Genomic DNA, 63,009 nt, shown 5'->3' on the forward strand with positions numbered 1-63,009 from the left:
TCTCTTTATATGAAAACCAAGCCAACCGCTCCCCAGTTTAGATGCACATAGGTATAATGAACTCTGAGCTCATTCTTCTTAATAACAGCGGAGGAATGGTACGTTTTCTGTAATTACTAGCAGAGGTGATGGAAAGATTTCACATTTTTATTTATTTTTAGTTATTTTCAGTCGCTTTCCACATGAATAACTAACGTTATGGAATTGATTGAATGGCATTAATCATGAAATCGCAAAGTGTCAAGTTTTTCTCTGAAGCTACTGTCTGTACAGGGTAAACGCAGTTAACCTGCACCTTTTAACTATAGAAAGAGATTGTCTTTAATTTTCATTCAAAATACCATCCTGCAAAAGGCGAACAGGTTGTCTGAACATATGTGAGTACCTGAACAATGGGGAGGGGGAAATTAGAAGGAAGTTTTTCTCTGTTAAAAAATAATTTAGCAATCTGTCACTGAATTCTCAGAGTTTCAGAGGAAACATACCACAGCTGGTGATGTGCAAGGGCAGAAAATGCTTTTTAGCTATGAAATGCCTTTGAAGTGTGAACTACGGAGAGTCTGCGGTTCAGTAGTTTCTAAGAACAATGAGGATGATGCGGCGAGGGCTTGCCTTTTGCTAGTAAATGTGCTTTTCTTCTGGCAGGTCACAGAGATGGTTTGGGTGTCACTTCCTCTGCCAGGTTCCAGAATGATGTCCCACATGTGCGCGTCACTGGGTCTGGCTGTGCTGAATGACATGCCTTTTCTTGATGTGGCTCTATGAGAAGAAACACACAAACACATCGATGACATCAGTGGAAAGGTCTCAGCTTCAGACAGAGACACACAGTCTGCTGACTGACTGCCTGTAGCATATTGAATACAAAAATGTGAAAGTGACATACAGCCAAGTATGGTGACCAATACTCAGGATTCATGCTCTGCATTTAACCCGTCCAAAGTGCGCACAAACACAACAGTGCACACACACACAGCAGTGGGCAGCCATTTATTCTGCAGCGCCCAGGGAGAAGTTTGGGGTTCAGTGTCTTGCTTAAGGGCACCTCAGTTATGGTATTGCTGCCCCGAGACTCAAACCCACAACCTTAGGGTTAGGAGTCAAACTCTCTAATCACTAGGCCAGCTGTCTTAAATGGCCAGTTGCAATCTTATTGGCTGCTGCTATTATAGGATTTACACAAGTACAGTTAATATTACACTACCATTCAAGTATAAAGTCAGTAAGAAGTCTTATGCTCAACAAGGTTCCATTTTAATTGAAAATACCATAAAAACAGTAATATCATTAAATATTTTCACAATTTAAAAAAAAGTTTTTTATGTGAATATATTTTACAATTAACATTTATTTCTGTGACAGAAAAGGAGAATTTTTAGTAGCCATTCCTACAGTCTTCAGTCACATGATCCTTTAGAAATCATTCTAATATGCTGATTTGGTGCCCGACAAATATTCTTTCATTCTCATTATTATCAATGTTCAAAACAGTTGTCCTTTTTAATATTTCTGAGGAAATCGTGATACACAATATAAGAAAAAATTTTAAGAAAAAAAAGTTCAAATAGCATTTAAATAGCAACAGCATTTATTTGAAAGACAAATATTTTTTAACATTTTAAATGTCTTTACTAAATGTCACTTGATGAATTTAATGCATAATTGCTGAACAAATTTCACTTATCAAAATGTTTGAACTTAAGGATAAAAGAACTCAATTTGCCAAAATATTCCAGTTTAGCATTGCTTCACACAGTAAACATCCATGTATTATACAATGAACATGTCCAGTGCTAACTGAATGTTTGCTAGAGGGCATGTGTGTTAAAAACGCTGACTTGCACATCGAAAAGTTGAGGTGGAGAACATTCACCCGTGCTCTCATGGACAGAAAATTAACAAACACATCTCAAGTCCATCTGTGCTGACATCCCTTTCCATTCAACCTGATTTATGGGCCACATTTATAAAAAAAAAATAAATAAACAAACAAATAACATGTACAAACTGGTTAATGGCAGCAGAATAGAGGGAGATATAACGGACAGCTTTAAATCCTGTTCATAGGACCTGCTAAACATGGGTTGAGGTCAGTTAGCATGGCTCTCAATTCCCTGTTTCACTTGCCAGTTTTAAATCTTGGCTTAATCTCTTTTTCAGAAAGAGCGAATGGACATTTATCAATGTTGTATTTATCAAAGGTGTAAAGCGAGCATGCCGCTATAGAGAATTAAATCTCTCTGTCTCCTTTCGCTTGGGCCAACACAACCACATGTCCACCATTCAGTTTAAAAACAGAGCCAAATGCTTATTTTCTTCTCTTATTTTTATTCTTCTCCTGTATCTCTTGGCTTTGTCCACCAGCCAGTCAGTTAGTCGGTCCCTCCTCTCCACTGATGGGACTTAGAGACTGTGGAGTCTTGCCACGTGAGAATCTCACAGACATGTGCTGGAGTCAGGCGTCTTGGGAACCTCAGCCAGAGAGGAAACACGGCTGACAGCATTGTGACACACTGCATTATCTTTCCTCGACCCCTCATCCATCTTTTTTTTTTTCTCAGTTTCACACCACATACTGCAATTCTGCCTCAAAAACAACAGATTTCCAGGCAGCAGATCTCATTAGCATATGTGCACAATGAGACCACAAAAAAAGACACATGCAGATGTGCATTTTAATGATTCCTTCCCAGAATGTATAATACAATAAACACACGTGATGGGCTTTTATCTGGTATTGAGAAGAAATACATGATATTACGGCTGATATCAGTTCACATCGCATGTAGATCTCTGGGACAGCATCTGTCAATCAACCCCTGGGACTCAGGGGAGAGGGATCAGGGTCTGTCTTGACCCATTTTGTATCGTCATCATCTTCAGTGCAGACCGGCAATTTTTAGAGGCAGATGATGCCCTCAGTTGGATAATCCAAACATTTTACAATTCAGGGAAATCAAGAGAAACAATGAAAGCATGAGAGGAAAATAAGGAAAATAATAATAAATTATTGCAATACAGAGAGAGAGCGAGAAAGAGACAGAGGGTCTGTGAGTGTGTTCTGTTGTGGTCTGCCAGGGGAAGAAACACTGTATGGATGAGTGGCAAAAGAGTTCCGTCAAATCTATAATGAGGATCTTGATGGAATGAATCCCTGACACAAAATCAAAGACAAACGAATATTGATAGAATAGAATAAAATAGAATAGAATTCATAACATTAATAAGTAGAATTATATATATATATTTATATTTATATATTATATATTTTTAGTTTACTTGCCAGACTGATATACTATTTTACACACACACACGCACACACACACACACACAGACACACACACACACACACACACACACACACACACACACACACACACACACACACACACACACACACACACATATATGATTCCAATCAGCTTATATTTGTAAAATGGCACAGCTTCTTAAATCTTAATCAGTCAGTCAAGCATTATATTATGGTATTAAGCACTGTTTAATGATAGAACTTTAGTGATTAGAAATAAAACTTGATAACCATATATGAATATGGGTGGTGTTGGCGCAGTGGATAAGACACATGCCTTTGGTGTGAGGGACCCGGGTTTGAATCCACTGTGAAACACCAATGTGTCCTTGAGCAAGAAACTTAACCCCTAGTTGCTCCAGAGGCGTGCAACCTCTGCAATATATAGCGGCTTTTAGTCGCACAGAGTAAAATTTTTGTCACAACTGCCACGAGTGGTTTACTCGCAATGTAGAATGTTGTAAATGTAAACAAGTTATTTTCTAAATTAACTGTTTTTTTTTTAGTAACAGAAAACATGTTGGTGGTGTTGCACTGCACATGGCACTTCATAATTTGTGATGTCTAATGGTTGTCTGAGCTTGTCTATAGTCCAGGCAGCCTGAGCTGAAATAACTTTCTGGGTAAAAGAGAGCAGATCTCTGAAGGGTTAAAGACTTCACTAATTTTCAATCAGTGTGAGGATTATCTATCATAACCTCAGGGGTCTGGACTCTATCTTGGAGAGAGAAGTGGGGCAGAGATTTTTCCCTGGATAAAATCAATCTCTTTGGGATACCAGCCTCCACCTCACTTTACTGCTAACACTGAAAGCAAATGTCCATTTGAGCCAGGGCCGGGGGCAAAGTAAACCCTATCAGAGCCGCATGGATATTGGGGGCTCAGGTGGTATATAGAGCTCAGTTGCCGATCAAATGTATATCTCAGATCACAGACAGGGTTCCTCAAATTTCCAGAATAACCAGAACAAATCAAAATCTCATATTAGATATCAGTCCAACCATAATGTCCAAAGAGAGTTAAAACACTTTAGGGAATATATATATATATATATCCCCACAGTACCATCTAAATTAAACTACTTTGGAATTTTGACTATTGGCTTATAATATGGGTCAGAATACAATTTACATCATCAGTCAGCCCCCAGATTCACTTGCCTTCCAAACTAACGCAAACAAACTTTGTCAGAAAAATAACAGGTTTGCCAATACAGGAAAGAACAATACCTTTGGTCCAAAACATGCCTGTAAATCCAATTTACTAATTTATATGTTTTTACTCCATTGCTGTGGGTTGAGACTTGAATGCACTGTGTGTTTTTGTATGATAGAGCTCTCGCTGTAATATGTTCACTTCTGCCCAAAGGACTCAAGTAGTTATTAGATATTTGTTTTCTTGCTCTATTAAGTTGATGCATTATTTATGGAGAGAGAAGCCGCACAAACAGTGCAATGTTAAGGAATGAATGCTGCCAAATAATTTCTCCATTAGTTTGCCATATATGGAAGAGTGCCTTTGAAACTACTCAAGTTGGAAAAGTGAACTGAGCCGGCACAGGGTTATTACATTTTGGTAATCTGTACACTGAGTGGGACCATTAAATTTTCTCGGCTATGAAGTGGCATGACTGTATTGTTGCATACTTGTTAAATGCACTAAGCTTCTGGGGCGTTTGACACATCTGTTGGCTCCATGCCACACTTCTGTTCCAAATAGGACGCTGTTATCTCAATCCCCATCGCACCTCCTCATCTTATTTTGGCCTGACCCAAAGTCTCTTCCAGGAAGACAGTTGACATTCATTGTGCCATCTGAGAAAACCATATAATCCTGAACAGAGTAAATCCAATTTCTCAGCACTACATTATGTGCACAGATTTTTTGCTGACTTCGAGGTAGAAGCATGTGAAATGATTATAGTCTGAAAGCCAGGTTAGATCTACCAAACACTTGTTTATGCCATATTTTGCAGCGATCGTATTTACTTTAAATTCCAGAGATATTTTGGAGAAGAAACAAACTCATGCAGGTCTGGAACAACATGAAGGCGAGTAAATCATTTTTGGGTAGCTATCCCTTTAAGCAAAATTGGCAGGTAAGAAAGCGTGATCTCAATTTACCTGAGTATGAAACCTTCAACCGGTGATGTACTTGTTAGGAACACGTAGAATGTGGCTGTGGCTGTGGTCTTCAGTGGTTTCGAGGATGTCTGGATGATTACAGCTCCTCCAAGACGTAATCTCATAAATGTGGGGTTTCCAGGAGGTGATCGCAGAAGGTTTACAGTCCCAATCCTCTTCATTGAGGTACCATAGATCTGCCCTCCCAGTTCACCACGCTGTGGACCCCTTCTTATCTTGCTCTCCTGTGGGACACACTGACCACTGGGACGGGGTCCGATCTGGTAGTAAAGTTCAGCAACATTTCCTCTTTGATCACCTCTCTGCTCCCAGCTCGACCTACTACCTCCAGGGTTGAACCACCCTGGCTCAGGCTTCAGGTGCACCAAGCAGAAACCACCATCTGCTGAGATGTCACAGCTTTCCCTGACCTCCCTGGATTCCCAGAAGGCATATGCTGTAACGCAGAGATGCCCTCCTTCGTTCTGCCCTGGGATGTTTTGCATCGGCCCCTCGCTCATATCATCTCTATTACCAGTTGCATAAAACAACAGATATATGGCAGGTGTAGAAGATCTTACTTGACGGGCCAGTATAAATGGTCGGATCCTGGGGCCAGTGTGGATCATATGCAGTGGTATAGACTGCTCCAAAGACATGGGACCATAGCTGACATTGATAGCCGGCTGGCCATTGAGTCCAGTGAGGATGAAAGGTTGCCTTTGTGCCCGCAGGCTGGAGTTGTCCATTACGTCCTGACTGGTGTCTCTGAGGAGGAGGTAGTCTGCATTGATGATTTGATAGTTCACACTTGGAAGAACAGCGAGAGGGGACAGGGATCTTGGGTCATCTGACAACTCCACAAACTTAATTCCTTGAAGACACAATGGATCAAATTAGAAAAGCATAATACATATGAGAGATTATAAAGTATTAATGGTATTTTCCAGAAAATGTTGTACACATCACATATCCCTACTGACCCCCATAATGCAATTTTTCAGCTGGTTTTGTTTCATGAACCCGATTTGACTTCAAGTTTATTTTTGTGTTCAACCTGCCTATGTTGGCACGCCTATTTTAGATGAACTTGAATATATATATTTTTTTAAATAAACACTTTAATTGCATACATCTTTTAGGCAAAATATATCTAGTAATCTAAATATATAAATATATCTAAATATATCTAAAAGCATATCTATTTTGCTATCCTAAGTAAGCATGATTAAATGGTTAGTTAAATTTTAATATTTGCATTTTATTCCGGTCTTCAATTCCAACGCGTTTTTGAATCACTGCCCACTAGTTGTAAATGATTGCTTTACAGGATAATGTACTAATAAAACCTTTCATTCAAAAACACTGCAAAGGCAAGGTTACTTTCACAGAACATTATGCTTGGTAAATATGATATATATATATATATATATATATATATATATATATATATTGCTACATTCCAGGGTTGTATTTTGGAGAAGTCATTTGCTAGATGGCGTTCCTTCCTCATTCAAAGTCAGAGTAAAAAATAAAAAAATAATAATAATGATTGGTCTAAACCTGTCGGTTGCCGTTGAGCCTCTCCCTAATGTGCTAGTCTATAATCTTTTTAGAGAACATTTCCATAGATGTCAAGCCCACAAAATATTTTTGCAACTTCAATAGCACAAAACAACATTTCCCCTCTTGGTGCTGGATGATTTGGAATAAAGCTACGCAAGGGGAGGCAAAAATAGTCAACATCACTCTGATCAGGTCTACTGTGTGTCCAGACAAGCAGCTTGTCAAATCACTCATCTGGGAGAGGTGCTTTAACCTTTACCTTCTGACAGGCTGCAAGGGCTACACTGCCTTCTGTTCTGATTGCTAAAGTGCAGCATTGAAAAGCTGAAGGTTGATCTTGACATGCTGTGTGTTTTTGAAGGAGTTTGTCAAATGCTGGTCCATGTGTCATACTGATACGTTTGATATGTGATTGCTATTCCTAAAAGAAGATCCTTCAAGTGAGGGAACAACAGCTTGAGAAAAACCTTGATGATATCGGTTTATGTTTAAATATAGATTTTACTGAAATAACCCACATATTATGGTTGCAAGGGTATCCAACTATACTAGAGGTCAGCTTCAAAGAACAAATGGGTTTGAGTTTTTAATTGATCAGATTTTTCACACTCCATTTTCTTTGATATAAGCAGAGTTGAGTCAAACCCATCTGTCACAGGACAGATCATAGTCAAAGAGATCAGATTTTGTACAAAAGCCATAGCCTATATGCTATATAAATAAAATATATGTAATTAATAAACTATATAACTATATAAATTATACCATTTTTTTATTATATCTCAATTTATGTTTTAGGTATGCTATAGCAAACCTAACTGACATAAGAGTCAAGTCAAATAAGAAATACTCTTAAACTAATACTTTTTATTTTTCAGCTTTAATCTCCAGTCTGTTACACAGATTATCTCTGTCTTTCAAGCTATAGGGTGCTAATCAATGTGATGATTTGTCCTACTGGCATCCTATTGAATCCTATTGAAAAACAGTAGATGTCAAATAAACTATATATTTGCATCTCAGACTAGGAATCTCATGTGTGAAAGTGATTTCTCAAAGTAGGTTAATGGCTGAGCCTGAGGGGAAAAATGGACTAGTGTCCGTGCAGTGTCTAGGAACGTTAGGTCAAACATGAATGAGTTTGCACAGCTCAAACTAGCACTCAGTCTCTGCACTGATGACAGGCCTAGCTATTTTTTAAACTTTCTAATTTCTAAATTGCTGCTTTTGGCATTTCTAAAAACTCCACAGCACATCATTTTCAAATTAGGAGCTTACCAAGTAAGGTTTTATTCAGTGTGAATCAAGACAATTTGAAAAAAAAATAAAAAATTATTTCCTCTCAGTTTCATTATTAAAAACCATAGCATTGACTTCAAATTGTATGTGATAAAGTTTTAATTCCACTATCAAATAATCCACTTAAAGTAATACCTAAGCAGCTATTTGCATTCTGCAGGTAATTATATAAGCACATTCTAATTAAATCTATAATTACTTTTTATGCAAAACAATATTAATAGCCAAATGAATCCAAATAAACATTTATATTAATGATATGCTCGACTAAATGCACTTACAAAAAGTTACTTCCAATAAAGTTCACAACTCAGGTTACAATTTAAATATGCACATAACTGATATTAATGCAAACATTTTCACAAGTCTTTCAGCTCATACACTCATACTGTCGATTCTGAAATATTTCATGATAAATGAGAAGACATGGCTAATTGTTTCCAAACAATAGCAGTGAAGTCCATCTCTACCCGAATAGTCTGAAGCAAGATATTATATTAAATTATACAGAATTTATTTGAAATTATATAGCAATGTCCAACAGCAGGAAATGACGGATACGAGAGGAATGGCTTACCTTCTGCACAGGACAGGCACAACGCTATAACCATCAGCAACATTGTGCTCGTTTGTACAAACAAGTCCAAAACGGAGCGTAAATAACTTTATTTCTCTAATGCATTCCTAGAAAAATAAAAGCAAGAAGCAGAAAAAAATAACAGTAACGCAAGCTTTAAAATAAAATGTAACATGGTGCGCTCACGTGACATTAAAAGTAAAAACAGTTGTTGTTATGGTATTCAGCAAGCACAAACTAGATCACTTATGAGTCTGAAATATATATATAAAAAAATTAAATATATATTTTTTTTTAATCATGTAAAATGTAAAAGTAAGCGCTGTCCCGATTCAGTTGCGATTCAGTTGCTGCTGTTTCTCGACCTCACACTGATCTGAGTCTGAACGATTAGATGTCACACGCATAATCCTCAGCAAATGAAATAGTGCGCTTACTGTAGTGCGCTTACTGTTGTCATGAAGCATCTCAATCTCGCCTGTCACTGCTCTTCTGTCATTTGGACTGCAACCAGCAAATATCAGTGATATTAACTTAAAAGTTTTTTTATTTCAAACAAATAACAGTATTTGAATTAACCCAGGAAACACGTTCAGATAATATATAAGAACTGCTATTGCTGCATCGTAATAATATGAGTGCTTAAAATCTGGGGTATAGCCTAAGACAAAAAAAATCGTATTTTATTACTTGACCTTTGTGTGCAGTTCTACTTCTGCTATTATAGTTGAGGTTGTAAGCTATGTAGGCTAGAGTTTTCAAACACTTCATTGGTTTCAGAGGAGTGCTGCGGTGTAGCGTCCCCTGTTGACGGACAAACTTTAGTAAACAAAAACACACGTCTGGGAAGTAGCCTACACTTCAGCTGCACACAGAAATCTGGACATTATAAAAATAAATAAATAAATATTTTTTAACAAATCACAGGCCAGCGTCACCGTGACATAAAAATTTAATGTTTGCGTTGAGTTGTTCATCAAAATAAACGGTGTGATTTGCAAATTAATTGCGAGGCAAGTTCATATTTTATACTTTTTACTTAACATTTCCATTGTTTTTCCCTGAGGAAAATTTACAGTAAACACTCGTTTGCTGGGACGGGGCATTTTACACATTATGAGGGTAAGTTACAACAATGAAACCTGGCTGGCATTAAGCACTCCTGGCTTTCTCATTATAACTTTGTGACTTAAGGTTTTACAATGAGATATTTGGGTTATTTTAGATATACTTGTCAATTTTTGCCGTCATATAGGCCTACCGCGATGTTACGTTCACATCACTCAGACCATACGCCCTAAAAAGGAACTTTAGGCCACATGAATATTTCAATGTCATTAATAACGTGACAGAAAATACATGAGCAGCATTTTATGACCCAAACGATTGAACATTTTAAAATAGGCAAAGGCCTGTCAATTTTTGTCATCAGTTTTTTTTTTTTTTTAACTTATTACTTTTTTTTTTTTTTTTTATAAAACAGCTATTGCAACAACTATAAACATAATTTATGAGAGTTTTGAACTATAGGTTTTTGAATCCAGCATACATAACCACTGCTGTGAGTAGTCACTCATACCTAGCCCTTGAGACAACTTATCAGTGGCAACTAGCTATTTCTCATATAGCTTTAGTCACATCGTGAAATATTTTTGGTAAAAGTCCATGCATCATTATGACATGTTAGGTTATATATTCCCCAAGAGATATACTTTAGCTTTTCACTTTATATTCAGAGTCATTGTGAATTACGAAACTCTCTGTGATTTCTGACTAAAGCAGATCTCTCTAAAGGGAGCGTCATCAATCTCCTGTCAGTCAGCACACACAGTATGACCTGTACCTTTGCTGCTCTGTGGTGCTTGATGGCATCTTTTGCCAGTTCGAATCAGGATTTTATGTCCTGCTGCTCTTTGATAAGTGCCACAAATTCCTCTACAAGGACACACAAAGTACCAACCGTTAATGCAAAGAATAAATCAAAAGGCCACTCATTCCAAACGTTGTGTAAGAGCAATCTGGTTGAAAAAGTTAGTGCCCTAATGCTAATGTAAAAACTTTTCGCTTGTGAATCTCAAGTTGCAGCTATACATTTCATCTTAATCAAATCAGCCGCTAAGGATCCCTCTAGTTGCAATGTCTTTGCTGGAAACAAACACGAGTGCTTCTGAAAATGAATGTTCCCCCATGGCCCAGTTTGCATACCATTATCATTTCAGCCCCATCTGCTAAGATGTCCAGATGTTAGCAGTGTGACAGACTACGGCCGTGAACTGTAATCCTCAAAGGTGAACAACAGCTTAGTAGCAATAATATGAAATGGTGGTCAGTAAACTGTCCCGCCAGTGAATCTGACCCATTTTGACGTCCTATTCCATTAAGAATTTTGTTTCACGTGAGCACAGCACATCAGCTACACCACAGTTTACTTGAGCTCTTTTTCTTGATGAGGATCATTTAATGATAGGTTTCCACAGTAACACAGAATGACAGTAAACCTACTTAGAGAATGAAATATACCACGATGGATGACCACATGTATCTCAATCTCACCAACCCCATGGCTGACTCCATGCCACTAAATGATTAGATCACCCTTCACATAAATCAAAATCTGAGATGTCGCCGCCAATATGCTGTATGATGAAGAAAGCGTGCTCTTTTTATATTAATATTACCACTATAGAGGAATTCTGTAAAACCATTAGCTGTTTAAGAAAAAGCATGTTGCATGTTTGCAGTGTCAATGTTATCTAACAATTGTTAAAAATTCACCAAAGTTGGAGGGCAATGTCACTGCTGAAGTCATAAAATAACAAATGCATCACTTTTAGCAAACAAAGGCATCCGTCAATCTGAGCAGTGAGAACCCTTTGGAAAAGTAGTAAGAGAGAGTTTGGAAGCCTCATTCAAAGCCTTGGAGACATTGATCTATGGATAAAGTTGAGCAGAGGCGCTCTCGCTCAGTGTGAGCTGAATTTCGATGCAGGTGATGAATGAATGCGATCTGCAGTGCGTGTCGTGGATGTATATCACTCTGCTCCCTACATGATGGAGAGATAAGTTACTGCTAACCTGCAAAGTCATTCTACACCTTCCCCCAGGAAGCAGAGGGTTCTTGGACTCGGTTCGCTTCAATTACTATAAATTTGCTGAAAGTTATTCTACTTTTGTAAAAGGTCAGCCTTGCAAATACCTGCTCAGATCTTCAAATGAGAAGTCTTCCTTTAAAGTGGAGCTGAAAGCCTGTGATAGCATCGACTGCTGGACATTAACTGCAGACGAAGCCTCAAGCAATGCTTCAGTGTACCATTCAGTATTACAAGGGAGTCTCAGCATGGACACTGTGGTTCATTTAAGGAGACTCTCCCATTTCAGTCAAAACATGTTTATGAAGACGATGACAAATGTCTGCCATTGTTTCCAACCCTGACCCATCCGATGAGTTACCTGCTATTGAAGACCTCTGTCATTCTGGGGTCAGTAAGACACTGCTCTCTGAAAAGGAGCTGCTTTACAGCCTTTGAAATATTCACGAAAAGCAGCAGGAAGATGAATGGGTGCCCGTGTCCCCGCTCACGGCCCTTGTTAAAAGAAGGCGTTGATCGAGAGGTCAAAGCTGGAGAGAATTTTAAACATCCATTGGCCCAGGGCCCCCCGGGATCATTACAGCTCACTCCTGAATGGAAGGAGAGTCGAGCCAAGAGCAAGAGAAGTCTAGCGCGGTGATATATGAGCATAATCATTTCTCGCTCTCCTCCTTTTTTTTTCTTCTTCTTCTCTAGGCAGGGCTGGCCCACACTTCATCCTCTTGCATTTCGGTACAGCCTTTTTGAAACCTCTGCAGCAGGCTCAAGCACTTTCTTTCCCTCCCAGCGGCCTTTTTAAAGGGAAACTTCACCCACAAATGAGAGTCATTAGTTTTTTCACCCTCATCAATTCACCAAAATGTTTAAAGATTATATTCAAGTATGATTAAAAAAGAAAAGAAAAGAAAATTCGAAAAGACAGAATTTTAGCCATAATTCATGAAAATGTTACCCTTCAGAAAGGTCAGCTCTTGCCTATTCAAAATTAAAAAAAAATGTATTTTGTATTTTTTATTTGGTTACTTCACATGCAAGATTCAATTGATCTTATTTAGATCTAATTTAAGTTTATTATATGATTTCAGAAGACGTCAAATGCTCTATACTGTTACAGTATTTCTTTAAGCGCTTTGAATTTTTAAACATTGCAGTATAATGCCTGATGCAAAAAGGCAGGGTGACACCTCAGAAGATGATGAACTACATAATTATAATCTTAGAATGTACTGCTCTCTTCTTTTCAAAGTAGATCATTAAAAGACACAGCAGTCACAATATCTACAAATAATGACCAATTCTACTGCCCGGTGAGAACCCATCATTAAATGTGATAAATGAGTTGAGAAAAGTCCACAATTCATCCACAACACAGAAATATTATGTCACTCACCTTAGCCATGATGCCTGAAGTGAGACGTACTGAGATACTGAGGTCTCTGCTGCCATCTACTGGGTTGTTGCTACAGGTGCTGGTCATAGAATTAGAATCTGAATTTGGGATTTTCCTTAGATGTCAGTTATAATCATCAAAATTAAAAGAAATAAACATTTGAAATACACCAGTCTGTGTGTAATGAATGAATATAATATAGAAGTTTCACTTTTTGAATGGAATTAGTGAAATAAATCATTTTTGAAATTTGATGATATTCTTATTATATGACCAGCACCTGTATATTTACTGTGGGGATTGTTGGTGGGAGACATGCTATGTGATTTGGCATGAAAATTTCAAGTCTGATCTTGAAAAATATCACATTTATTTTCATAGAAAATGTATATTTTACACAGTTCTACACATGCACAGTCACACAGTAGTCCATTTCAGTAAATATACTGTAGACCAGTAAGTTATCTTTTCTTTTTAATTCGCAGAGCAAGCACAGAATTGCAGACTTGAGCATCTTTTCTTGAAGACACCATGGAAAACAATAACACTGTTAAATATTAAATCTTAAAGCACTAAAAAAGTCTGAAAATCTGTAAATTAGGTATAAACATTTATAAATTATCTATAAATGGAGTACAAAAGAGTAACCAAGAAATTAACACTTATAACGTCCAGTCACAAACGAACACTTGGGATTCATGATAAAAGAGATAGAGATTTATTTTAAATGAAAATATATGTAATCTCTTGTATATATATTTTCCTTTTGGCAAAATGATGTTGCAAGCTATCTAGGCAGCTGAACATTTCATTCATTCCTTTTTGGCTATCCAACCTTTCTCTTTCATTTTTTTTCTTCCACAAGAAATAAACTCCATTCACCCTAAATGAATGTCTTTTTTTTGTTTGTTTGTTTTACTAAAACTCTTAAATATAGAATACTTTTAAGATCATATTTTTTATAGACAAAAAAAAAAAAAAGTAAAACACACAGTATTACCCTGGATCAGACCATTCAAGAGTGCAATCTAAATCCAACTGGGCATATTATTGTAAGATGCCACCAGATGCATTTCCAGTTGAGAGGGCAAGGTGTTTTGTGTTTAATGCAAGAGATTTTGCCCTTTATGTAAACAGCTAGATTATAGCTTGAGACAACTGAGCTATCATAGGTAATTTTGCCTGAGGGTATTACTTAACCTGTATTTTGGTAGTTGAGACTATGTATAATAAGGTTCTCAGCAAACAGACTATCACAAGGAGTTTGATTCTACCATAGCAAGCAAAGACTCCAGGAAAAACAGCCTATGATCACAGCAGCAAGGATATGTCATTTATGCCTATAAACAATGTTCTCATAACCAGCCATGATTTGTTTAAACAAGTGTCAAAAGGTTTGTTCAGCCAAAAATGAAAGTTCCACCCTCATGCTGTTCTAACATGTATAACAGGACTTTCTTCAGCGAAACAAAAGAAGATATGCCTATGCTTCTGTACAGTTTTCCATTGTATTGACCAAAGTGAGAGAGTGAAAGAGTGTGAGATTTCTCGAAATATATTCTTTTACATTCGACAAAAGAAAGAAAGTCATACAGTTTTGGAATGACGTGAGGGTGGGCATCCTAAATAATGAAATAATTTACATTTTTTTCGTGAAAATCTATTTTACACAGAACACATTCTTGCATTTAAAATGGAATGGCAAAGAATTGAATGTTTTTATATGCATGTTGTTACACTATTTTAACCTAATGTAACTTTTTAAAAACAAAATGAGAACAGTGAGAAAATATGTCTAAAAAATGCATTCTGTGTAAATCGGCCCATAGAATGTGAAATTTGAGGAGATGCCAACACACCATTTTTGCTTAAATATTTCTTCTTTTGAAGACCACGCCACCTTTATAGACTTTAGAAAGGAACAGGAAACAACTTGTAATTAGCAGCACGTCACATTATCACAAAAGTTTATAACAACATTTGTCCCTTTTCAGTGTGAAGGGGTTGCACAAACATGGATGCAGAGGGGGGAGACACACACCCACACAGGTCATTCACCAAAACGCACACCGACTGTGCATTGAAAAGCAGACACAGAAACTTTCCATTGTATTTTTATATCTTCAGTCATTCTCGTGATAGACACTGGAAAAGGAGCAAGCAAAAAAGGAGGATACTTGGCAAAGACTGATGTATGGAGATATCAGATGTAGGTAATATACTGTACTTACTGAGTTTAGATGAAGGCCACAGCAATGCTTAAAAGGATTTGCTCATAGACTCTCCTAGTCAGTTATGCCATTTTGCACCATGCCCATCTTTCTATGGAAATATATATATATATATATATTTCTTTTTCGTGGTTTTTCGTGGTCCTTTTTGTGTTTCGGACTAATGCACTTAATATGGTCTGGAGGTTTATATCTGTTTTTACACTTGACTGACAATGTCAGACCATATCTGAAGTGCTTATTGAACTGTTTTTAACACCAAGTGATATATCAAACTCTAAAATCCATGAGATTGAATATGTCATTCAAAATCCAGCACTTTGACTTCAAAAATGGAAATTATAATTAAAAGAAATTCCTTAAATATTAATAATGTCTCTTTGTCCTCTACCTCACAGTATGAATAGATGCTTTCTTTATGACAGCCAATTAGCAAGCTCACTGAAATATGAGTGACATCGCTATATATGTTATTCCTTTTCAACTGGATATTAGATCCGTTTCATGATATGTACGTGGCATGTTAATGTGAAAGCCATTTAGATCATTTTTTTTTGTGTGTGTGTGTGTTTTTGTCTTCTCACTGAAGACTTTTCCGAATTTTTTTTTGACAGAGAAATCATATTCTGTTGTTGTCATATGAATTTGAAATCAAACTCATACTTTTACTTTGAGAACTTTTTGAGCAGTTTCTTCCCCTTAGAGAGCAGTCCTTTTTTCTTTTTAGATGCCAGGTCTCTTGGACCCCTGGCAGGGCTCAGCGGCCTGACTGGGCCAACAGGAAGCAAAGGACGCACAGTGGGAGAGGCGGGTCTTCCAGGGGCCGGAGCTGGCACTGTACTGTCCACAGGCACCTAATGAAACATCCACGGGGAAGGGAAAATTGTGGGATATTATACAGCAAGATTATCTTTTGCCTTATTATCTGCCTTCCTCACACATAACAGTCAAGCTTATGTTCTGAAGTTTAAAACAAATGATCTCAGAATAGAAATGTGTCAAGAAAACTAGAACAACAATATATATATATATATATATATATATATATATATATATATATATATATATATATATATATATAATTATTATTATTATTATTATTATTATTATTACTCATAGATTTGGAACTCTAGAGAAAAGGCAGATAATATGGTTGGTTCCTGAATTAACTCAACTTAAATTTCTTCTGGCCTGCTAATACAGAGAAGAATTATAAAAATATTCCTTGTGTGACTTGGAAACCTCAAAGGGTGAAGGGATTTTATATTGTAAAACAGACAGACCTAACAACACAAGGACTCCACACGGGAACCACCTGCAGATACCAACTGCAGTCTAATGCACTGGTATATTAAGTGTTTTTGAAAATAGAAAGTAAATAAACTTTTGAATGAATAAACATTAATAGCTCACCCCAAAATGAAAAGATGTAGATGAGGTTGTTCCTTCTTCGGAACAGATTTGAAAAAAATAGCATTACATCATTTGCTCACCAGTGGATCCTATGAAGTGAATGGGTGCCATGAAAATGAGAGTCCAAACAGCGGATAAAAGCATCACAATAATCCTGAAGTAATCCACATCCTTTTTTGTAAGAAACAAATCCATCATTAAGGCATTTTAACTTCAAACCATCACTTCTGCATGGCCAAAGAGTCCATAATCCATATTTGTTTAGAAATTGTTCTAAACATGGACTTTAATCTTTGGACTGTTTTTGCCTGCAAATGGTGCTTGATCTCTGCATATTTATATCTTGATTCAGACATGATGAAATTTTCAATAAAGAAAGCAATATAATGGATAGGAATGGTTTGGCGTTAAAAATGTCTTGATGGATTTGTTCATTACAAAAAATTTTGCATCACAAGATGTTAATTCATAGAATAAATTTTTGCATTTTTATCAGCTGTTTGGCCTCTCATTCACTTCAGAGGATCCATTGGTGAGCAAGTGATGTACACTTATGTAAATTTTCTCCAAATCTGTTACGATGAAGAAACTAATTATTCTACATCTTAGATGGCCTGATGGTGAGTAAATACATATACAGCAAATTTTCATTTGGGGGTGAAGTATTCCTTTAAGCAGATAAACCAAAAACAAAATGTACCTTTAGACGATAACAGATCATTCATGTTCAGATAATGCTAGTATAGTAGAAAAATCCCAATTATATAATTTAGCTATAAAAATGCTTTAAAAATCTGCATAAAGGCTGTGCATAAAATCCCATGCATGAGACTGATTACTGGTATCGCCAGTTGCTCAACTTACCTAGCAAGACTTAAACCTGCTAGGATGGGAAATGGACAATATTTCTTTTTTGGCAAAGCCGGTGAAAAAAAAAAGGAAATTAGAATGCAGCAACATCATAAAAAAATAAATACATAAATAAATAAAAACAATTATGAGGAGAAAAAACAACAACAACAGAACATAAACAAAAACAAACACATTTCTTCACTAAATGTCCACTAGCAAAATACATATTTGTTTCAGTTTTTCATTTATTTCGATTCATTGTAATTACATCATGAATGTTATTATTTTAGTCTCTCTGAAAGAGATGGGATGAGTAATATATGTTCTGCTAGTTCATATGATCTGAAAAATAGAGTTTTTTGACAATGTGCAATATACAAAAAGAAACAAAGCCTCCTCAAAGAAACACAACATTTGGGGTAATGTAGTTTACTTTTATATAAAAGCTACAGGTCTGTTCGGGAAGAACCAGGCATGCGTCAACTACGAGTTTCCAAATCAGTCTTTTAACAAGTTCACAAATCACGAGCCACAGACACTATGGACTTCACAAGCCTTAGTGAAGTAAGGTTTTGTGTTTCAGTGCAAAAATGCTTTATGCTTTATTCATAGTCCGGTGCAGGAACGGAATTTGGCCTTTTCCACAGTCCTCTGGCGACCCTCTACGAACATTCGCTTTCTTAATAGAGTCATGTTCGTACCTGTCTCTCTATGCGCTCAAAAAAGGCTCTGTTTGCAGTGGGCTTTGCTTCTCCCTTTCCTAGAGCAAGAAAGGTTGGACTGGAAATCACCACCACGGTCACATAACGAAAAAACAAACAAGCACAAGAAAACACAGAGACGGCGAGTGGACCCAAACTCAAACGGAGGATGAATGGACACAGGGCCTAGCGCTGAGAACGGCGATGGTGTACCCGTTTGGTCTCTGGACGAGGTGCCAGTACTGGATTGGGCTCGTCCTGGCCATGGTGGGAGGGAGTATCCGTCAGATAGACCTCCACATCATCAGGCACTTCTTCAAGAAAATTGGATGGAACCAAGCCCCGATGTCCATTAAGCTCACCCTGAAAGACAAAAAAAACAAACCACAATAGTGCTGCAGGCTCAGAATAAAGCAGTGTGAGCAGTCAGCATAACAATGATATTTACATAATAGAAGCCGTCTTCATCTATATCCCCAAAAACAGCAAGGATATCGCCAGCACAGAATGTCAGTTCAGCCTGCCACAGAAAGCACATGATCAGCAACTATACGAACATGCACATTCAGCAGACGGAGAACCCGAGAGTACATAAATACATATATGAAAGTGTATTTAAAACCTCGACATCCACGTTTGGGGAGCTCTCTCTGGGGTCATAGTCGTACAGGGCAACCATTCTTCTTGTGGCCACTGGGTGACGACCTCTCCTATTTTGTTCTATTGGGAAGAGAGAGTTCGCATGGTGGAGATAGTTGTTGCTGGTAAATAGGTAGCCATGCATTCTATGTATTCTAACAAAGTAAAAAAAAAAAAAAAAACTTTTAAAGCAACATATACATCAGAAATATTTTGTATATACCATCATTATATCTCACAGTTGGTGTCAGTAAGAATTATTTTTTTTTTTTTTAATAAATGAAAAGTTTGTAGGCTCATTCACACCAAGGACGATAAATAACATTTTAATAACCGAACTGTAAAATAATAGAGAACACAGACACAGAAGAACAATATCATTGGAATCACTTTCATAGCAATATTTTTCCAGCTCATAAAGATAAAAACATTGGCAAGTTAGCCAATTGTTTTGTCATTATAGTAGATTTAGACAACTCTGACATGGAAAACACCTACCTATTCTGTCTACAGGAGTGTTGAGAGGGAGGAATCCCTGTTTCATGAGCTGCTCCATGGTTTCATCATCTTCAGCACAGATTTCTGACACCATGTTACAGGGAATAAGTCCAGACCTGCCCCGGATGTCCCCACGATAAAAGCCATCGTTATCTTTATCCCCATACACCTTCAACACACAGACAGAGGGATGCTGAAACAATGGAAGGGCCATGTAACAACATTAACTCCAGCTGAGCGGTACCTTGATTATCTGTCCCTCTTTAAATGGGAGCTCCTCGTCAGCTGCATCAGGGTTAGGGGACATGGAGAGAGGGTCATAGTCGAAGAGCGCTACAAAGATTCGAAACGGATCCTCCTGCTCAGACTCATCATAGTATGGGGGAGAACGGCAGCTTCGGTCCCGGTATCCATCTAAAATAAGAAAGATGGGTTAAAACCAAGATGTCTAATAGACATGTTACACCTTACATGGATTGCAAAGCCCTGCAGTGTAATATTTTTTCATAATTATTGTATATTTACTCTAAATGTTACTTCTATTAAATGAGAGATAACACGTCAAAAATATTTTTATATATAAAAGTTTGAGGTTGGCAGGAGTTTTTTAAAGAAGTCTCTCATGCTCACCAAGGCTGCATTTGTTTGATTAAAAACAGTCTAATTGTTTAACATTATTAGAATTGAAGCTGTTTTCTATTTTATAATATATTAAAATGTAATTTATTCCTGTGATGCAAAACTGAATTTTCAACAGCCATTACGCCAATGTCACATGATCATGCTGATTTCTGATTTGGTGTTCAAGAAACAATTCTTACCAATGTTGAAAATTGTTCTGCTGCTTAATATTTTTTTGTGAAAATTGTAATGACATTTATTTTTCAAGGATTCTTTGAAAATAAATAGGAAGTTCAAAGAACAGCATTTATTTGAAATATTATTATTCAGTTACAAACATCTTTACTGTCACTTTTGATCACTTTAATGCATCCTTGCTAAATAAAAGTATACATTTCTTTCTTTCAATATATAAATATTAATATATACTTTACAAATGTAATGTTATTTCGATGTTGCCAACTACGCAAATATGGCTGTCCAGTTGTCCTGATATACAAAACAATATGCATTATGCATGTCTTTATGGTACAAGCATTCAAAACTTTTTAAAGATGGGCATACAAACAACCAGAGGATTTACTAAAGCAAGTAATCTCTGTATATTCTAACAGACAATATGAATAAGCATGCAATTCAGTCCAATGAAGTGAAATTCCTCTCCATACTTGCACAATCCATTTATTTGCCAAACACATTTTGGGTGGGTTGAAGAAAACAGACATTTCTTACTGTAATATGATGGTTATGATGTGTGTCACTGTTTGTGTTTGCCAGTTTGTGTGGGTGTGTGGTGATTGTGAGTGAAACACCCATATGGCAGCCAATTACAGATGAGCAGCAAGCCAAACATGAAGCTCCTGACAGGCGCACACACAGACACAGAGAGAGAGAGAAAAAAGTAGTCTGAGCTACTGCAACCATGCAGAGATCTGGATCTGAGAAAAACCCATCAGATTAGCCCCGGTAAAAACTACACCTGTTTCCTTTTGTCCCTGCCGCATCTCCGCAACTGTGACTCAAACATGCCATATGTGCATTCCCTACAGTTGCCTTTGCAGTCAATGCCAAAGAACCTTCCTGGTCAACCATTACCTACATACATATTCGGTGGCATTCGTTGGGTGTGAGATGGCGCCCTTTAACTTTAACCATTCAGTCATGCATGGCCAAAGTAAAAGTATGATTGTGGTCAGGTTGAAAGAGAGGAGGGGTCGGTGGGGCAGTGCAAGGGGGAGGAGCATTCTCTGTGCAAACATGTTGCTATTTGCTATCTTACAGCACTGCTTCCAACACAAGCTTCCATCTCGGTGCAGTCCAGTGCAGTTTCATGCGTTTGGCCATTTTACTGTCTCCTCGGACCTCACGCTAAATGCACGTACCATAAGGAGGTCTGCGTCCCCCGTGCCTTCGGGAGGACCATGTCTTGTGTCGCGCTACACTGCCATAGTAAACATCCTCCTTGATGGGAGAGAGGTTCCCTTCTCTGTTATTCTCAGTGGTTATCTCTGAGGGAAACACCAATCAGAGAGTCGTTATACCATGAGAAGGCTGTTCTGCGTCAACCTCCCCAGGCTGGAGACTCCTAACTACTCTGGCATCTCTATTTTCACCCATTTAAAGATTCAGAGAGGGCTATAACGATTGAAATCAACCGGATATGGTTATGGTTGGAACATACAGTGGTGGTCTGACACACATTGACCAGCTTTATGAAAAGTTCAAACAGAGAAAATGTGGAGCAGGAAGACAGACAAGTCTCAGACTCCTGTCTCTTACTGGGAGAGCACTGACCAATGGATGGGACCGTGAGGGGTTGGCGCTGAGGTTGAGGATCTCGGTGAGATGGCTTCCGATATGATTCCCGATCCAGCTGACTCGAAGATGGAGTGCTTGCTCTGGTCTTGAATCGGGGAAGAAACCAAAATAGTTAAAGGCATGCAAATCAAGATGACACTGGGTTATTGTGAGAGGTCTTTGCCTTTTTGATACCCAATACCTTGGGTGCGTTGTGGGAGTTTCGTCGCCTGCGTTCTTCATGCTGCATTTCATAATACAACTCCTCCTCGTCCTCTTCCATGATGTCTGAGAGGTCCGATCCTCGACTGCTGTCTGTATGATACTCTTCGCTGTGACTGTAATGAGACTATAAAATGCAGATTGTGAGAGAAAAAACAAATACACAAGCTAATACAACAAACATAAGCATTCAATGCTGACATTTGCCTCTTATGCCTTTTGTTACATGGTAAGGCAATCACTTCCACTGCCGTACCTGCCTGCCCAGCTCTGAGCCCCTGAGGAAGTCATCCATAGATGCTCCTCTTCTGCGGGCCTGATAGCTTTCCTCATCCTCATCCTCTTCCTCATCTGAATTTTGAGAGTGAAAGCCCTGGCTTCTCCTCTCGATCTAAATATATTAAAGTACTTTCAGAAGTCTTAATAAAGAAATCTGACAGTTATGCTGAGGTTAAGTACTGACAAGATAGCTAATCTTCTGTATGTATGTTTATTAACTCTTTAAAAGAGTTCTCATTTGCACATATTAACCCTAGAATGCATTAGGGTCAAAACTGACCCTTCAGGCTGTTATTATTCGATTTTTTTTTTGAATAAAATATTTACATTTATATTTTATGTATTTATCATAAATGTATGTAAGCCTCAGCAAAAAATTGACATATTTGTTATTAATAGTTTTAAAAATAGATACTACCCCAAGTCTTTGAAAACGGGGTCAAAATGACATTTATGCATTTCCTATGGAATTCTATATAATAATATAATTCTAAATAATAAAATAATAATAATAATAATGCTAAAGTCTTTTCTTCTGTTCACAAGATCATCTAAAAATGAAATATTTATAGATTTATTTATAGATTTGTAAAAATATATATATACGTTAGATTTAATAACTTTGTTTTACTCTATACATACATGGAAAAGAAGAAATGAACATCACTGAAACATTTAAACGTATATAATCAACTTAATAATACGTTAAGTATATAATCTTAAATAATTTCATTATGCATAATGAGATAGTTCCCCCAAAATATGAAAATTGTCATACTTTAATCACCCTCCTGTAGCTCCAAATCCATAAAACTTAAGTTAGTCTTCTTACATTTTTTTTTAAAAAAATGTAAAAAATAAGAGAGTTTTCATGTCCCTCCATTAAAAGTCCAGGTAAACCAAAACGTAAAATGTCCACAGAAGTCAAAAACGGTGCTGTAAAATGAATCGGGTGCTTAAATACAAGTCTTGTGAAAAGATATGATTGCTTTATATTATGAATTTTATTTTTTGTGTGAACTATCCTTTCAAAGATAAAAAATTATGAGATGTTATAAAAAATATATATAAATTAATTAATTAATATATAAAGATGATGAAAACATTTAAAAAAATAAATAAACAAACAAAAAAAGAAGATAATCACATTTTCCAATTTTATGTAAATTTTTGGATCATGCATTCTAGGGTTAAGGTTGGTTTGCAACTACTTTTATGTTTTTTGATGACTTGACTCACCCGTCCACTCTCTGCAGCCACTCTTTGGGCTGCCTCTCGGGCAATAGCCTTGGCTACAGTGTCAGGAATGAGCGTACCCCTGGGCTGGGGGAGGATCCTTTGAGGTGATGGGGAGCGGCGATTTGGGCAGGCCGGGGCATCCAGTGTGTGTCCGTGTGGCAAGCCAGTATGCAGGCCAGATGGAGAGCAGCCAGGCTCCCATGGCTGAGGAGGGCCCCCTCCATGATGAAGCATTCCTTGCCCTTGCTCTTTGGTTTCCAGCTCTCTAGCACTTAGTGGTCTTTGGGATTGGGGAAGGGCTAGTTGGGGAATGTGAGGCTGGGGCATCGGGATAGTAGGCTGGGGATGGAGCATGGGGATGGCTGGCTGGGGTTGGGGCATGGGCTGTTGGGGTTGAGGCATAGGCATGGGTGGCTGGGGTGGGGGTTGTGTCATTGGCATGGACGACTGAGGCTGAGGCATTTGAATTGGGTGCGTTGGTAAAGGCTGGAGGTGGGGTGGAGAGGGCTGTGTGGGATGGGGCATACGGTGCGGATGGAGATGAGATGGGGGCTGGTTGGGGTGAATGGAAAGGGTTTGGAGATGGGTGGGTGGTTGGGGTCCAGGGTGAGGTGGAAGGGTGCGGATTTGGGGATGAGAAGGCATTGGTTGGGACTGCTGGGGCATGTGGTGAGAAGGAGGGAGGATTTTAGGAAGAGGCACCAGGAGGTGGTTTGGAATGATGGCAGCATGGGAGTCTTGAGATTCCCCTTGTGCTGATAAAGTCTTGACAATAACCTCATGGGCCTCCAAGCACTGGAGACGGTTCAGTTCTACTGCCACATAGTCTGCCAGTGGATACATCACCTCAGCGATCTGGAACAGCATTAGTATTAGCATTAAGATACTGTCTATAATGTCTATAATTTATATAATTTAAACTATAATTTACCATTATTCAGTGAATTTTTGCAGGAAAATGTTCTCCTCATGAATCATCCAAATAACAAACGACAAAAAGATCTATAATGTGAAAATCTTCCATCATTTAAACCACCAGAAACACTGAATTCAAGTTTTAAGAATTACCCAACTCCACCAACAGAGGGCATCAGTATCACTTTTTGATAAAAATAGGTCTTGATGACTATTGTTTAGTCTTCATGCAGTCAAGAACTGTTCTGTCACATAAACATCACCAGATATGACTGCTGATGCATGCACATCCTTACCCTCTGACCCTTTGTGCACACTGCGTAGCCAATGACATTTGCACCATTGGAGGTTCCCATGGTTGTCATTGAAGGGGGCTTCCAACGGACTTGGAGGACCCCTGGGGCTTGTCCACACTGGACCTGGACTTCTTGAGGAGGCAGAGGGGGTCCTGGGGAAAGACGGATAACCACCAATTAGTTACAATAACACAACTGATATTCAATACATGATGTTTAGAATGGATTGTGGATTCATTCGCTTGAACTCATGAGGGCATACATTATTTGCAAGAGTCTGAGTATTTCAGCTAATTAATTAATCCAATTAGCCTCACTAAACCCATTTATGTTTGCTTTGACTATTAAGTGGAGTGTTGTGCTAATCAGAATAGCAAAAATAGGGTAAAAAAAAACACTGATTCATTAAGATTTTAACAATCTTGACATTTTGTAATTTACCAAGTACTTTACTAACCCTTTATCAGTGTTACCAGCAATGTTGCTCCCCTGCTGCTGATTTGACCTTAGATGTGAATGTGTTTTCACAGTCTGTACTAAATGTGACGCAATAAAAAGAATGTATACTGCAACTTCTTTTGGGTTAAACTCACAAGCTCTAAAAACAAGCATTCAACACAACTACTGCAGTCCAGTTCATAAAAAAGTTACTCTGTTATTTTATGTGAATCAGAAACATACAAAGCAGCAGTGCAGTTTGATTCACAAACTCAACTATAATAAACTTGTTGTTTTAAGTGAATCCAAAAAATACAGTGAACAAATGTAGTTTGATTCACAAACAAATGACTCTTAGAAAACCCATAAATGAATCAAACACATCAGCACAACGGTGCAGTGTTAGCCGGTTCATTGAATAAATAATTAAACTAACAGCATTATCAGAGAGACACCTTATAAATGAAATAAAGACAAATGAATCAGACCTGAATCAAATCATTTAGTAATGGTGCGATATTTGAACAGTTTTAGAGCTGAACCATACCTGCAGCTTGGGTGCAGAACTCCACCCCAGCCTCTCTCTTCTCTCTCTGTTCCAGGGGCATGTGCCAGGGCACCTGGTGAGGTTTGGCCAACACTTTTACCTTGTACACTGTGGCAGCTTTCAGGTTCACAAAACGCAGTTTGTAAGAGCACGGCTTCACCACAGCATGCTCCACACCATCTAAGTACACGACATGGGCATAGTTACTATTACTGGGAAGCCACGAAAGTTCGGCGGAGTCACGTAAAATATCATCCATGCGCAGGCCGGTTGGTGCTACCACAACATTGCGGCCCACCAGCAAAGTGCAGCGCAACTCATCTGAGAGCCCCCTGTCCGTCACACTCTGCACCGACACACGGTATGTGCAGGAAGCCAGGTCCAGCTTCTCGAGAAGCAGTTTGGTCCTTGCTCCAAATGGCACAGAGGAACGTACTTCCCCATCCACTAAAATATTGTAGCCGTTGATGTTGCCCCAGCCAAGGGGCACTTGAGGTGCTTCCCAGGCCACTATCACACTTCTTGCCAGCTGTTTGATCAGGTTGATCTTCCTGGGGTAAGGCACAATGTCGTCGCCCAGCTCCTCTACATCCAATGTGCCTGTCCCGTTGGTGCAGTGTGCGAGGGCGTTACTGTTAAGGCTGTCCAGATGAGCACCTCCATCTATGGTCATCAGGCTCAGACAGCTCTGCTCCAGCCTGCCCTGCTCCTCTCCACCCTCGATAGATGGCTTTTCCTTGTCCTGGACAAACTCCACAAAATTTGAGGGAACCAGGCCACGCTGGCCATCCAACAGCTCTCCTACAACAAACAGAAGTAGAAAGATCCCATAAGCGGCAGCAGATCTCCTTACATAAAATTTAACTGTGATGCATTTGTTAGCATGTCATTTTACTACATGCTGCTAGGTGATGGTTACTGACTAAATTCACTACTTGTTTATGTCAATTTGCAAATAGTTTGACTGGATCTTTTATAAATTTTGGGGCTATTGGAAGTCTATTCTTTGTTAAATGTATTCTTAATTCTCTCATAATAATTACACCTCTCATATCATAACTCAAATACCTTCATAAAATCCATCATCGTCCATGTCCCCATATACATACAAATACTTCCCTCCCACAAGAGGAAGCTCTGCTTCGGGATGCTCATTAGGTCCATCATAGGGATTATAACTGACCGAAAGACCAGACAACGATGAGGAAAAGAAAAAGAAAAGAGTGAAATACAAACATAATGTACACACACACAAACACGCACATATATATATAGTTTAATAAAAGTGGTGAGAAAAGTACCTGTATCGCGCAGTGCAGAGACGGACCTGGCCTGTGTATCTCGTCTTGGATCTCGGAGCTGGGCTCACCTCATTCTCCATCTAGGGAGAGCGGAAATCAGCTGACACACTTGATCTTGATATTTAAATTCCACACTGAACATTCTAACATGAATGTACTATGGCAGGGTTTGTGTGAGGAGCATTACATAACCTCCATTTATTTCCAGTCCTGCTCTCAATGTGCACAGAGCATGCATGTGTTTATGGATGATTTGATTCATGTATGATTAAGTGCACAGAGTGGAGATGATTATTACTTATTTGCATTGATTGATGCATTGATGCATTGATGTTTTTTTTTTTTTTGACTCTATACTTCAGGCATCTTTAAGGTCTCAGTGGAATAGTGGATTGAGTTACACATAAACAACTGAATTTCCTAAAGCATCAGACAATCTTCAACATCCGATATGAAGTCATTTATGGATCTAATTATAGCAAGTGAGACCAGTTATAAAAGCAGGAAATGAACACCTTTCTTTTTTCCTGAGTAAAATACAGTCAGATAAACAGGTACTGTTATCTGCTCGTGGCACACTGCAGCTGTGACGCATGACAAACCTCTGAGAGGGATGCTTGCATGGGGCTACTGGAGCGACTCTGGGTTTGGACGGTGGGTTTGACTGACAGCTGCTCTGGCTTGTCTCTCTTGTGTTGCTGTACTATGGGCAGTTCTGAGACCAGTGGAGATCCGTCAGATCTCTCATCACCTGCAAGCATGAGTTATAATGGAAATCAATGACTTTGATCACTGAACAATAGGATGGATCTGAACAAATAGATCTAAATAAGGCTGTGGAAAAAATAACATTAGGCAGATGAGAAGGCAATAAAATTAAACAGATTTATTTAAAATCAGAGGAATCAAAGTGATGTGTTAGAACGGATATTGTACTTATTTACACATGCACGAATTATAATTATAAAAATATAAACAGATGTAATAAAAAAAATTACATATTTTTAATAAGAAAAATACAAATAAAACACAGATATCAGCATACACAACACGTTTCACTAGTAGCTAATGGTTGCTGGGGTTGGAAGTATCAATTGTTTTAATTATTCGATAATTTCATAATAAAAAATAAATAAATAAATAGAATGTAGAATGCAAGCTGCAATCAATGTACATAATTTTTGCAGCTCTCTATTTACTGAAAAAATATTATGCATTCTGAATGTTCCCCCTTACCAAAAGCACTATAATTTTAACATTGTACACTTTATGAGATAAACGCAATGTGCTGCATGTAAAAAAAAGTGTGACCTGAAAATAAATTTTATTTAAATTAGATGCATTTAAAGGAAGGTCAGAAATTCCTCAAAAGTGTTATTTAAACTGCTCACAACATTCTTAAATGTCTGTGGTTCATGTAGAGAAAATACACCTCCAACTGTTTGAAAAATGCTTCACTCACTTTTTTCAGCCTCGCGCTGGAGGCTGTTGTAACTGTTGCACAAGTTTTTCTTCTGTGAGTCAGTGTTTAGTGTCTCCTCTGCATCTGAACCCGGGTGATATTTCCCCAGCTCCTTCGACAAAATATTGCACTGCTCACTCCGTGTCCGGCATTTCTGCTCTAAGTCATGAACCTTGACCTTTGAAAGTCAGGGTGAGGAATATACAAGAAAGAAATACATAAATGAGAAAAACTAATCATTTATATCATACATAGGAATAAATACAAAGAAGAAATAGACTGAACTGTAGCAGTAGTACTCAAATTGTTTTGCTTTGAGACCATGACATGGCTGAAAAGAAAAACTATTTATAACAGGCTATTGAGTTTGAATTAAATTTTCCTGTAATGCCTATTGATTTAGTAGAATTTTAACAACTATGTCTATATTGTCTAATGCTGATTAAGTTAAATTTACAAGGATCATAATGCAAGTAAAGCACATTGCATATATAAGTACACTGCAAATATTTTTCAGCAACATTCAGAATGGGATTTTATAGATTAATAGGATTTCAAATGGATTGCATGTACAACATTTTCATAATACAAAATCTCTTTTTAAACAATAATGAAATTAGTTGGGGCACACATCCCTAGTTTTAATTTGAGAACCTTGTTTTTTGAACAGCATTCATGAGGCGCTACAAAAAAAAAAAAAAAAAAAAAAACGAGAGACTTTTTAGAGGCAAAGGCATAAGAGGTTTAAATAACCTCTCTATCTCTCTGTGTGTGTGTGTGTGTGTGTGTGTGTGTTCGTGTGTGTGTGTGTGTGTGTGTGTGTGTAAGAGAGAGAGAGAGAGAGAGAGAGATAGGGACAGAGGGAGTATTAAGTGTATTATGTAACCAGACCTAAATACTGATAAAGTCACACAATTTCACCAGGTCCTAGTTTTAGCCCAACAACAAAAGACCTGATGCAAGAGCCTGTCACCATCTCAGGGAAACTTAATTTTGTTTGTTAAACTATTAACTCAGATGAGTCAGATGAGTGTAGCAGTAGAGATACTCAAAAGACACACAAAATGCAATCATTTAAAAGTGAAGGGTCACCCAAAAATACAAATTCTGTCATTATTTAATAATCCCTGCTGTTCATACTGGAATGTAATCAGTTAATAGAGACTTAAGTTTCAGTCTGTTCTTCACACAAATCCTTGACTATGGTCTCAAAAATCAAAATGCACTACATGAGTCACAATGAGCACTCTTATGATGCTTTTGTAATGTTTTTGTGTCCTGTTTGAAACTGGAAAGCCACACTTTACTCACATGTTAGAAAATTAGTATATTCATAAATATTTCTCCTTTTTTGTTCAATGGAAGAAAATCGAATGGATTTGGAATGAGTAAATGATGACAAAAAAAAATATTTCTGGGTGACTTATTTTTTAAAAAAAGTCATGGTCCGTGTTGTTTTTTATACCTCGCATGACATATATATATGTATGTATAAATCAGAATAACAAGGGTCCGAAAGGAAAAATATCAAAGAACAAACAAAATATTTAATTACGGAAAAAAGGATAAACTTAAGGGCTTGAAACAGAAACACAAGGTGTAACATACAATATTAAAGATGAAAAAAGGCAAACAAATTATGAAGGTCATATAAATGAGGATACTCTGGAAAGAGTTTTCTACTCGAAAGTCAAGCTGATAGTAAGTGACAAGCAGAAGCTTCTCAAGAGTGGACTGAATGTCAGACATGGAGGTCTTTAATCAAACACGTGAGGGATCCAGGCAGGTTGCACTGGTCCCTTATAGGTTTATCAGATAATTTGGGAAGACAGGTCCTTTTTGTGCGAAAGCCAGACTCCGCGGACCAAGCCAGGAGTGTAAACTGGGCTTTTCATAGCAGGATTCCATAGGACAGAAGGGAAGCAATAAGATAATATTTTACCTCTAGCAGATGCACCACTTCTTCACGTTCTTTTTCAGCTTCTGCCTGAACCTGAAAATAAGAGATAGCATATTTAGTCTAGCTGTACAAATGCAATTCCATTCACTCAAAATCCAACAGACCCAAATCTCAGAAAGTAAGTGCAACGTCAGCAGGACATCATAATTTCACATTGATTCTAATTTCTAAAAGATTTGCCAAGATTTGGTTGATCCCAGAGGGGAAATTCTGTATCTGAAGGGCAAAACTGTGAGTCACAGTTCACAGCAGTTGCTCATAAGTAGGGGTGTAACCGTTCTCTGTCAAACCGTACCGTTCTTCACCCACGGTTTGGTACGCTCTTGCACACTTGCACCATGGTTCAACTTAAATCTGACGATGCATCTGTAATTTGGCTTGTTAAAGATAACAACCGTTAAAACAGACAGAGTTTGGTTATGTTTGTTTGGTATAACTTTATTTTAGGGTCTCTTAACTAGTTTCTCATTAGCATGCATATTACTAGAATATTAGCTATTTATTAGTAGTAATTAAGCACATATTAATGCCTTACATTAACTTATTCTACATCCCTACTCCTACTCAATACCTAAACTTAACAACTACCTTGCTAACTATTAATAAGCAGTACATTAGGAATTTATTGAGGGAAAAGTCGTAGTTAATAGTGAATAAGTGTTCCCTATTTTACACTGTTACAGTATGTTTCTGTCGATGGATACACATTCTGGATTCCCAAAACATTACAACAACAGCAATGAACAAATAAATTAAAAAAACAGTCACTCTTTGTAAACTGTTCAATGTGAGTGCCATATGCTTGAATATGATCAGTGTACTGGATCTGTGCACTTAAAAAATTGTATGTAAAATAAACAACAAAAGACAAGGAAATCACTCTATTCTCTCAATTAAATAGCTTTTGTAACTTTATTAAGGATTCATCTTTAATTTTTACAGTCAAATATGCAATTTTATTTTACATTTGAGTACAATTTCTGTACCTAAAAACTGTTAAGCCTACCTACCTGTTAGACCTACCTTTAAAACCTGAAAAGCACCTTTTATTTTATTTGTATCCTTGCTCTATTGTATTCATTTTTATTTGATAGTATAGTCCTTTTTTCCATAGCATACCGTGAAACCGTGACTCTAAAATTGTGTTACAAACCAAATCGTGAGTAATTTGAACGTTACACCCCTACTCATAAGTGTGTAAAAATTACACTTCAAACTCAGGAAATTGTAAGATAAAGACAGACTATGATTGCCATGTGAGTTCAATCAAGTCATTTGTGCATATGCCTGTGTCGTGTATGTTAGTGAGGTAAAAGCTCTGTTAAAGCCCTCCCTAGGGATCTGCACTGATGTGGTGTCTGCTGTCGGCTCTAATTGCTTTGTTTGCCTGTCGCTGCTCCTTCCTGAAAGGCCACAGACAAAGAAAAGCAAACAGTTCTGCAGTCGTGATCCTATTATGTGACTGCACTGATTTTATCCAGCCCTACTATGCCAGAATATCTATTGCTTCCATGTCAGAAGAATATTTTCTTATCCTTACATCAACTTCTGTGGAAGGACTAAAAAAAAGTATGACATATCATGATCATTAGATATGGCATAAAAAAATAACAGATGAATAAGATATTGGCATAATGAACTGAACTGGTTCAAAATAGTGATCAGTGCTGTGAAAAGCATTCATTTCAAACTCATTTGCCTTGCTAAATCTAATTTAATATCTCATTTAATAGTAAAAAGTCAATATACTGTAGACAATAAACAATAGTTGATCTCATATGACGCAATGTAAAGGTCTACAATAATGAGGTTTGACCAGTGTGTCACTGTAACTGCAAGACTGTAACTCAGTGCTCCAGACTGCAGTCCAATAGAAGAAGACATGCTTATGAGTCATGCAAATGAGTTTACAAAACTGCTAATGCTGTCATGTGTAAAGACCCTGATATACCCTGAAGACCATGTTGCACAAGTTTTTCTCCTGTGGGTCGTAGTTGAGTGTACCAACACTTTGTTCTTCATTAAGAGGTATAAACAAGTTTGATATACTGTACACAAGCAGCGGCTTACTGTTAGCGGAAATACTGGCACTGATGAGAGCAGCGTTTACATGAATATATATATATATATATATATATATATATATATATATATATATATATATATATATATATATATATATATATATATATATATATATATATATATATATATGTGTGTGTGTGTGCTGCAAGCTTTTCTCTCAATAACAAAATAAACACACCACTAAGATGCCAGTGGTGAGAAAAGCAGTTAAGAAAGCATCTGATATGATGGATGGCACTTCATATCACATTTATTTCTATAACATTTTATACAATAGATGGCTTTAAAGCAAGCAGCTTTACAATATTAAACAGAAAAATGTGTCAGTGTCACTTTCTGTTAGAATTACTATTTAATTTTCTACTACAAATCAGCTCTATGTATAAATGTAATATAGAATATAGAATATATATATATATATATATATATATATATATATATATATATATATATATATATGTATGTTAACTAATTAAAAAAGCTATATAATTGATCAAAGCCTACTGATTAATCGGTGAAATAATCTACAATTATTAAATTAATCATTCAAGTAATCGTTGGATTTATTGATAATCAAAATGATTGTTTGTTGCAGACCTGCTAACAATTTAATTATATTATAATATAATAAAAATAACAAAATAACAGCTTGGTTGGATATTCAATAAAAAAAATATTCTAAGTATTAAACATCCATATAAAAGGGAACTGAAAAACCGTATAAATGATTATGTCTGTTATGTAAGTTTAAAAGACAGTTTCAATGTGACATTCAAACTTACAATGTGTTAAATAAACAAAGATGAATCCCTGGGACATACAGTGACTGTAGTTAACGAAACACCCATACTGTATGTGTGTGTGCTGGCATGTTTGAGGTTCACTGAGGTTCTTACCTTCTGCAGAAGGGTGATCTCCTGCTGTCTGGAGTTGAGGAAAGCCAAGGCCTGCTCATGCTCTGCCTCCAGCTGCTGCCGCCGATCGGCAGCCTCTCGCATATGCTAAATGTGAGAAAAGTAAAACCAGAAAGAGAAAAAAAAAAGGAAATTAGAGTTAGGACATGTTTGTCACACATTTGTAGAAACTCCTGCTTTCTTAAAGACACATTGTAAAACCAGTAAATTAAACCCTGTTCTAATCTGCTGTATTCAGGCTGCGGACAAAGACCTGGGAAAAGCATTATGGATAACCTCTCGTGCGCTTTAACAGACACGTTAAGTGCAGTAGTGACATTGTGAGTGATGACGCCAACAGCCACTGATAGAGCGGCACTTGGTAAATACAACATGTTCTGTGAAAATCCCGAAAACCAAGAACGGTTGGATCATTTTTTGGGGGGATTTAAAATAGATAGACTTAAATAGACTTACCCAGTGGAAAGTTCAAATGAAACATTTCAGACAAAAAATCTTTTTTTTTGTCCCCTGCTGCAACACTATCTGGAATGATTATGCCTTTCTGAGAAGAAAAAGACATCTTCAAACAACTTCAAAAGGAATCCTGAAATTTTACAGAAAACCTCTTGTTTTCTGATCGACTTATTGCTATACTACCTCTAGTTCTTTGTCTTATTTCATCTCTTCTGTAATCATTTATCACATAGTCAATAATAAGAAAGGTAGGAGAGATAAAAACATATTTCTCATTTCAAAGATGAGCAATCGATTTCTTGTTATAAGAACATTCTTCCTCATCTCGGGACACATGACACAAGCAGTCAATAAAGCTACAAGTACAGGGACACGTTTCATTGAACAATGAGAGAGCAACATGATGCTGGCAGAAACAAATCAGATTAATGCAACATCATTATCTCAGCTGGGATCTCTTTTTCCTTTAAAAGCAAGACTCTAAATACAATCTTTAATAATACTGATTCCTTTATTAGATATAAAAAAGGAGTTTAATGATATAATAAACAGTCAGTTTACAGTATTTTACAAGGCCGTCTCTGTCTTCAAAACTCTTTCTAAATCATTGGTGTTATTAAGATTAAAGTTTGAGATGGCTCTTTCCAAGATCATAATGAATGCTGGCTGGATTTGAATTGGTAATCAAACTACTGTTTCACTAATATCTAACATCTTACCTTCAGGACCTGCTCAAGGTTCTCCAGTTTGTCTTGGAGCTGAGCCTTCTCCTGCCTGGCAGAGTCTTTCTCTTGACTCACACAACCAAAAGCCTTTCTGAGCCGATCATAGTCTGACTTTACCTACAGAGTAAAAGAGTTGGAAACAAAATAAGGATATATAAACTGCCTTAAGTCACAAAAATCCATCTAAACATACACAACTGTCAGGTAAAGGGATAGTTCACCCAAAAATTTAATAATAATGTTTATCTGCTTACCCCCAGGGAATCCAAGATGTAGGTGACTTTGTTTCTTCAGTAGAACTCAAACTTGAGTTGTTTAGTCAAACCGTTGCAGTCTATCAGTCTTATGATGTAAGTGGATGGGAATCATGACTAAAACATACAAAAAACGATTGGTCTGTGCAAGAAACTGAACAGTATTTATATTGTTTTTCTGATTCATGCAATGTCTGAACTGTTCGCATCCTGTTGTGCGCATTCTCAGCAGCAGGTGTGTGAGGCGTCTTCTTCTTCTTGTTGCCGCCTATCTCTGAAGTGGAACATTAACTCTAACTGAGATTGCAAATAGAGTGTCAATGGTCCATTTGAGAGATAGGTGGCTGTAATGCACTTATAAGTCTGTGATCCGACGTAAAGCAAGAAGAAGAAGAAGACGCCTCGTGCGCCTGCTGCTGAGAATGCACACAACAGAACGCACTCAGGAGAGTTCTAACAGGTCAGACATTCCATGAATCAGATGTAAAAAAAAAAAAAAAAATATATATATATATATATATATATATATATATATATATATATATATATATATATATATATATATATATATATATATATATATATATATATATATATATATATATATATATACATAAATACTGTTCTCACACAGTCCAATGGTTTTGGGTCTTTACACATCAGTGTCGTCAAGAGCCACAGGGTCTAATTTGTTTGCGTACATTTTTTGTTTGTTTTATTGTATGATTTAGCCGTGATTCCCATCCACTTACATTATAAGACTGATAGACTGCAAAAAACATTTGTAGTTAATGTTCTATTGAAGAAACAAAGTCACCTACATCTTGGATGCCCTGGGGGTAAGCAGATAAACATCAGATTTTCATTTTTGGGTGAATTATCCCTTTAAACAAAGAAAAGCAGAGCTAATAGAGGAACCTTGGCCAGACTTCAAATGTTGGACATTTAATTATAGCCACAACAAAAGGAAGAAAATTACTGACTCTGCAATAGTGTGTAAATGCATTTTTTTAGGCGACAGCTCTAAAAATAAATATTCAATTTTCAAAAATGTGTTTGCCTTTTACATTGACTCACGATGCTGGCAGAGCTCAGAGAAACGCAACCAATCACCTGATGAGTGCAGAAGAGGGTCATCTCAGGACAGAGTCAAAAAATTTCCGATCAAAATTCACCACTCAATATATCCCACACTAGTGGCTGCATCATTCTGGCACAAGCCCATACTCTCATTTATTAGCACACATTTCATCCGTTCAGGCTCAGGAAAATGGGGAGGTTGATTCACATATTGTATTGATTTAAGATCAGTATATGAGATTGTGCCTGGTGCAGAAGCATGTAACAAACTGACCCGTCCCACTTGGGGTTATTTACCTACTTTCCTCTGCCTTGTTAGCACCACTGAATGCTGGGAAATGAGCCTTTGATCACTGAGGGAAAGGGAATGGGAACATACAGCACTACCTGATTAAACAAAAGACATTTTATCTCAGACACTTGTCTGGGGTTGTGACAGATGGCCCTTTTTGCTGTTAGAGGAGAAGAGCAGCCTGTGGATTATTTTGAAAGAGACTGCCAAATCATGGCATGGTGGCTTGGCAAAAAAGAAAAAGCACTAGTGAAAATTACACTAATAACACATTGAGTGCCATAGACTGCCACTCTCAGCAGTTCCTTTATCAGAATGATATCCACTTCTTAGCAGATTTGCTACTCACATTTCTATCCCTATTTGTGTGTCACTGGATTCCCTTCACAGTATGATCAAGTTTAAGTCTTTCACTTTCTGATTACTTCCAATATGCATTTGGGTGCCGATTTCAAACCATAATAAATGCATAAAGGCAAAACCCTATTCAGTATCAATGAACTAAATCTAGTGAAAACAAACAAGGTGGATATATTGACCAGAAAGGGATGCGATAATATCAATACTGCTGATGAGATGCAGAGCAGAGCCTTTTGGGCACATGTTCCAAGAAGAGCCATGTAATGAGCAGCCATTGATCTGATGAGATCAGCTGGGGTGTAATACTGACCATATCTTACCTTCTCATACTTTGTGGCCCTCAGGATATGACTAAGCAGCTCATGATTGAGCCTTTTTCTTTCGAGCAAAGCATCCTGAAGCTCATTCTTCTGTCAAGAGGAAAAGGAAAAAAGGAGTCAGCTCATTTTCATCAGCTCATCTATCTATCTATCTATCTATCTATCTATCTATCTATCTATCTATCTATCTATCTATCTATCTATCTATCTATCTATCTATCTATCTATCTATCTATCTATCTATCTATCTATCTATCTATCTATCTATCTATCTATCTATCTATTGAGAGTACTGGTGAGAAGTACAACTGCAGAGAAATACAATTTTGCTGTATCATCCAAAGGAAAGAAAGATCAACATATAAATCTCGTTGTGAACAACAGGGTGCATAAATGTGACTGATTAGAGAATAAACCCATGGGTGATGAAATCACAATCTTTTAAACACAAATCACTTTAGTTGAAAAGGAATGAAGATGGGTGCTCATTTTTTCATTCATCACTGGCCTCCCAAATCTCAAAACATCTATAATGTTGTGTGTGAAAAATGAGTTAATATTTCATTGAGATTGGCACTCTGCAGCAATTACCACAGACCAGATTCAATTTGTTGGTAGATTACCTTTTTAATTGGATTGAGGTCATTTATGCTTCTTTTTTGAAGTGTATCATTTTTGTCTCCACTTGCAACACTAAATGAAAATTTCAAACAGGTTTTCCAAACACTTCCTCCTTTTTCCAATGCTCGGACAGTTAATTGATTGATTAGATGAATTGATTAGTCGATTTTGGCTGGGTCAAACAAACCCAAATGTTTTGTTTTCTACAGAGCACCTGAATTTCTAGGTGATTCAACCTACAAATAGCTTACGTACAGATGTCTATACATCTTAAGCTAGGATGTAGCTAGGATAGCATTTTAAAATGTTAAATACTGCATAGCTCATGTTTACACAATGTTTAGAAAAATAAAGAAAAAGGCAACCAAAATCATCTCTCTTCTGAGCAGACGACTTGTATCTCACCACAATAAATCTACTCATAAATACACCCCCTAATTTATCTAATTTGACTGTTTAAAACAGCCGCCCGTCACTTGAAGTTTTCAAAGTGCAACCCCCTGGCTGAACTCTGTGAGCATCTCTGACTCAGCATCCTGTCCCTTCCTGACTGGCTCACATGTCATAGTATTTCAGGTGGCAGGTTTGCTCAACAGCAACTAGAGGAACATTAAAACTTTCTTGTCAGAAGCCCTGTCTGTCAACCACAGCGTCACCCTGGTCATGACAGCTACTGCACACGAATGTGGCGCACACTCAACTGCCTGCAAACAGTGACCACCACAGACCTCCCATGGGATCAAGTGTAGCATATTCTAAAATACATTTGGGAACATTTCAGCCATCATGTTCTATTACCTCGTATGAAAGGACAGTCTTTAACCTCTGCTCAAGGGACCTTTAAGAGGCAGCTGAACTGGCTGCACATTGAAACCAGGAGTAAAAAAATATGCAGTTCGCTGCGCAATCACGGCTGATTAAATGCAGCTTTAATGTGGTAAAGATTAGACTACCATGGGATTATCAACTGTAACTCTCACAGGGATGTGAGTTAAAGCAGCAGCACATATCAAACCCAGGATTCCTGCTTCTGATTTCCATATGGATGGCTCAAGAAGCAGAACAGTGAAAGAAGGAGGCAGTCTTGGAAAGAGAGACAGAGAGCGAAAGCAAGCCACAATATTAATTCGTGCAGACATGGCTGCCTGATCCCAACCCTCCAGTTTGGCCGCTGGTTCTGCAGCTGCTCAGAAAAGCTTTGCTCATCCTTCCACAACATTCACTGAGATGAGGCTCTTTACATGGTCAACCACTGCAGCATTGTAGATGTATATAGGCTGTGTGGGTGTTGTTATACCACCATAGATATATAACAAGACAAACAGAACACTGGGATGCAGATAAAATTATCTCAATTATGTTATGTTATGTTAAAGAAAATGAACTGAGAAAATAATTCTGTTTTAAATCCAGACAATGTTTAGATAAATTAAAAATAAATAAATAAATACATAACATAATAAATTAATAAAATAATTAACTAATCAATAAAAAAAATACCTTTTTTCTTGAGTATTTTCAAATAAATAAATACATTTTACTGTAAATGGCACTTTGGTACCTTTTCCCGTTTTCTAACAATAAACATAAAAAATAAATACAAAATGCATAATAATAATAAATAGGTAACAGCATTGCAAATTTATCTATAAATGAAACAAAAAAAAAAACATATTTGTTTGATAATTTTTCTTGGGTATCAGGTTTTAACGAGACACTGAAATATACCTTATTTGTTGAAAGTGCCGAAAAAATTTACTGAAGTTTTTGATGGACTATAGAATGGCAACTTCCCTAAAGTATTTCAAGTCAACTATCCATATATTCATTGCTGTACCAGGTTACTGGTACTGGCACCCTGGGTACTACACTCATTCTTACTAAATACGTTTTATTTGCCAACAATACATTCAAGTCTTTAACATGCATCCTGTAGTGGCAGATCTGTCAATCTTAGGTGATATCTCCAGTCTGTACCTGTAACAAACAGAAATCTTAGCCTCTGATCCTGCTGTGAAAGCTCAGGGCTCCTCTCCCGTTAAGAGCAGGTGGTTGCTATGACAGCTACAGGAGGTTAGCAGGGAGGCCGCCTCCTCCCTTAGCCTGTCACTACACTAATGTATATACCGCAATAAGCAAAGAAGGCAGTTTAGCTGGTACACAATGACAGAAAAATTCTCATTAAGACAGATTTGATCCAGTTAGACAGCTGTTTGTTATTTAGAGCAATTATCTCTGTGACCTCTTTGACATGTCATCTCTACAAGTTGCAAAACATACACTAATTAACACCCCCCAGCTCATTAAAATTATTAGAGTAAATCAAATGTTAGGCGAGCTGAGCTACAGTACTTTAATTGCAACACTAGGGCTCTATCAAATTAATATATTTGACATAAATGGATAAAGATGTTTCTCAGGGAATCTTGAAAGCACATTTGAGCATTTGCCACCGAGGAGCATGCGCTTTAAGATCAGACATGCTATTCCTGTGCTTTCCCATTAAACACCCACAGGATCTCCACTAATGAGGTGGTGCGGGGTAGCTTCATTCATTCAAACCGTATAGGGAGATCTTACGTGCCCTTTACACATGTAAAAAACTAATATTACAAAATGTAGCTCTCATGTAGTCCAAAGGCTTTAAATTCTGCAGAAGTAATATGCAAGAATTCTGTCTTAGATTAGTATCAAAATCCTTCACTTCAAATCCTTACTTTTTAAAATAAATACACAAACCTTGCTGGAAAAGGACACATCTATGCAAAGGATTAATAATTAAGTACTGTATGTCAATTCCAAAATTTACTGCAGTACAGTGACACTTAGGGTTATGCTTTGAAATGTGGATATTGTAGTTGGGGATAATTCCTCAATGTCAATAACTTTAAAATAAAATAAAATTAAATTAAATTTAGAATATTTAAAGCTTTAGTAAAAGGAAGGACATGCATTTCAGAAAAATACACAGGAGAACAAGGCCAGTGTACTAATTGTGGTTTATGCTTTATGGAGTGCACCAGAAGAGCACAAATGACTTTCTGACATTATCAGCCATGACATTATGCATTGCGCACTGTAGCTTGTACTCACCAAAGTCTCACATTCTAATGTCTTGTTCTTTACTTCTCTCTTAAGGATCTGACTTCTTTTCCTGCAGTCATTGACCTCTGACTCCTAGAATTATGAAGAACAAGAAATAAAGGACATGACCAATAATAACTGATTTAACTGATAAGATTTAAATACATATTTTATGACAGAATACATGCAAGATGATGTGAATGTTATCACATAACTAAAACGACTGCATTGAAGTACATTCCAGATACTATTAACTGAGAAAATGGCATATTTACTTAAATGAAACAACAAATCGACACAAATGAAAAGATAAGGATAGATGCACTGTGTATATATATATATCAAACGGTTGAGAAGTCATGTTTCAGGACTATTACGCAGTTGGTGCAGAAATTACAATATAGTTATAAATATGAAGTCAACCCTTACAGAGTTCTTGAACATTTAGGAATGGACTGAAATATTTCAAGGGAACATGGACATCTCGGACCAATCTCAGTACATCCCAGTCCTTCAGGCCAGTATTACTGTCAGATAGGGCATTTAGCATAAAGAATGTATCTTGGTGTGCCAGAAAGAGAGCTCTGCAAGCATGTGAGGGTGTGCAATGCCTAACGATGGGTGTTTTAAAGCAGCGATGCGTAGCATTAGGACTCTCGAGGCAAGAACAGAGAAGGAACAGCTGGGAGCTCAAACCTAGTGGTGTGGAAGTAACAACCGTTTCATCTCTGTCAACATGTTACACAGCTGAGCTTCGCTAAACCGAGGGTTTTTTCACCCAAACCAACCTAATTATAACAAGACAACACCTCCCATTAAACGAGAAGAATGAGAAAATGCAGTTTTATTTTTATCTGAGCTATTATCACTGTACTGTAAATCCTCGTGTTGTTCAAATGGCAAAATGACAGCATCATCTCTGGCAAGTCAGAGAGAGCAGTCAAAGTGGTATGCTTTGCGTGCTCATGTGCATTTTACAGTGGGGGAGGGGACTCTGGTGTTGCTATAGAAACTCATCCAGGTAGCATGTTAACCATGAGAACGAGCAGCCCATTTGGCGCTCATTCACAATTCATTGTTAAACCAAACTCACAGGATACAGAATACTCCCTCCAAAGGTCCAAGACTGTGAAGATACAAAATGGTTCATGTGTAACTGTACACCCTGAGAGGAATCATCATGACGTGGTACATATCAACAGGGAGGAAGCACATCTCTATGGGAAGGAAATCTCGGGTTTCGCCTGTCCATCTGCCCTATCATTAGATAGCGATAGCGTTATGGCTCCATTTACCGCATCAACTGTGTTGTCAATTTATATGCGTCTGTCTTATGAAAAATGGGGGCAAAGATGCCTCGGAGGGGGTCTGTGTTTGTGAAGAGTTTCTTGGGAAGCAGAGATTATTCAGGGCTCTCTCCTACATGTTTTGAGAGGAAATCTCTGGAGTAAGGGACTACAGGGAGACTGCATAGGAATTCAAAATAGACATGTGGTGTGCCTGCCTCCTCTGTTGCTGGCACATGCCACATCATAACTGGCACTGGTTGTCATTCAGCACAGGGGAGAAGAGAGGGTAAGAAGTATGAAACAAGGGGAGGGACAGAGAGCAGGTTAAAGGTCAAAAAGAAAAGAAATTTCAAGCTCAGCATACAACGCCACAGACAGATTTAATCGCTGTATTCTAATCTCCCTGTCTTTCTCATGATACTCACATTTGTAGTGGTGGAAGCTTCTTCCTGTGGACACTAGAGATATATACATGGGGTGTGATAATGATGCTACTGTGCTCAGGATTTCAACATGGTGATTGATTTATTATTGGTTCAGGATCCTGCCGTCCTGAGAGTCTCGGTGCCTAGAAGCCTCTGAGTTTGTTACTCTGTGATTATCTGTGTATTTCTGTGTTTTTAGCTAGCTAAGGCTCTGAGCAAACCTTTAAAGGGATAGCTCACTCCAAAATTAAATCTGATTTTCATTTACCCTCCCTAATGTTGTTAAAACCCTATATGACTTTATATTTTATATTTGAACTCAAATTAGATGGGTTTGGGGTTGTTCAGGACCCTGTTGACTTTACTTTTATGGACAGTGCTGTCATATTTTGACATATTTTTGTAGAGCAACCCAGATTTTAACATCACCCTGGTTCCCTCAAAAAAAAATGTCAGTCAAATATTTTTAATGGATTTTGGATTATTGCATAAATTAAAATAAAAATAAGATAATATAAGTATATGGTTCATAGCCTTTATTTCATCATGATACTCTTCATAAATGAACAGAGCTTTAGGAATTTGGAAGACCAAATACAACCGGCAGAAGTAAAATGTTAACTTTAGATTAAAAGTGAATTACAGGTACACCACAATCACATGACATAAACATCACAAACATTAAACTTCGGACAACTCTATAATATCTCCAAGTTGACAAATTGTAGCTAACACTATCTCCAAGACTGTGGTTATAAACACCGCGAGGCAGCAAAAGCAGACTAGTAAGTAGATGTATTCTCCTATTCTGTGTGATGAATTTTAATCAAAACCTCTGTAGTCCCATTTAGCCACTTGTTAGAAATCATCTTTTTAAAACACACATAAAAGCTTGGAACCAGGGTTTCCAGGTTTTAGAACTCATTCCTGCAGCAATCTATTTAGTATAACTATTCCTCTTAACATTTATGTGCATTATCGCTAAAAATAGGCCACTTTGAATCACTTTGACGGCATCATGGATTTTGAGGGAGCTCAGGATGGCTTGTTAGCTGGGTATTAGAGTATTGTCATTTAAGCCTGTTTCTAACCGTCCTAAAAAAGAAACAGTGATGAATCTGGCTGAGACTCGAGGCTCGGTTTGGCACAGAGAACATCCTGACTGACTTTGAATATACACTATAGATTTTTGTGTTAGGAAGCTCTTCTTCGGATAACTCTTACAAATGTGCTGAAGCAAAGGGCCACTTAAGACAAAAACAGAGGACTTTACATTAAGATTTACATTTCCAAAGGGTACACACAACGCAATACTAATGATGTATATTTATAAAGACAATTATGGGTCTTGCTCCAACTTTGCACATAATAACACCAACTTTAAAAGGTAGCAAGCATATGAAGACACATTTAATTGAGTGTGCTGACTGACATATTTTAATCTTGCAATCAGCAAATAATGCATGCATTCACATGACTGTCTGAGTGGACTGAAAGGGGACCAGAAGGAGAACACAGGGCGTGGGGTGTTTTTAAATAAGTCAATATCTATTGAACAGCAATTGTCACACAGCTAAGGCGGGGGAATCGCTGTAACCATGACAACCGGTGAGATGCAGTGAGGCAGCCGGCTGCCCAGTTTAAAAAGTCTGACCCAGGACAACCCATAAAACAACAAACGTAAATTCACAGTTTAGAAAATCTCCAACCTGCTGCCTTGAAATTCACGGAAATGCACAAAAATTAACAAAGCATCTAAATGTGTAGATTACAGAGCAGGGGGCACATGTGATGTTATTTTTAATAATACACACTTGTAAAGAGAAACCCCTGATCTGTTATAATGCTTGAGAAAAATAACTTGATATCATCCTTCACCATGCACCTAAAAGCATGAAAATACCTGATGTATGAACTGGGGCAATACCAAGCTAAGAGAATGTATACAGAGAGGGTGGGGGGTTTACTATGCTGCACAGCTCCTCATACAGAAACACACGCTGGAATCCCCACACCCAAGCTGCAGGCAGAGGAAGGAAAGTGAGAGAAACAGACAATTGCAGCAAAAGGATAAATGAGAAGAGGAAATATTTACCGTCTCATTTCCAAGTTCCAAAGGCTCTTAAACCTGATCAGAAAATATTCTTTCCTTTCCCTTCTGCACTCCACCTCCTCCGTCTCGCTTCCTCTGCGTGTGCAAATGTCAGACAGTGACAACAACTCTCTCTCTTTCTCGTTCTCTTTCTCTCTTTACAAAGCCTGCAGCATGCTGCAGAAGCAGAGGCACAATGGTCCCCCACCATACGCTACGGTCTGCCCTCCATCCCCTCCCTGAGTGACTGATGCTGGATGAGGGTGGAGGACAGAGGAAGTGGGAGGGGAAATTATGGAAATAGGCTGTCGAGTGGGCAGCAACTCCTAAAACCATGATCCCTCCCTGCCAGTACCAAAGCTCCATGCAAGCAGACACATGGAGTAAGTGGAGCTTTTTTTGGAAAAAATCGTTTACGTTTTTGGCTTATGTACCGCACGACTCCATCAGCAAGGACGGATGCCCAGTGTTGACTGAAATGTATTTCTCTTCATACTGGAAGCTATTTATTATGAATTATTAAACAATGACAAATGTACAAACAATATTTTACACAAATAATAGTAGTATTTAATTATAAGTGTTGGGAAAGTTACTCTGAAAATGTAATCAGATTACTGATTACTCCTTTTAAAAGCAATTACGTTACTGTTCTTATTACTCTATTTCAAAAAGTAATTATTAATTAGTTACATTACTAGTTACGATACTTTTTTCTCCATTAAATTTATGAAATCCCAGCATAAACGCTCCCAATAAATAATTGTTATTAAAGCATCAATCTTCACAGAGCACTGTTTTTTTTAACAGTTCCACCATTAGATAGCGACAAGTGACTTTTTATGAGTGAGTCAGCAATAAAGACTTTACATTGAAAGACACTGAAACAAGGCTGTAAACAAGGAAGTTATTTTTACTTTCAACAGCACCTTGTAAGATGCAGCCAACAAATGCACTGACTAGCATTGTCATCGGAAATCAACAGATGAATGGATAGTAGCCAACGACAAAGACATCGCTTTCCTCAGTGGGCATTCAAACTAATGTTTTATAGTCTATCTCTCTCCCATAATACTTTACAGAATACAGTGAGCTTTTAATAAAGTCTAATCATGACAACTCTTTGAATATTTACGATGGTTATGGATATAACTGTGTTAATGTATTTGGTCTTGATGGAATAAATCTGCTACGCTTCTGCTGTTGGTTATTGTAGTTGTTGTAGATTATTGCTGCTGCTGCTGCTGCAAAGCAAGTACAGGAACTTGCTATTGCAAATACATATGCCGATACGGTACAATGAGTATTTAAGACATACTGCTGATGCACAAATATCATTTATAATAACCCATAGCAGATCTATACAGGTGGAGCTGGGGAAGGTGGAGGGTTTCAGAGGAACTGAAAGCATGCTGCGAACTGCTGTAGTGAATGCTAACCAGCCATTTAAATAAAAAGTAATAAACAATAAGCTTATTGGCTGCATATGCAACATGAACCAATCAATCAATTACACAACAGTTGAACCAATCAATCAACTGTTGTGTAAATGCAACATCACTCTCATAGCTGTGCGATATGGCTGTATTGACTGCGGCCTCGTGCCAACCACTGAATCACTTCTGGGCCGATATACAGCCATATCACAATGCTATGAGTGTGATATTGCTCATATATAAAAAAATATAATAAAATATAAATATTTTATGTAAACAGGATACTATCAGAATTAATATTAATAATTTATTTTATTTAAAAATTGGCTTTTTCTGTTTATTTATGCAAGTGGAGTGGAACTCTGTATAAACCCAATTGGGTTTCGTTTCCTCCTTGTACTGTATCCATGTGATATCCGTGCAGAACAAATAAATATATAATGTAATGTAATTATTACATTTTATTAAATGAAATTGTGGGTGAATCTGAATCTATTTTCAAGAATAGAAAAGCATAAGAGATTATTCAAGATTTAATATTTCAATCTATCTGACCAGTCATAATTTTTAAGAAAAATAAAATAAAATGATCAGTTCTGTTTTATGCTCTCTTTAACAAAGCAAAATTGAAATCACCAACCTAACACATAAACAGAAAGACACATGTACAGAGGCTCTTATTACCCTGCTTCAGAGGTAACGACCTCTTTCCTTTGTCATCTGGTGAAATCGACATTGCTTTAAGGGAGTCCCACATCTGAAAAACCCTGCAGTCAGACTGATACATCTGCTTGCAAACATGACTAGGAATAAAATGATGTAGGATGTGGCTTTGGGCTAGCTCTAAGAGGGATGTCTACACACCACATCAAAATAGAGCTGCTAGTGTAATGGATACAAAGCATCATACCACAAAGCTTTTAAATCACTGATAAAATTGTGGGATTCCATATGTATGGGGGAGGCCTATATAGATTTCCAGTCAAAGGTGTGCATATACATTACAGAAACAGTGAAGACAAGCATACTGAATAATAAAATATATGCACAAGATGAAATGTTGTATAATGCACTATGTAATGTGCAATGGACATAAAAACTGCTCTCTGTCACTAATGGGCAAGAGGAAAAAACGATTAAATAATACCAGAAAAAGGAATAATCCCCCCCCCCCCCCAAAAAAAAAAAAAGCAGTTTCACTGATGGTATGAAATTTCTATGAAATTATCTCAATTCATGAAGCAAAAGTTATCTCACTACACTGGGGAAGCATTACTGTTGCCAACTCTTGTGAGAAAAATAAGCAACTGCAGCTTCAAAAACAAGCACAATATGATTTGATTATTTATTATCATGAATATTATTGCCACGCCCATGGACTGTGTGTTTGTTTTCCTCCCCCACATGCTCTTTTTACTATGTGTCCTAGTTCTTCCCTCATGTCTGATTGTGTAATTGATTCCAGGTGTTTCTTGTAAATTTCCTAACTTGGTTCCCTGTTTAAGCCGTGTATTTCCTGGGTGCTGTCTAAACATCATCCCCCATGCTATGTGTGCAGTCCTTCCTTGTGATTTCATAAAGACTTTTCATGGTGATATTGTCCGTCATCTATGTGCTCCTTGTTCCCATACATTAGCGATTAGCGATGACAAAAGACAGCTCCTACAAAATGTAAGCAGCACCCCCTTTCCCCATTTTGTTTTTCAGTTTTTTGAAAAGTCTTTTATTTTTCTCTCTCTCTCTGGCTCCCCGTAGCCACTCAGTTCTTTGCCCTTGCCTGCAGAGACCTCCCCTTCACTGAGTACACCTGGGAAATCTGCAGGTTTGCCCTGACTAATTAGATGATGCCACCATCAACCTGCTGTTCTGGATCGGGGCAAATTACTAACTAAGTGGAAGTTAAGGAATCCACCGGTGTCTGGAGAGCATCCGGCCCGATCCAGAACCAGCCCTCCATCAAATCTACTGGCCACTCTGTTGTCAAGCCGTTCCTCAGTCAAGTCCGCTGGCCGCTCAGAAATCAAGGTCGCCCATGAGTCTGCTCCAGTGTTGGCTCTGGCCCCTGAGTTCCCTGAGTAACAACTGTCTGCCCTGCCATGGTCCCCTTGTCTGCCTGCTCCTCCATGGCCCCCTATACTGCCTGCTCCGCCATTGCCCCCTAGTCTGCCGGGTCCGCCATTGGCTTCGTAGTCTGGTAGCTCCGCCATGACTTCTTAGTCTTCCTGCCTGCCATGGGACACCGGTACCGCCTTGGTGGCATCCTATCCTTTCCAAGCCTGTCCTGAGGGTCCTTCCTTGTGAATTAATAAAGACTGTTTATGGTGATATAAGGAAGACACATAAATTATGCAGCAAAAAAAAATTATTTGCCTGACCTTTAATAGTGGTTGCAAATATTGGAAATTAGCTTTCTTTGCATAAAATAACCATCTTCAGTCAAATCAAATATCTGAATTGAACAGAGAAAATGCCCTTATGCACTTGATGTTAATATGAATGTAGCAGAGACCTGATTAGTTTTAAACCCTTGACTGTAAGTATCTCTATGGGATGCTTCAATTAAAGGAAAAGCAGAAAGGAGAGAAGGGATATTCACTCCAGAAACTAAACCGTATACAGTCACAGAGGCACGGCTCTAAAAATGGGAATTAACAAGCAGCAGTGGAGTAAATATTAATCCCAGGTTTTAGTTTACAGGCAGTGATTCATTTTGTTTTGGCAACTGGCATGCAGAAATCAATTGTGAAAATTGCTTTCAGAGAACTGAGGTCACAATGTTATTCCTTATGACCAATCATGCTCATAATATATGACTTCAATATAATGCTGTGGGTTTTAGGAAATTAAAGTTTTAGGAACTTTAGTCAAATGTTTCTTGTTTAAAAACTAAATATTTAAAATCTAACTAGGAATGCACATGATATTGGTACCATATTAATTACTAGAGATGTTTCAATTGATAAGCATTGGTTTATATGCATATTTAATTGTGCATTAACCTTATTTTTACGTGTATTTTTATGTTTTCAGTCATCTAATTGACACAGACAACAACTCTGTTCCTGTCTTGTGTTGTGTTTTCCTCCCCCACATACTCCATATTTATTATTATTATCAGTTTTGGAAGTTACTTCCAAACTGCAATACATTATTGATTACTCATTACTGTTATTTAAAAGTAATTCCTTACCTTACAATATTAACTGTAATGAGTTGCATGACTCCTGTATTACTTTTGAGTTACTTTCACCCAAAAATACAGAAGTTGAACATTCAGAAATGACAAAAAGTACTGCAGAGCATTTCACATCCATTGTGTAGCATAATGACTGTGGGCTTTCTAGATCACTAACAATATACAGTAGCTTATAATTGGTAAAGTGAAGGCTCAAGACAATGCAATAAAAGATGACAAAAGAACCACAAACAATCCAAATCTGTTAAAATTACGATAGCGGTAAAGTGATTATCTGGCAATATCTGTGAATAGCTTTTCCAGTCTTCTGCCATCTTCACCCATTAGCCGCTTTTCCACTGGACAATGTGAGCCGGAGCTTACAGCCAACCGGGTGGGACTAATAGCCTTGGACCTCGAGCACAGAGGCCGAAATCGTGCCGTGTTTCCACTGTCGGGCCAGTAGCCTCGAGGCAGTCCTGTAAAACATTCCCTAAATGCGCCTTCCCTGGACCATGTAATACAATACTAAGTTCCATCAACGAGAGGGAGATTAATTAAATAAATTACTAAACAAATATATCAGGAGCTGTCCTTTAATCTATATTCTATAATCCATATTTAATCTTTATTGGACACCACACGTGGCTATTGACTGACCACGAACAGGAAAAAGAACGTACTTGCACATTTGTTATTCGTTAATGTCTTGCGGTCTTGCTGTAGTATTTTTTTTAATTTTTTTACAATTACATTTTGGGCTAAAAGTGTGTTGTAACGCAAGCGTTACTCAACATGTACAGAGTAAAAAATTCTTGAAAATTGATTAGTAATGCCTTACACTACTGCGTTAAATCAAAAAGTAATCCATTACTGTAACACGTGTACTTTTGTAACGTGTTACTCCCAAAACAGATTATTATGACCTCATTTGGCCCTTCCCTTTCCTGTTCTCATTATCATCATTTGTTCCAGGTGTTCCCCTTCTAGTTCTATTGATCCCAGGTGTGTCCCATTAGTTCCTTTCTTACTTTAGCCCTGTGTTGTTTCCCAGCGACAGGTCCTATTGAACGTTGATCCTCATGTCCTACGTGTGGTTTTCCTTGATATGATAATTCTGGAATCTCCTTCACAGTAGGCACACTGTGACAGAATATCGGACCGAAACAGTAAGCAGCTCTGTGATGCAGCAAACTATGATAGGTCCAGAATGGGTCTCCTCAGTCTACTGCAGAACGTGTTAATGTCCAAAAACAAACATAAACAAAAGAGATGACTTAACCTGCAGATTTTCTTCAGTGTAAAATGTTTTATTAACACGTGCACCGATAGTCCAGCAGTTGTAGATATTTACAAGTGCTCAGTCCAAACCAATATATATAAAAACAAAGTACCAAAATAAACCAAACAACAATCCACTTGTATCTACTAATATACAAAGGGGTTTTAGCCCACGGCACCTCAGTAGCACGTTTGCTCTGTTTGGTTAACAAGCCCTGTTTGAAGTCTGGTGCCAAGATTTAATGACCATTTTCAGACACGACCACTAAAGGGTAAGTTACACCAGTTATTATTTAATCATCCACTTTAAGATTTATACTTCACTTGGTAATATATTAAAACAGATCACCACTCATTTGCAACCATAATATAAAACCACCATATATTAGTCACCAATCTGTTTCTCTTTACAGTTTGAAATATTCGGGTACCCCACAACACAAACAAACATGGTTTCACGGTGTCCTTAGACTTATCAATTTTTCCCCTTTTAGTTCTATTGATTCCAGGTATGTCCCATTAGTTCCTTTCTTACTTTTTTTTTTCCTGTTTGGGTGTCTCGTATTGAACATCAATCCCCATGTGCTGTGTGTGATTTTCCTTGATGTATATAAAGTCTGTAATAATTCTGGAATTAGCATTTGACTCTGTATCAACACTCTGTCAAATTTTAATATTGTGTGTCTTAGTTGTCTTTATTTCAAATAAGACTCAACCAAATATCAGCCTACATTATGAGATGTTCACTTTAAGATATCATGTTCACAATTTAACACAAGATTGCAATTACTGGCACATATTCAGCTGGAGCTTGATGCTTCCTGTCCTGGTCTAACGTATGAGACAAGGATCTAGAATGGATTGGACCTCCTGCTCCAAATGACTCCAGCGGTCGATGCAATGGAGAGGAAAATACAGTTAAGCAAGCAGCATGGCCTAGCAAAGAGATCACTGTCTGAGTCTAATTCTATTTGGGGACAAGGCAACTCAAGCCAGGGCCCAACCCTCTCTTCTCTTGACTGCCAACAACCTTACAGAAAAACACTGTATACTCTTTTCATTCATCTAAATTGTCTACTGAAAAATAGTTTGGTTCAGCTATGCACTGTCCCGTCAGAGATGGTTTTCTGGCAACCAGCCATAAGACTTGAACTGGAAAAACTGTCAAGGTATATTCACGTGGTTCACCACTATCACAACTGAACCTAATAAATTAAGAGGTGTGATAATGTTGAATCTGAACCAGTGCCAGCCTGGGCAGACTTGATATTCCCTTCTCTCTCTTTCAATATAAGGATTTCAGACAGGTTTTAAATAAAAAAAGCACAGAAAATCTGAGTGTGTTGTAAGTTTAATAAGAAAGTTTGTGTAAATGAACACACTCTCAAAGCAACAAACAAACCCAGAATATCTGAAAATATATTACGAGTATATTACAGAAATAGTTGCCCCTGCCCACTAATAATGTAATACAATTTATTAAGTAAATAGTTGAGAGTATGAATTACCTACTGTGGTGCTGTTGCATTTAGAGCTCTGCTACCTGTTAATTAACTCTGGTGTAAGTAATATACAGTAATAAAGATATAATTTTGTGTATCCCGTTTACAGTTTTCCCGACACGCCAATACAAAGGGTGTCAGAGGCCTAATCTGCTGTACCCAGTACCTCACACCTGTTCCCGGAGCGTCCCAGGCTGATACACAATGAAGTGAAGTGAAGTGAAGTGACATTCAGCCAAGTATGGTGACCCATACTCAGAATTTGTGCTCTGCATTTAACCCATCCGAAATGCACACACAGAGCAGTGAACACACACACACACACTGTGAGCACACACCCGGAGCAGTGGGCAGCCATTTATGCTGCGGCGCCCGGGGAGCAGTTGGGGGTTCAATGCCTTGCTCAAGGGCACCTAAGTCGTGGTATTGAAGGTGGAGAGAGAGCTGTTCATGCACTACCCCCACCCACAATTCCGTCCGGCCCGAGACTAGAACTCACAACCCTTCGATTGGGAGTCCAACCCTCTAACCATTAGGCCACGACTAATGGTTAGAAGAACTTTGGTATGCGACTAATGGTATGCAGGAACTTTCCCCCGAGTTGGCAAGGCCCACTCACAAGGCTTCAGAAGTGGCATTCGTCGCTTAGAGTCCCCTCCCGGGTCGGTGGTATCCCCTCACAAAGCTGTGGAGCCCACTGATATTCCCCCCAAGACAAGGAAGCTCACTTCAGAGCTTGCCGAGGCAGCGGAGCCTGCTGATGTTCCCTCTGAGGCAGCGGGGCTTGCTTCTGGCTTTCCCAAAGTGGTGGAGCCCGCTGATGTTCCCTCTGAGATGGAGGGGCTTGTTTCAAGCCTTCCTGAAATGGCGTTGTCTGATTGCACTTCATTTAAAGTGGTGGAACTCCCCTCTGGTTTTCCCAAGCATTCCCCAAACTTCACACACCTGTCACCATACTCCCACCACTCTGCCTGGCTGAATTGTAATTGTAGTTATTTGTTGGTTGATGCAAGTTGGTTGCCGAATTTGTATCACTCACCTGATCCTGTTTTGTTTATCTGTTCTGATCTGTTTTTTTGTTTTGTTTTTGTCTGCCTTTCTGTTCAATAAATCTAATTTCTCATTATATATTTACAGTGGCATGCAAAGGTTTGGGAACCCCTTGCAGAATCTGTGAAAATGTGAATAATTTGAACAAAATAACAGAGATTATACTAAATGTATTTTATTTTTTATTTAGTAATGTCCTGAGTAAGATATTTTACATAGAATATATATAGTCCACAACACAAAAAAATAAATAAAAGAAAAATACAGAAATTATTAAAATAACCCCATTCAAAAGTTTGGGAACCATTGTTTCTTAATACTGTGTGCGGTTACCTGGATGATCCACGATGTTCATGAGTCATATTGTTTGTTTCTGAACAGTTAAACTGAGCACTGTGAACCATCAAAACCTGTCTGTCTTGGTCAGTTTGATTATACAGCTCTCAGTGTGTTTCAGCTGTGGTTTCTATGACTCCAGAGCAACAGAGCAGAACAGAGAGTGAGGTACTCCTGTTACCCTGGACATCGATTGGGCCAGACACAGCGACAGGTCCAGTTCCTCACAGATGCCATGAACACCCATCACAAAACAAAAAAAAAACAATTGTGCATCTTGCAGGAAACCACAAACAGTATTAAGAACCAATGGTTCCCAAACTTTTGAATGGGGTTATTTTTATAATTTCTGCAATATTTTATTTATTTATTTATTTTGTCTTGTGGACTAAATGTAAACATCTTTTGTGTAAAATATCTTACTCAGGATAGTACTAAATAAAAAAATAACATGTATTTGGGAGTCCCCAAACTTTTGCATTCCACCGTTTATATGCTGAATATTACTGAACCCAAACGTGTGAATGGCAGTGTAAGCTGTTTATAACAGAAAATCTTGACATACACTCTTGACATCCTCTCCTTGGAGAGTTCTTATGAGAAAGTGATATTCATGAGTGAAGTACTGATGTTCATGAACAAATCAAGAGTCTGATCTTTTCAATGAAAAGTTCACAAAACTGGTATGAATGATTTGAACAAATCATTTTGATATTCACTGACTGAAAAATTCCCCTGAAGGGGAAGATTTAATCTCCTTCAGAGTTGCAAAAGATTCGTTGTTCGTTGAGTCATTGTTTGAACAATACAAGTAGTATTAAGTGTAAGAGCCACATTGGATGTTTGCCACCACAATTTTTATCCCTTTCCCTATCCTCTTAAAAAACCTTTGGCTTCATTGCAATTGCTTCTTTTCTGGTACAGTTCTAAAGTATGTTCTAAAGTACTGCAAACTGCAAACTTTCTCAGTGGTGCTCAAGCTCAGTTAAATTCTGCATGTTTCTTCCATTCAGTGGGACAAAATTGATCTGTAGCAACCGAGGTTTATAACAAAAGCCATTATTATGGTCTGTCAGTTTTCCATTACCAACCTGTCCTCCCTCACTAGTGGGCTTGTTGCCAGGGCAGCAGCTCCAGCATCACACCACTTGGAACACAGTAGATGCATTTTAGCTTATAGAAAACGTTTCAGGTTACAAATGTAAACATGGTTCCCTGAGTAGGGAACGAGACACTGCGTCCTCTAGGGGTCACTATGGGGAATGCCTTGTCTTGACCTGTGTCTGAAGCATACATTGAAAAAACATTAACAACATGTTGGCCAGCGAAAGCCCCTGTCATCACTACCGGTGCGACTATAGTATAAATAGGCACCGGGAGAGCACGTCATTCACTTTTTCGTCTGAAGCTTGTGTCCGAAGAGGACGCAGTAACCATGGTAACATTCATAACCTGAGACGTTCCCTTTCAAGGAAACATCGAATTGCATCCTTTAGGGGTCGCTATGAGGAACAGTATACCTATGCAGCCATGCTGATGTGAGTGCAGGCCAGAACCATGGCGAGCACTAAGTACCAACTTTACTCTGCAGGGGAATTTCCATGGGAGTTGCCCCTGGGACGTTAGACAGCTAACCGTGACATTATCCCTTATGGCCAAAAGCCTAGGCTACATACCCAACTTACCTGTTAGGGCCTAGGCCCGCGGTAGAGTTCAAGGCTTTGAATCAAGAAAGATTCCATTAAAGGGGTACGGCAAAGAGCCTAGCATTTTATACTAAGTCTTGCCTGTCTCTACAGATCCCTAGTAGCAACAACCTTTTTAGATAGGTATCCGAGGATACATAGGTGGAGCGGCGCCCCAGATGAATGGGCCTTTTACCAACTCAAGAAAGGGCACAAAGCAACCACGCAAAGCCCCACCATATATGAATTTAGAAAGAATGCAGAAAACTAGCGTGCAAACTTACCACAGTGTGGATTTTAGAAAGTGCACAAAGACCTCATGTGCACACTTACCATAAAATGGATTTTAAGATACTGTTCTAAGGAGCTCTCGTGACACTCCATTAAATAGAATGGTGCAACGCACTGGTTGCCAGGTGTTCTTGCAAAAAACAGAGAACTCAATTCTCATGTGAGAGGAGAACTCCGAATTCAGGAAGAGTGCAGCGCACTCATAGGCAACCATTTTTGGTAAAGGGGAGCGCTGCTAAACAACCATGAGAACAGCCCATGGAGCGAGGAATTTAACTCCTCAGAAAGGGAGAGAACTCAGGCGCTTAAGGGGAAACGCCATGCTAACAATAGCCCTGCATGTTGAGTGATGCGATGTTTGATGTGTATTAATAAATGACACTGTGACAAGTGGGGCGGGGCCGAGGGACGTGGGAACGAGGAGTGAGGCTGGTGGAATGATTGGGAAATCTGCGACACCTGCGACCCACCACTGGTCTCGAGTTCCACGTAGGAGATGGAAGGATATAAAACTGGAGCGACGACAGTGAAGGACGAGAGAGGACCAGGCCTGGGCTTTAGTTTATGTTGTGCTTTTTATTTGCGCACATCAGTCGTCCGTGAGGGGCTGATGCGCTGTTTTGTGTTTATTTTGTGATTATTAAAGTTTCATTTGATTGTGCGCTGGTTCCCGCCTCCTTCTTCCCAATGATTATGGAGATTTTATTATTACAGACACACTGGTTGAGGGGAGCCCAAGGAACCAAGGTCTAACCAACTCTGAAAAAGAGAATGAAGCTGAGTGCATAACCCTTACCATACAGGATTTTAGAAAGTGCACAGAGTCTTGCGTGTACACTTACCACCTATGTGGATTTTAGAAAGTTCACAAAGTGTTCAACGTGCACACTTACCACCATGTGGAGGTGCTGAACCGAATTGGAGAGGCAAGCTCAAATACAACCGTCTAAGTCGAGGGGAGCACTGCTTGACATCTAGCCGAACAGCCAGGAAATTTTGCAGTTCCATGCTGTGCCGGGGGCCTGATGATCAAGAAGGCTCCCGCTGAAGCCTATGACCTGGCCGCATTATCCAGGAGGCATGAAGCCGGAACCAGGGCTATCATACTGGCTGGTGAAGTATCGACAAGTGAAGTAACACTGCTAAGAAATCTCACAGAAGGATTATACACATAACCATTCAACATGTATAGAATGGATCATACTCACCCACCATGGTTCCGGCGCTGGAGTCCTGCTCAAGAGGCGACCAAAAGAAACCTCCAGGCCGGACCATAAGTAAGGTGGTTTATATGAAGCCACAGAGCCAACCAAACATCAAAGGTCCAGCATAGGAAACTAATGCAGGAAGTTCCTACCTCCCTTAGACCCGCGATTTCTCCTACCCACGTGTGGGGGAGGGGCGAGCCGTGACACTATCCTTGTGTGGCCATTTCTGATCCTCAGATTGAGAAGGGCCAGGACTCCTGGGTTGTACAGGCTCAGACCTGGATCTTCGCCTCCCTGAACTTGCCATTGTCTCGACAGCCATTGTCTCGACAGAGGTATCAAAATTTAAAAGGTGAGATGTCTCCTAAAAGACTTACATCTTAAGAGAAGATGTAAAGATTCTCTTTAACAACCCCTCAGTAGTCCTGCAAATGCATCGCAATGAGCGCAGCAGAGTGCATCCAACTCCTTCAAGAGCTGAACGCACTTGTGCTTGCACTTCACTACACACACACCCATCCACAGTACACAAGCCGTGTGAATTGTAGGTATCAGAGCAAAGCCTCTGGTGAGAAACATGCACTCCTAAATGCTGAACGCTTCAAACAAAACAATGAAGATGAAGAATAGAATAACGTGTTCTCCCGGTGCCTATTTATACTAAAGCCGCACCGGTAGTGACGTCAGGTGCTTTCGCAGGCCAACATGTTGTTGGTGTTTTTTCAATGTATGCTTCAGACACAGGTCACGATGAGGCATTCCCCATAGCGACCCCTAGAGGATGCAGTTCCAAGTTACCTTAAAAGGGAACACTGTTGCTGTCACTCATTAAACTTCTCACTAGAGTTTCAGACAACATGCTGGAATCCAGAAATGTGATTATTGCCAAAAAACGAAACAAATAATCAATGCTGTTTCTGCTGTCTGAGAGTGGCTAGCTCTAGATTAAGAGCTCTGATGTTGTCCTCTAGGAGGCGGCAGCGTTTCACATGGTGGGCTGCATGATAGGCCAGGTGCAACGGCTGGGCCTCCTGCTTCAGCTGCAGGGGAATAGGGCAGACAGAGTAGTGACTTACCCAAGCAAACTTTCAGGATGAACACAGTGGACACAATCCTGCATATTAAGTAAGTCACTTTTATTCAATTTTAAAATGATTCCATTTATCTCGGAAATTTAAACTATAAGTAAACCAATTGTATGTCTAGGCACTTTTGAGTGTTTTCGGGCTAATTTGAGCAGTCTGACACAACTTTGGCTCAGCCAGTGCTGTGAGTATGGTGAGGGACTATCAGATGGTTCAGGAAACCTGATCGAAACAGTCATTACTTTTTTTAGTGGTGCAAAAATGACACAGTATATCTTTCAAGGTTTAAGACATAAACAACAAACATCTGAAATTCATATTTAAATAAGCAGTGTGGATAAACTTATTTTAAAAGAGATTAATGAAATGCTGTGGGTGTAACCACAAGACTTCTAGTTCAAAATCAATCTTTGTGAAGTTACTTATGCATTACACTGCTTAAATTTAGGCTACAAATAATCATGCTCAGATTATCGCGTTTGCTTGTTTTTTCTGATACTTGCCAACTGTGAAATGCTGACAGGAACACTGGCACTGTAATGAAACTGAAGCACTGCATTAGAAGGGATCTCATCCCAAACCAGACCATGTAAATAAGTAATATCCTACTCATAGTCACTCTAAAGAAATACAGAAAAAATCATTTAAAAAAAGCTCTCTTCCTGAAAACTGATACTTGTATTTTACATTTACACATTCAGAGTCCCCTTTGAAGTAATTCATATGTTATCATGTTTGCATAACATAACATGACTGAATTGCACTGTACCAAATTCTCTGTAGGACATTTTAAACTAAAGAGTGCATCATTATTAAATCTGTTACTGCTAAAATGCAGGTAAAAATGCAAGTAAAATGCACCAATGTAACATGTCAGAATAAAAGTTATTAAAGTACTAAAATATACAGGTATTCTCAAGTATTACCATTATGAAAACATTCAAATGTTACGACATTTACTAGAGACAATACATTTTTAATGTCCAATCAAGTTTTGAAGCATGCTGATTAAAAATAACAGTTTTCTTTCCTTGTCAGTTGAGCCAACTAACAGTATGGTGGCAAACATCCATTGTGGCTCTTACTGAACCCTAGAAACAAACTTAATATAAGTTATATGCTTTAAAAGCAAGATAAAGCAAACTAAGTTCTCAGCCCACATAAATGCTACATGAAACACTGCTCATCCATTTGACATCATATCTCTCTTCCCTTTTCTCTTAACAATCCTGCAACCTAAATTTTTTTTTGCAATATTTAATCATATCTCACAGATAATATTTTTCCTTCTTTTTGAAATTAAGAAAAATACTTTTTATTTTTATTTTTTATTTTTGTATCAAGATATATTAAGAAGTTCCGTTTAAAGAAAATGCAAAAACAAAAAAGGATTGTTGGACTTTTTGGGTGTTTGCCAACAATGATAACAGTTGGTTGATCAAATATAGCATCATTAATTATCAGACACACAAATTAAGCCATTTTAAACTCTCATATCAACTGCCAGCCTTTTGGTCTGCAGTATCAATGTCAGAAAAACAACAGTTGCCAATCACATTATGTGCGTTTCAAAGCTCTTGCATCTGTTTTGTGTGATTTAACTGAGAAATCTTACATAATCTCAGAAAACAGTCTGCTGTATCAGAATAGTAATACTACCAATCACACTGTGGTGTGTGTGCCAGGTCTCCTGCTGGTTTGTATGCTACACTACATTAGCAGACTCAGTCACAGCCAGTCAACCTACTGCCCCATCAGTACCAACTCAATCACAGCCAGCAGAGCTACAGAAACACGGGGTGGTGAAACACACAGTTCAATATATCCAACTTCTCATGTATAACAAGTGAAAAGCCCTGCAAGCGGGATGGAAGCATTAACCAGGGAGCTAATGAGCCATTAGACTAACAAATCAAGCCGACCATCAACCCTCCTCACAAAGAAAATGTCCAGTCATGAATGGAGCTCCATAGCAGCAGGTTCATTTGGAAAATGAACTGAAGAAACATTTTTTTCACATCAGTTGCCTGCTGACTGCCCCGGGGACTGTGACGACTGCTTTAGGAGTAGAGAAAATAAAATAAAAAGTATGACCTAAAGTGCATATTTACACTGAACCATGACCTTTACCAGCTGTTGCTGAGACCCCCCAAAATAAACAGAAACTCAGATTAACTTGTATCCGATTAAGGTTATCTGCTTGTTTGCATTCTCCAAACTTCCTGTAGAAGACTAAGCAACAAGACATCATCACAATCCACCACCTGAATCCAGATGCCACCAGGTCAGATGTCTCCCTGCACATATATATGGATCATGCTATATCCTGTAGGATGCTCTCTTGTCTTTCTTTGCAGTATTCCAGAGCCGGAATGAACCAGCGCACACTCTGTTCTAAGCCAAGGAAGGGCAACATGTAGGCATAACAGCACGGTATTACACACACATTCTCCTTGCTACTGATCTCATTTTATATCAGACATGATCTGTGTGTGTACTGTACCTTAATGGTATCCGTTTCCACCTCTCTTTCTCCTCCTTAGAGCTCCCACTCCCATATATCACCAGCTGCCAGGAGTGGCAGTGACGACACGTCTGTAGTGCGTGTTTGTGTGTAGCTCTGTGCTCATGCGTGCATGTGTGTCCCTGCAGAAGCCCTGAGCTGGAACAAGAGACAGACAGTGTGAAAGCATCTCCAGGCTCTCTAGGAGTGGTGCAACAGAACTGTGCGTTCCCTATCTTGCTCTTTTTCTCTCTCTCGTTCTCTCCCTCTCTGTCCCTCTCACATGCAGTCATAGTGAATTGCGCATGCTCCTTGATATACACATTCCTGCTCTCATACAGCACACACACACAGGCTTTCTCTCTCTATCCTACACTTGCACACTCACATATGGAAAGCAGTGAGTGTAAAGTGTGTAGAGCAGTGTAGAGCCACTCCCATCACTGATGTGTAAATCATTTGCCTTTTCAAGCATGGCCTTTCTAATATTTCAAAAGCCAATTAAATATATCTAATCATTTGCAGCAATGCTATTAGTATTATTTTTGAGACATAATCTGGGTTTTAAAAAATTTTCATTACCCAAATATAATGATCCCCTAGTGAAGGACCCTTCCTTAAATATAAAGACAGCTCTATAAGATGTGTAAAATATAACCAAATAAAAAAATGGTAACACTTTTTATGAAGCCTGTATTTATGATACATTTTAAGGGTATTCTTACGGCATTATAATGAATGCATAATGCATTATTCAAAAACTTATAATATGTTGCATCATCTCATGAATATTCATAAGAACGGTTTTAATATATTATAATTTTTACTTATTTGTGGTTATAGCTTTTTAGAATATGATTATTTATTACACAATGAACTCGTTGCATCCACTTTAACAAGGGATTATACTTCTCATAGTTATAATGTATCATAAGTCTCATATCTTGCAATTTGTTATGATGCTACTTTACTTAAAGCGGTCAAAGACCACTTATAAGTGGTAATAATAATATTAATATTAACATTTTTTTCTCTCAAAAAGCCATAAGATCAGATATCAGATCAGATGAATGTGTAATATGATCCATTTGCTTTGAACTATTTTTTTTGTAATATCAGTTTGATTATTTTGATACCCTTTAGACAGCTGATGATAAGTAACTCTGCAACTACATAACAACTAGTGGTCATTGGAGTATTAGTATGTCTGCTACTGTAAATATATGCTAACACTTTATTTTGATGGTCAACCAACAGATAAACTGACTATAAGTGTCTTTGCAAGTACGTCAGCTTATTCTTCCACACTAGATTCTACCATTCTTGAGCATACTAATACTCTAATGAGAGTTAGTTGGCATATAGTTGCAAAGTTGCTTATAGTTGACTGATTAAGGGGACAATCAAAACAAAATGTAACCATATAAAACATTGCATTTTTTCAGTTGAAGTATTAAGCACAAATCAATTAATTAACATTAGCTCCATAGAAATATTCAAATAACACTCAACATTTAATCACTCACAAGCTGTAGTAAGATACTGTGCAGATCTGTTTTGTCATTTCTCCGATCACAAATGAAGATGGTATTTTGCTTACGCAGTGCGATACTCAACACAACACATAATAAGACGGTATAAGTCATTATAATCAATATTTATGCCCCCACTGGATGCATCAAATGCTTGAAGGAAATTCAGCAAATCAAAATGCACTGGATAGCTGGCCAATAAGAGCACACCTCGCTTTTCAGACTGATGAGCTTTGTAATAAATGACGCGTTTCTTAAATATCTGCAAACATATTGTGGTATTTTTATGCATTAGTGCATAGTGCATTTATGCATATTGCCAAAAACCTACATACAGCACCTTTAAGATGGATGCCATATTTAATTTTTCAGATTTTAAAATAAGACTGTAAGTGGTAGACATACATATATGGGTTATTCTTCAAATTTCCTGGCATTTCGTTATATCATGCGATCAATATTGTTCTCCATATGCCACCTAGAAATGTTGGTATTGCTATCTTTCCCTAATGTGATTTGTTTGCTTTATCTCAAGGAATAGAGAGGAAAAAACAGGGGCGTTCTGCTCCATTTATCCCACAGCAACACCAAACAATGGGAAATTAAGTTCACTGTCTCAGAATATTAAACAGTTACATCAGATTTGAATGCACACAGGGGCATTAAGAGGGATTACCTAAACGGCACACGGTAGGCATATCCTGGCCATTAGCCACTCTTTGCGCTGAGGAAACAGGTCTTGTTGGAGAAAAGAAAAAAAAAATAAAGAAACAGATTCCCAATCTGGAATGTGTTACAGTCTCCCCTGCTCTGTTGCCAAGCAACCCCAGCTGCTCCTTTAGTGCTGCCTGCCCTCTTCCCCCTCCTCCCTACAATGGGGCAGTCCTTTTTCAAATGTGTCAGTTTAAGATGGCATGTCTATTCTCATGGGAAGGGACCAGGCCTGCACTTTCAAGATGATCCTGATAGGACACTTCATTGCAACCACACCCTCTGTCTACTTACATCACCTGTCATTTCCTCACATGACACACACACGCCCTCCATTGGCTGATGTGGCCAAATGTGTTGGCTCATTGTACCCTGATTGGTAGTTGAGGGTATTAGGCTGTTGTAAATGTAGCAGGATGGCGACACCTTGTGTACAAGAATCATCATTGCTA

The 63,009-nt window shown here is 38.2% G+C and overlaps 2 protein-coding genes across 4 annotated transcripts in view; both read right to left on the reverse strand.

The window, feature by feature from the left end:
• The window catches only part of LOC113063680 (transmembrane protein 132D-like), a gene marked incomplete at its 5' end in the record, with an annotated part of 18,413 nt that extends 12,084 nt beyond the window's left edge, over window positions 1-6,329 (reverse strand). The window contains 2 exons of the mRNA XM_026234014.1: window positions 613-759; window positions 5,434-6,329. Of these exons, the coding sequence (XP_026089799.1) occupies window positions 613-759; window positions 5,434-6,329 (1,043 nt within the window). The remainder of the gene's footprint in view (window positions 1-612; window positions 760-5,433) is intronic.
• An 8,677-nt stretch (window positions 6,330-15,006) lies between these two features.
• LOC113064309 (RIMS-binding protein 2) lies at window positions 15,007-60,688 on the reverse strand. 3 transcript variants are annotated; one of them, XM_026235019.1, is made up of 27 exons: window positions 60,315-60,688; window positions 58,315-58,345; window positions 57,636-57,766; window positions 54,512-54,517; window positions 47,047-47,052; window positions 40,966-41,050; window positions 37,252-37,341; window positions 36,277-36,312; window positions 34,940-35,062; window positions 33,747-33,851; window positions 30,748-30,798; window positions 28,806-28,983; window positions 27,946-28,094; window positions 27,344-27,423; window positions 27,111-27,220; window positions 26,043-26,843; window positions 25,058-25,209; window positions 23,847-24,701; window positions 22,585-22,719; window positions 22,309-22,455; window positions 22,089-22,212; window positions 19,933-20,102; window positions 19,689-19,857; window positions 19,174-19,271; window positions 19,000-19,071; window positions 18,765-18,914; window positions 15,007-16,439 (listed from the first exon to the last, which is right to left on the reverse strand). In XM_026235019.1, the coding sequence occupies exons 1-27, from the start codon at window positions 60,605-60,607 to the stop codon at window positions 16,251-16,253; spliced, it is 4,536 nt and encodes a 1,511-aa protein (XP_026090804.1). In that variant the 5' UTR covers window positions 60,608-60,688; the 3' UTR covers window positions 15,007-16,250. The 3 variants fall into 3 exon arrangements, with proteins under 3 accessions (XP_026090804.1, XP_026090805.1, XP_026090806.1); XM_026235020.1 differs by lacking the exons at window positions 36,277-36,312; window positions 37,252-37,341; window positions 40,966-41,050; ... (3 more) ...; window positions 58,315-58,345; window positions 60,315-60,688 and adding an exon at window positions 35,200-35,218; XM_026235021.1 differs by lacking the exons at window positions 34,940-35,062; window positions 36,277-36,312; window positions 37,252-37,341; ... (4 more) ...; window positions 58,315-58,345; window positions 60,315-60,688 and adding an exon at window positions 34,221-34,810.
• Window positions 60,689-63,009: the final 2,321 nt, after the last annotated feature.

The sequence above is a fragment of the Carassius auratus genome, chromosome 46, assembly GCF_003368295.1.
Source record: "Carassius auratus strain Wakin chromosome 46, ASM336829v1, whole genome shotgun sequence".
NCBI lineage: Eukaryota > Metazoa > Chordata > Actinopteri > Cypriniformes > Cyprinidae > Carassius > Carassius auratus.

Excerpts from the sequence above, each read along its gene's own strand:
- LOC113064309 (XM_026235019.1), bottom strand. The coding sequence starts at position 60,607 with ATGACTGCATGTGAGAGGGACAGAGAGGGAGAGAACGAGAGAGAGAAA. Across the intron at positions 57,767-58,314 it reads CTGTCAGCATTTCACAGTTG|CTGAAGCAGGAGGCCCAGCC; the intron begins GCAAGTATCAGA and ends ATTCCCCTGCAG. Across the intron at positions 22,720-23,846 it reads TGGCTGCAGAGAGTGGACGG|ATCGAGAGGAGAAGCCAGGG; the intron begins GTGAGTCAAGTC and ends TAATATATTTAG.